This window comes from Dasypus novemcinctus, chromosome 3 (genome assembly GCF_030445035.2).
Source record: "Dasypus novemcinctus isolate mDasNov1 chromosome 3, mDasNov1.1.hap2, whole genome shotgun sequence".
NCBI classification, from domain to species: Eukaryota; Metazoa; Chordata; class Mammalia; order Cingulata; family Dasypodidae; genus Dasypus; species Dasypus novemcinctus.
In genome coordinates, this window is record NC_080675.1 from 176,255,514 (window position 1) to 176,327,412 (window position 71,899).

A 71,899-nucleotide genomic window follows, 5' to 3' on the forward strand; every position below is an offset into this window, starting at 1 on the left:
GAATGATTTCTATTGGGATTTGAGATTTTTCTGTGGACATAATGACTGATCCAAATTCGTACCATTTTCCCTGCTTAACTCCAGGAATCATAAAATATAGTAATAAGCAAAGTTAATATGGTTACAACGTTATCCCTAGACCCTTGTTCAATACTTTTATAAAAAGGATCTTCCCAAGTATACAGCATGAATCCGTACGTTAGAACTACTTCGCACACCTCTTCTCCACTCCAAGAAGATCTGGGGCGGCCACTCGACCCTCCCTTCTAGGCCAGGGAGAAAGACAGGGTGTCGTCTCAGACAGGGAATCATCTCCACCTGGTCAGACCCCCGCCTGAGTCTGAAGGGAGGACCAGCTCTGAAAACTGAGTCAGGAAGGCGGACTTGGACAAGACACCTGAGGCTCCCTCCGCAGCTTCCGGCTGTCCCCATCTGCCATCTCTGACAAAGGCCAGACAAAACCGTGTGTTTGGGGAAAGAACTCAGGAGGCAGAAAGCACAAGCCGCTTCCAACGGACGCAAATCACCAAAGTCAAGCCACAGAACAATGGCACGAAGGGGCTTTGCCAGCTCCTTTTCTAATACTGTCAGTCTTAGCCTTTCCCATTAATACTGCTAGAATCTGGCTGACCAAAGCAAACGTACTTAAGATTTGGAGAGGGAAGCAGACTTGGCCCAGTGGTTAGGGCGTCCGTTTACCACAGGGATGTCCACGGTTCAAATCCCGGGCCTCCTGACCCGTGTGGAGCTGGCCCATGCGCAGTGCTGATGCGCGCAAGGAGTGCTGTGCCAGGCAGGAGTGTCCCCGTGTAGGGGAGCCCCACGCGCAAGGAGTGCGCCCCGTAAGGAGAGCCGCCCGGCGTGAAAGAAAGTGCAGCCTGCCCAGGAATGGTGCCGCACACACGGAGAGCTGACACAAGATGCCGCAAAAAAAAGAAACACAGATTCCGGGAGCCGCTGATAAGGATAGAAGCAGACACAGAAGAACACACAGCAAATGGACACAGAGCAGATAACATGGGGGGTGGGGGGTGGGAGAGAAATAAATAAAAGTAAAAATGAAAAAAAAGATTTGGAGGCAAAAAGAGGGGAAAGGGTTACAGAAGGTGTAAGCAGCCTACAGGTAAGATCAGAGCTCAGGGCCACGGACCGGAGGCGAGCTGCTCTCCATCCCCAGTCCTGGCTGTGCGCCTTCCCCCTCCAGCCCAGCTTTGGGATGGCAAGCCAGCCACTGTCCCGCCGTGGCCCCCTGCCCAGATCAGGAAGCAGCCTGACAGGTGGGCTTGAACCCTCTTCCCGCCTGTCCCCCAGTTTTCACATACGGCAGGCTCAGGAAGGCTCGTTCTGCGAGCCGACAGCTGGCATTCCTCATCGGCCTCGCTAGGGTCCACTCTGAGCTCCAGGTTGGTGAGCACTCGCTTTTCCCTCCCCAGGACGCAGCCCCCTGCTGCCTCCTGGCGGGGCTGCAGCGAGAGAGGCCTCAGTGGGTTTTGCTTTGCAGTCGAATCGAATGCACGCTCTATTTAGACACTGCACGTTACTGACACGCGTTCTCTCTTGGCTTCTTCCAAAAGTAACCTTGGCTCTCTTACAGGACAAAAGCATTTACCTTGAGACAGGGAAGAAGAGAGCAGAAGCCCCAAGGGTTTCTCCTCAAACCAAGACAAAATCTTGTTTCCTCATTCCCCATTTTCTTTAATGGAGCGATGAAGGGGAAAAAAAATAAATCACATGAGCCCACACATTCTGGTCCATGCATCCTTTATTCCATCATCAACCACTGTGCTGCATCCAAGCCACAGGACACAGACTGGCAACCAACCGCAACCCAGCTGTACAATGATCTGAGGCTTACAGTACATTTAAGGCTTTTAAATTTGAAAAGAAAAATGAAAATAAAGCCAAAGAACCCCCAAACCCAAACCCCCGACCAATACAAGTAGTGTAGCCATTTCACGCAGCTTACATTCCTGAAGCATACCCGCCACAACTCCAGTGTCAGAAACCAAGTAAGTCCTGAACGAAAAACATTAGTTTCGTGAAATTTTAATTACATAAATTCTCCAAAGCATAAAGTTGTCATTTTTGTCTTGGAAATGTTATAAAATTTTTTTTTAATAGCAAAACATAGGAATAAAAACATATTAACAAAATGTATTTCAATCATTTACATTACAAACAAGGAATTTGCAGTTCATTGTTGTAGCCTGACAAAAAGAAAACTACCCATTAGGAATCTATGCACAAGGTCATTGGAAATATGTACAGTTCTTTAAAAAAAGCCTACGAGGAGGACTTTACAGAAGGAAAGTCTGCTAGGCTCTTGGTTAGACCAACCAGACAATCAAAGTATTAAAACTCTGTTGGCTAGTAATAAATTTACACTTAAAAAAAGCCCCAGTTTCATTTTGTTTAAGAATATTTATATGGTTACAGTTGTTGAAGCTGTTCACGAGAGTTCCAGTAAATTACCCTTCAAGTGATTTGTTTGGGGAGAGGTCGGCATGTGGACAAAAAATGAACAAAGGAGTTTTCATCACAATAGATTTCCAGTTACACTACCAGAGCGTCCCAAACGGACGGCACCCGCGAAGCCAGAGGCTGAGCGAGAGCCGGGTGTCAAATACTGAGAACCTTGGTGGAGACAGGGCTGATTCCTGCTTACACGGGTAATGAATGGCGGGTAAAGGAGAGAAAACGGACGGGAGCACACTGTCGCCGGCACTGGAAAACCGTCCCCACATCCAGCGGTCATTCCCAATCCTGTAAAGCAATGAGGCCGGAGGTGGTGCCTGTTGGGATTAGCAGGTGTGAATTAGGAGAACCACTTCTAGATACAAAAGATGGACATTTCACCAGCTCGCTGAGGAGAACACCCGAGAGGCTGGGCAGGTGGTCACCGAGCCACGGCAGCCATCCCGGGAGAGCGTGGGCCAAACCGAGGACTCCGCCGTCCACAGGACAGGAGGTAAGGGCGCGCCGTCCGCTTCAGGAATTGGGGAGCTCGTGAGATATGAACTGTTTTAGTCTCTCGAGATACTGTGCATAAAGCTCTATGTCATTGTGCCCGGCGCCCTCGACCCAGAGGGGTTCCACAGCACGGGGGCAGCGCTCGTACATGGCCAGGCCGTGGGAGAAGTCGATGACCTCGTCCTCCGTGCCGTGGATGACCAGCACGGGAGAGGTGACTTTAGAGATCTTGTCGATGCTGAAAGACAGAAAGGGCGGGAGGGGGAGAAGAGGCACTTTCAGTGCCGCTCGCGGAGGACACACATCCTACCCGGCGGCAGGTGCAACCAGGAAACCGCAACGCCGGCCGAGACGAGGAGCGGAGCTCCGGCTGACACTCCGATCTCACCGCTTTTTCCACTAACATCCTTTTCCTGCCCCAGGATCCAATCCAGGATCTCACGTTGCAGTTCACCATTTTTGTCAAAGCTTTCTTTAAAAATTAAAAACGGAATTCCTAAAAACCACTTAACCAGTCAACAGTAACTAGTATTTTTAAATCGATTCATCTGTGTGAGATAGGACATTATTAAAAAATAAGCGGCTAGAACTCACATATCCGAATGAATGACCCCTTCTGGAGTAGGACACTTGGTCCACTGCCGCTGGGTGTTTTCAGAACTCTCTTTTGAGAGTTGCCTTCAAGAGTCGATTGAGATGTTCATAAACACCCATTTCATAAAAGCAAATGCCTCATTTTAAAAATCAAAACCCACACTACTTAGGCTCAAAAATTTAACTTAATCCCTAGATATGACTCCAAGTGACTCCTGACTGATGACAAAGCTCAAACCTACCCTCCAGGGATAAATATTTGAGGATCCTCAAAAGAATGTGCTGCAGGCTCCGAAAGCATATTCCAAAGAGGAATTCAAGTGCTGCACAGCACTGATGGGCTGGGTGGCTAGGGTGACTTCCCTGACGGGGCTAACGGCCATTTAACGCGGGAATAAACCGAGCAGGAACCTCTTTCCAGTTCGTCCTCTTGCCAAAGTCCCTCCCATAGTTTACTTTTCTTTCCATATCTGATCCTTGTCAAAGTTACAAAAGGATATTAGTTGGTACTACCTGTGGGACTCTTTTTTGTTAAAAGTACTAGCTAAAATGTATTAGACATTTATCATAGCCAGGTGTTTTGCAAGAAGCACCTTAGACACAAAACCTCACGTCAAGAGAAGAACTACCCTTCTGTTTCACCAACAAGGAAACTCAAGTCTGGAGAGATTATGAAATAACTCCATGAGGTCGGGGAGATATTAAAGAGCTCTGATATCCATTACACATTCCAAAGATCTACAAACAACTGCCATCGAGGCTTTACCGAGAACCTGCCAGGCAGTCGACACATTAAGACATCCCAGGAATTCTCGAAACCTCATTTGTCATATAACGGGCAAAAGATCAGAGCTGCTGGGGCAGTTTTTGAATTTGCAGATTTGGAATCTTGTTTGGAAACCTCCTTTTCCCCTATCTTTAACTTTCCAGTGTCTTCCTCTTCTAAGAATTACGAATGCTCAGTTATATTCAATTAAAAAGATGTTTACTACATGGCTGTGATGGAACAGGGACTGTACTGCATGCTGCAAAATTTAAAAGAATCTCTCCTCCCTGTATGGTGCCTCTGAGGTTCAATTCTACCATCTGATTCTAATCAAAAAGGAGGTAAAAGATAATAAACTATGCACGCAGGAGGATCAGGACGGCTTTTCTTTGTTTTTTCTTTGCTTTTTAAATATTAAAGGGAACTGTGAAAGTTTCTTCGTTTAAAGAGTTGAACACATACAGAGGCCATCCTGCCATTTGGTAGCAATGGACACTGTTTAAAAAAATGGTGACCAAGCCCAGTGATTGATGAAAGTAACTTCTACCATTAACAATTTAAAATCTGTCAGATTAATAATGTGTGGTATTAAATATAAGGAATGATCTCTCTCTCTCCTCTTCCTTTCTTTCCTGCCTACCTTTGCCACCCCTAACGAGGCAATTTCCTTAAGCTTGCTAAGGCTCAGTTTCCTAGTCTGTAAAATGAGTATGGTCTAGGGGCCCAACTTCTTAAGGCTGTTGTAAAGATTAAGTGGGAAAACGAGCACCCAGAATTTAGGCCAATACCTGGCCCGCGGAGCTCAACACACAATGCCTGGTGTACCAGACAATCTCAGTAAAGACTGCTTGCTAATTTTCTGTTCATTAAGAAGTTGTCCTTACTTGTCCTAGCTGTCTTTTAAGCTATATGCTAATTTCAGAGACGGAAAAAAAAAAAAACAACCTATTCATTTTGTTGCCAGGGCAATTCCTGGCAGTTCTTTCCACAGACATGCTAAGAATCTGGGTTTCAACAAACTGGCCTCACATTACCAATTCAGCACAAACAAGGCCCCATTAGCGCTACTTAGCATTCCCAGCCACGCTGCCCGAAATTTGCAGCTCAACTTTCCCAGGAAGCTGAGCATCACTGAATGCTGGTATAAATCACCAGGACTGGAGTTCACCAGGTGTTAACAGAAGACTTCTTCCTGTGACACGGGCCGTCTGTGTAACAGATGTTTATGTAACCAAATGGTGGGTTTTTTCCTAGCAAGTCAAAGCAGAACGCCAGCAATTGACGGGGCAGTCAAAACCTGCAAGGGCCTGCTCGCTCTGCTGGGGCTCTCTCTAAAAAACAGCAGTAAGAGGTAGCCAGTCAGTCCTGTTTCAATGACTTTTTGCAAGTTTAGGGCAAAGTCTAGGGGGAAATCCTTTCTCATAAAAACATTTTTCTCAGTTTAAACAAAACCAACGCAAAAAGAAATGGTCAGAGTTATCCAAGAAACCCAAGTGCGTGGTGCTTTTGCATTTCTAGTAAAGTTATCATCTCTTTTCCTTCCTAGCAGTGGGGACAAGAGAAGGGCAGCGACTCAGCTGGCAGTGGCTCCGCGTCGCTGGGACGTTCGCAGGGGGTTGCGGCTGGCAGTGGGCTCGCGGCTCCCACTTCCCTTCGAGGGTGCAGGCCCCTTGGCAGGGGCACCGTGCTGGGGGGAGGGGGCGAGCGGGGTGAAACGAGTGGCCCGCAGGAGGGCTGGGATTGGGCAGAGCGTGGGGTCACTTTTTGTCCCTGCAGCCCGTTCCCGAAGGGCAACACCTGGCTTGCAAGTAGCTTAATTTTTTTATTCTATTTACAAAGATGAACTGAGTTTGGCACTTCTCCCTTACCTGCATTATCTGAGTGGAAAAGTCAGAGAAATGTCATAACTGCAGAAGTCTATGGTTTTCCTGGGAGTGGATGTCCCCGGGCTAGTTGTGCCCTCACACAGTCTGCCTCATCTCTGTCCACCCGAGGTGGTCAAGGCCACCCCGGAAGCCCACGCGCCCGGCCCGGGGTCTGCCGGGTGGCCGCGCTCGGTAACCATTCGCTCGTTGGCGCAGGTAGCGGCGGCGCCCAGCTCCCGAGGCCAGAGGAGGGGCGGCTGCCCACCTGAGCACTCACCTGGGGAAAGCGTCGAAGCAGTAGGTCTTCCTGGTGTCGGGAAAGGCCACCCGCAGCCCCGACATGAGCGGGGAGTGGAGGATGACGGCGGCGCACTCGTAGCGCGAGGCCAGGTCCACTGTGGGCACCGTGCCGATGCTCTGCCCGTACAGGATGATGTTCTCGGGACTCACGCCGTACCTGCCGAGGGACAGCACAGCGTCAGCCGGGGCAGGCGGAGGGGGCTCACCGCACACGCAGATCCGCCGCGGCGCCAGCTCAACAGCAGGTGTGCACATGACAGAAAACGGGCGTGAGGGGCGCATTCAAGAAAACTCCCTGGTAACTACGACCCAGTGTTCCTCACGACATTGCAAAAATGCTGACCGTGACCTTCTTCTATTGCAGGCCAATTAGCTACGTCCGTGCACTGCTCGTTGCATTTTGGCATCTATGCAGGGTCACCTCATTTCCCGTGATTCCTTCTTTATATTTCCTTTGATGTTCTTAAATGTATTTCTAGAAATAAAAACAAAAGCCTGTTTTTCAAACCAGAGTGATTTATTGAGAGTCCTTCAAGTGGGTTCTAATAAAATACGAAAGTTAACCATTACCAGAGAAAGTTTTACTGGAGACAATTATAATTTGAAGATAATTCTATTTCCTCTAGCCGCTTCTTTTCCAGGTTAAACCCTGCCAAGTCACCCAATGTTTGGTCTGCCGATCCAGCCTCTTCCAATTTTTAAAAAAATTTATTGAGGTATATCACTTATACATAAACCTAGATAAACTAAAGTTATGAACTTACAAAACAAACATGCATAACATTACACAGGGCTCTCCTACCTCACTCTACCACCAATACCTTGCATTGTTGTAAAACATTTTAAACTAATGATGAAAGAGTATCCTCAAAATATTACTACTGAAACCAAAGTATCTTACTTTTGATATATTTTCCCCCAACCTCATGCCCTATTATTTTTTTTTAGATCATTCATACGTGAATATGCATTAACAGTAAATGTAGAGTTAAAGTTGTGAACTTATAAAATAAACATGCATAACATCATAAAGGGCTCCCATACACAACCCATCACCAACACCTTGCATTATTGAGAGACGTTTGTCACAAATTATGGAAGAATATCATCAAAATCTTACTGCTAACTATCAACCCTATCTCATATTTGGTGTATTTTCCCCCCAACCCACCCTATTATTAGTTTTTTAAATAAATGTTTACTTCAGAAGTTGTGAACATACAAAACAACCATGCACACGTGCAGAACTGCCCTACAACATCCCCTCATCAACACACCACAATGTGGTGGGACCTTTTTTACTGATTATGAGATAACATCATCAGACAATTATCACCAACCAGGGTCCAAATTGTACATGTGGCACACTTTTTCCATACTCCCCATTATCAACACAGTACATCTTTGCATAGACGCATAGCTATTACAGTATTGCGGTTAACCACAGTCCACAGGCCACTCCAGTTGTGTTTTCCCATGCTGCTTCACTTTCCCACCACCCTACAAGAGTGATGTACATCTGCTCTAGCTCACAGAAGGACACTCTTGCATCTGTACCATCAACCACATTCTCATCCACCTCTGGGTTCACTGTGCTACTCGGTCCTTAGATTATTCTCTAGCTTTCTTTCAACAGGCATTTACATCCCTAGACTACCCCTTTCAGCCACGTTCCTGTTTATAAACCAGCTGTTACTCATCACAAGGTATCACAAGTGACTCCATACACTTCCACACTTGCTAAAGTTAATTGAAACTTCTACACACATTAAGCATCAGCAGTCCTTCTCAGTCCTCCCATCTCCTTTAAGAAGCCACTACGTACCACCAGGTCTTGGAGATGTTTTCTACATTTTCTTCTAGATGCTTTATGGTTCTTGCTTTTATATTTAGGTCTTTGCTCCATTTTTTTTTTTTAAGATTTATTTATTTATTTAATTCCTCCCCCAACCCCAGTTGTCTGTTCTCTGTGTCTATTTGCTGCGTCTTGTTTCTTTGTCCACTTCTGTTGTTGTCAGCAGCACGGGAAGTGTGGGCGGTGCCATTCCTGGGCAGGCTGCACTTTCTTTCACGCTGGGCGGCTCTCCTTACGGGGCACACTCCTTGCACGTGGGGCTCCCCTATGCATGGCAGGGCACTCCTTGCACCCATCAGCGCTGCGCATGGGCCAGCTCCACACGGGGCAAGGAGGCCCAGGGTTTGAACCGCGGACCTCCCATGTGGTAGACGGACGCCCTAACCACTGGGCCAAGTCCATTTCCCTCTTTGCTCCATTTTGAGTTAATCTTTGGATAGGGTGTGAGATGGGGGTCCTCTTTCTTTCTTTTGACTGTGGATATCCAGTTCTCCTAGCATATTTGTTGAATGGACTGTTCTGCCAGAGCTGGGTAGGTTTGACAGGCTAGTCACAACTCACTTGACCACAGATGTGAGGGTCTGTTTCTGAACCATCAAGTTGGTTCCGTTGGTCTGTGCGTCTATCTTTATGCCAGTACCACACTGGTTTTTTTATCTCTGTAGCTTGGTAACATGGTTTAAAATCCAGGAGTGAGAGGGTCGTTACTTTTATTAAAACAACAACAAAGGAAGCAGGACCAAGAGATGCTCGCTCCTCTCCAGACCCAGCCTCTGCCCCGGCCGGGGAGGGTCCTGGGACCCTGCGCCTGAGGGAGCGTCCCGAGGTCCGGGGTGTGCCTGGTCTCCTGCCTGGGCCTTGGTGTGTGCAAAGGAGTCTTGAGGAGACTCTGAGGAGGCAACTAGAGGCAGTGGTGTCCTGCGCCCAAAGTCAGGCCACGGCTGAGGCCACGGCTTTCAAAACGTGTGGCTCCCTGGGGCCTGGATTGTGCGAGGCATCACGAGCGTGGCCCAGTGGCCCAGAGGGCCACCGCACAGGAAAGCATCTTGCGGAGGGATCTCCCTGCACCAGCTCCGCCACGGGCCCCACCCCTACCCCTGGGCGGTCCCTTAACCCAGAGTTCAGGGGCCCCCGGGGCCATAAGAAGGCTGGGGTCTCATCTCCCCTCCACAGTTCTCATAAGGCTTTCAAAGTGGTCCATGTCCCCCCAAAGCACAAGGGCATGGCATTGGGGGGTCAGAAGGGAGCCTCCAATTTCCATCCAAGGGGGTGTGGGCTCTTCCCACAATTATCATTCTTATTGTGTTGTAAGTCATTCTGCTATCAATTATAAAAAACAAATCAAAACGTAATGAAGAATGTTAAGAGGAGGAGAACAACGGAAATGGAAGGCTTCCAATGACAAAGAGAAGCCAGAGGATTAAGAGATGATGGCTAGTAAAAACTAAAATAAAGTTAAAAACTTCCAGATCAAAATGGCATGAGTGGATGTAGCTGTGGCTCAAAGGGTTGAGCACCTGCCTCCCAAATGGGAGGTCCTGGATTCGGTTCCTGGTGCCTCCTAGAGAAGACAATCAAACAACATGCAGCACCGAGCAGAAACAATGAGCAGACGACAAGCAAACAACAATCAGACGAGTGCAAACAATGAGCTAACAGATACAAGGAAGTCATTTTGGGGAGGGGGATAAAAATTTAAAAATTAAAAAAAAAGTATTTAAAAAAATGGCATGAGTAGCCCCTCAGCGTGGCTCCACCTTGCCACCCCAAACCTGCTCCTGCAGGTTGGACCCTCAGGTTTCGTAAGCGCCCACCGCCTGGCCCGTCTTCACTCCTCCCCTCCCCTTGAGCTGACCTTCTGCACACACTTCTGGCCACCCCCGGTCTCGACGGGATGGTGCTTCCCTGAGCGTTTATGCAGCCACTTGGCGAATGAGGGCTCGTGTGTTCTGGCGGCACACACCTCCTCTGCCCAGGAGAGCCTACGCTGCACACAGGTAGGGGGCGCTGGTCATCCCTCTGCACAGCTCCAACGTCCAAGCTCCGGGACTGGTCGTGCGAGGCGCTTCTCGCTTCGAACTGAATGGGACTCTAGCCAAAGGCTGTTTTTCTTAATTACTTATTTTCTTCAATAATAAACTTCGTAAAGTTTTGATAGAATATATTTGCACATTTTGAAGAGGTGTTTGAAATTCCCTTTACCACCGTGCCACTGATCAACGCTTTTCTCTCTCTCTAAATAACCTGTGCACAAATTTGGTAAGGGGAAGCAATGCACACCAAGTACTATGTCCTCATTTAGCCTTCTCATATGGGGGAGTGCGGGTAGTAGTCAGAGTAAAACTTTTGGTGCTGATAACATTTTGCAGGAGATGAAGAGACCAGTACCAATACAGACGTGGTTGTATCCCGGAACAGAGAGTAGAAGTGAAGATGTAAGAGGCAATAAAAACTGAGTTTCGGAAATTCACGAGAAAATTGAGTGGGGAAGGCGTCCTGGGGCAGAAGGAGCCAGCTAGGGCCTCACTTCAGCACAGAAGCCTCGGGGGCCCTGCCTTGTGCTATGAACTGGCTGCCCTCGATCTCATAAGAACACAAAGGCTCATTTTATTTTTTAAAGATTTACTTTATTTTTATTCCCCCCTCCCCCGCTGCTTGCGTGCGCTGTCTCCTCTCTGTGTCCATTTGCTGCGTGTTCTTCTGTGTCTGCTTGTCTTCTCTTTAGGAGGACCAGGAACTGATCCCAGGACCTTCTGACCTGGGAGAGAGGCGCTCCCCGATTGAGCCACCTCAGCTCCCTGGTTTGTTGTGTCTCTCATTGTCTTTTCTCTGTGTTTTTTAAATTTTTTTCTTGTGGTACAGCTCGCCGCGCAGGCCAGCTCATCTTCACCAGGAGGCCCCGGGAAGCAAGTCTGGGACCTCCCATAGGGTGGATGGGAGCCCAATCGCTTGAGCCACATCCACTACCCCAAAGCTAGTTTTAAACAGATTGAAACTAATAAAAATGAGCTGGACCGTCTAGGGCGGCGATACCGTTTCGTAAGCACGCGAGCACTATGTTTCTAGGCATGGCCTAAGATTCATGCAGAACCCAGCGCGACCACGTGGAGGTGGTGACCCTGAGTAATGACCTCCTGTAACAGGCAGCGCGGGCCATATAGTAGCTAACCCCCTCGGAAACTGACAACTTCTGCTCTCAACCGGTCCAAGATTCTGCCATCTCTTTCCAGTCACCAGCTACGGCTTGACCAGCATAAATTTAGTCTCAGCATGCACTCAGCATGCAGGGGGAGTCCCCAGGGAGCTCTGTGGCCGAGGGCTTCACTGCAGGGTCAGCAGAGACCCAGCCGAGGTCAGCTGTGACCCCGGGGAGGCTGGGATCCGCAGGGGACGGTGTCCCTAGGAATGACCTTCTCAGGTCAAATCTGCTTGTCTTCCTTTCAATGCAAGACCTTCTTGCCTTTCTAAAAAAAACAGGAGCAAGGTTAGCTTCCCCGAGACACACTGCATCCTGTTTAAGTCCACGGACCTTGACTTTGTCCTTTGTCAAGCGCTTTCCCGTTTATCTGCAGAAGAAGCAAACCTGGCACAATTCCAGTTATTCTGAAGCCAATATTCTAAATATTTCAGAGCTAGAACTCCCAGTGGAAATACTTGAAGACCTAGGACAAAGAGAACTACACCAGGCGCCACGAGCGCTAATGGAAAGGATGGGGTCTGAGGCTCCTGAGAGCCTCATAAACTCCAGAGCAGAGCTTCAGAGGACAACGACTGCCTGCCTGGGAAACAGGTGTGTAAACACAACCTGCCAGGAAAACTCAAACTGCCGCGTGGAACGCTTTTGCCTCCAGGCGCATACGTTGTAAGTGAATCTTTTACCTCCTGTAACCACAGCTTAACAAACGTGTGCTTTATATTTTAATTATGAGGAAGCTAAAAAAAGCACCAATCACCCAAATCATGCTTATGTTTCCTTTTTAAAAATATACATTTGCAGGTGTAGAAAATTTTTCAGTGTTATACTAACTAATGTTTCATAAACAGATTTCTACCAGTTGCTAATTCCAAGGGTGAAAGCAGAGCCAACACGTTTCAAAGTGTCTCGGAAAACTGGCACTGTACAGGAAAGTGAAAAATCTTAAAAGTTAGGGATGCCAGCTGTCAATTTGTTTCTTTTTCTGACCAAGGCAATGTGATTAAGAAGGAGACTGATAAGCAAGAAAATGACAACTTCTGGAAGTTTTTAAAAACTTGGGTGCGGCCAAGGTATTCTCTCAACATTAGTTATAAAATAAACTTACCTGGGGAGTGAATGTAGCTCAGTGGCTGAGCACCTGCTTCGCATGTATGAGGTCCTGGGTTCAATCCCCAGTACCTCCTAAAAATAAAACAAAACAACAACGACAAAAAAACAACCAGAAAAGTACCATTCCTAAGTATATACCCCAAGGAACTGAAAACAGGAGCTCAAACATATTTCTTTATTTCGATGCTTGAGCAGTATTAGTCACAATAGCAAAAAGGTAGAAACAAACAACCCATGTGTCCATCAACAGATGAATGGATACACAAAATGCATTATATCCATACCATGGAATATTACTCAGCCCTAAAAAGGAATGAAGTTATGATATATGCTCTACAACATAGATGAATCTGGAAACATTATGCACCGTGAAATAAGCCAGACACAAAAGGACAAACACTGCATGATTCCGCATCCATGAAATATCTAGAATTCATAGAGACAGGAAGCAGACTGGGGCTAGGGAGAGGAAGAAAGAGGAGTTATTGCTTAACGGGTGCAGAGTTTCTGTTAGGGGTGGCCAAGAGGTTTGGCAACAGAAGGTGGTGATGGTGGAAAACACTGTGAATATAATTCAAGCCACTGAAGGGTACAATTAAAAACGGCTAAAACAGCAATTTTTATGTTATCTATATGTTACCACAATAAAATTAAAAAGAATGAAATATACTAAATGCAACATTAAACGATGTCTCATTCACTTCAAGAAGCAATGTATGGTACAAACCATGTGTTCACAGGTTAGTCATCTTTGGGGAAATGGAGGAGGAATGAGATTCAAACCAGGCAAAAATGCAAAAAGCAAATGTAAATTTAGGCAAAATGAATATTATGGTCAAGATGTTTATCAAACTACAGTGAAGAAAATGATCAGAATGAGGGCAGAAAGCCAGGAAACATCCCACAAAAGAGGTAGAATTGGGAGCTGACCTTGAAGGGAGAGGAGAAGTGAATTCATCAAGAGAAGAAATGCAGCAGTGCTGGGGGAGGGGGGCACCCCACAAATGAAGAGCAAGGGCTTTATGTTGGCAAGCAGCAGGATTAAAAAGGTGAGCCAGAACATGGACCGGTCTGGGGGCTGTGCAAAAGATGCCGAGAGCCCAGAGTGGCTGAGGGCCCCCGCAAGGTGTGATGGTTGAGCGAGCGGGTCAACCCGGCCAGGTTATGGCATCCAGTCATTTGGTGACGCGAGCCCCGGCTTGACCATCACTGTGAGGTTATTTCATGGATCTAAATCATCAGTAAATTGACCACATCGATGCAAGATTACAGCGACATCCAAGCAGGTGAAGGCTTTACAAGGAAAAGTGATGATTCCACAGTGAGGAGGGGGATCTCCAACAGCCCACCTTCCCTGGAGATCCCAGCTTGAGGCCTGCCCTACGGAACTGGGACTCGTCCATCCCCACAGTCACGTGAGACCATTCTTACAAACATCTTGCAGCATTTACCTATCTCTCTTCGTGGATCTTCTCCCCCAGAGAATGCTGGCGAATACCCACGGGAGAGGAGAAGGTCGGGGAGGTGGGGTTCTGTGGAAGACTCAGCGGCTCGGACCAGACGCACAGGCAGCAGGCAGGGGGGCCCAAAGAGCTGACCATAACAAAGTGTTGAAAAGATGGCAGAGACAGGGAAGTTGGGAGGCAAATAACGGGAGGCTGGCGTTTTGTTTGTTTCATAAAGAAATAAGTTCAGTTTGGGAATAGAAAGAGTTCAGGTAACTGTGAAACACCTTATAGCAGGGCATATAAAAGTCAACCTGGGGGAAGCAGATGTGGCTCAAGCAGTTGAGCTCCCACCTCCCACACGGGAGGTTCCGGGTTCGGTTCGCGGTGCCTCTTAAAACAAAACAGAAACAAAAACAGGCACCGATGGGGCTAGGAATGGGAGGACGGGTAATATTGCCCAAGAAATTGGGGGGAGGGTGGGGTAACATACGAACATAGGAGATTGTCAGGTGTTCGTTGAGAGTATAATGTTGAGAAAACCTTTTCAAAAATATAATAAGGAAAGTTAACTGTTTAAGATACTTAAAGGGGATAACCTGGTGCGGGGCAGACTCCTAGGGAATATGTGAATGCTCATTTTGCCAGAGTGGGTTATACCATTGGGTAGAGACCTATATAATGAAAATGAAGGTATATCTACATCCTGGGAGGACTGAAGCCATCAAATAGAGGGAACTGTATCTCTCAAGAGAAATGGTGTCTCCCAGGGCATTAGGGCAGTTGAGCATGTCAAGCCCTTAAAACTGTTGCAAGTATCTCTGAACATGGCTCCTCAAGAAATGAAGATTGACTGTCACTGTGGGCCCTGAGGGGAGGGGGAAGGAGGTATTGAATAGATGGAACCAATGTAACTGTGAGGGCAATAGAAGTGTTCTACAAGAGTACGCAAGGATGGATATAAGACATGTAAAATTACACCAAAAATATATAGGGGCTGATAGGCTAAAATGTAAATCATAATGTAAAACATAAGATAGCTAAAAATTTAGAAAACTATATAGTCTAAAATATAAACCACAATGTAAACCCAAATGTTACCTTGTTTGAAAGCTATTGTCTCAATATCTGTACATCAGTTTCAGTAAATATAGTATGAATACGTAAAAAGATTATTGCTGTGGAAGGGAAAAGGTTTTATGTTGGATATGTGTGAGTACTGTATATTGTATATATGAATTACTGTGATCTGAGATTCTTGTGAAGATAAGCTTTATAATTAGAAAAAAGAAAAAGATAGGATGTAGAATATTTCCAAATTAATATGTATTCTATATCTAACCTTTAAACTCATCGCTATATTCCATTTTACTATTAAGGGAACCTGGCAATATATTGGGCTTCACTTTTTAGGAAGTTTTGGATCACAGAGAGGTTCAACAAGGGCAGTGGAGGAATACTAGTGTGGGATGTTATTGACAGGGGACACATGGTTGGCAGGGAGTTCTAAAGGGCATATATCCAGGGTATATAAAAATGTTTGAATATTTTCATAGTGGAAACAATTAAAAACAACAACTGAGGGAGTGCTGAGATTCTAGCCAGGGGAGCTCTATCACAGTCCCTAAAGGAATAGCAGCAATCCCCGAAGTGCAATGACAAAGACCAAAAATGAATGAAGATCCAACAATAAGCCCCTGATACTAATGGCTATGCTTATGAGCCTGTGCACCTGAAATAAGAACAAGGCGTAGAGCAGCAGTGTGCCTAAGAGTTACTCCTGAGAGCCTCCGTGTTGCTCAAATGTGGCCAGTCTCAAAGCCAAACTCAGCATGTAAATTTGTTGCCTTCCCTCCAGCGTGAGACATGACTCCCGGGGATGAGCCTCTCTGGCACCGAGGTATCAATACCAAGTACCAGCTGATGATGTAACTAGAAAATGACCTTGAATAAAAGGTTCAACTCGGACCAGCAGAATATCTTTGACTACATATAATAACAGCAGTTAAAAATGCTTTTTGACCTAAATCAAGGGGGAAATGGAAAGGAAAAATGAGTTTATATGGCTATGAGTCTCTAAAAAAGAGTTGGGGGGTTATCAGAGGGGTTGCACTTATGCACACCTGAGCAGAGTCCCAGAGACAGATAAAGTAGATACAACCCCAGGTACTGGTTCTTCTGAGGGCTACAGAGACCCACAGGTTCTATGGTCATGGCAGATGGAGTTCAGTGCCATGTCAGTTGGCCCTTCTTTGGAGTTGGTGTTTCTGTGTGATGGAGCTGGACTCAGGTGTGATCTCTTTTCACAAGCCTTTCCGGTTACTTTACCAGAATTGTAGTTGGTGCTGAGGTTTGGGGTATACCCGGGGTATCTGAATCTCTGGACTGACCATGTGGTGGCTGGGTCCTAAGCCTCGGCAGACTTTGGCTCCTGCACTCTGGTTTGTTGGACTTATCCCACTCAGCTAACATGGAGTTGAAAAATGTTGGCCACCACACCATGGAGCCAAGAGTGCCTGCAGCTGAAAGCAGGAGGATTGCATCCAGCATCCATGTGGAATCTAGGCCCCCTCTTGATATGGATGTGGAGTGGACACAACCAATCCAAGGTCCACAGGATGGAGGAATAGAGTATAGATTAGAGTGGACTTGCTGATATTCTATTCATGAGCTACTGTGGTTGGCAATCGAGGAAAATGTGGCGTTGGTGTGGAGAGGGTGGCCGTGGTGGCTGCTGGGTGTGGGGAATGGGAGGAGGAGATGGGATGTGGAGGCGTTTGCGGGGCTTGGGGTTGTCCTGGGTGGTGCTGCAGGGATGATTACCGAACATTGTGGGTCCTCCCATGGCCCGCTGGATGGAACGTGGGAGAGTGTGGGCTATGCTGTGGACCATTGACCATGAGGTGCGGCGATGCTCAGAGATGTATTCATCGAATGCAATGGGTGTGTCATGATGATGGAGGGGAATGTTGCTATGGGGGGAGTGGTGGGGTGGGGGGTTGGGGGGTACATGGGGACGGCATATTTTTTGAATGTAATATTTTTTAAAAATGAATTAAAAAAATAAATTTTAAAAACAAAAACAAAAAAAAACAGGCACCGAGCAAAAACAATAAGCAGACAAATGAGTAAACAGACAAGAGAGAAAAAACAAAAAACAAACAAACAGAAAAAACTGGTCAGAGGTAATTAAAAAGAAAAATCTTCTGGAAATTTTAAAAATTGCAGTAAAATTCACATAACATAAAAACCATTTTACAGTATAAAAGTCCCTGCTTTTTTTTTTTAGTATATTCACAAAGTTGTAGAACCATCACCATTACCTACTTCTAGAACACTTTCCTCAACCTAAAAGAAAACCCCATACCTGTCAAACATAATCCCCAACCCCTCCCTAGCAACCGCCGATCTGAATTCTGTTTCTATAGCTCTTCTGGATATTTCACTATGTGGAATCAATTTGTCCTTTTGTGTCTGGGCCTCTTTCACTTAGCCTAATATTTCTGAGGTTCACCCACACTGCAGCTGTATCATATGTTGTTCCTTTTTAAAGTGGCTGAATAATAGCCCACTGAATGGCTATACTGCATATTGTTTACCCATTTATCTCGATGGACACGAGTTGTTTCCACCTTTTGGCTCTTGGGAATAGTCCTGCCATGGACATTCAGGGACAAGTATTTGTTTGAGGACAGGTTTTCAAGTCTTTCTTCCTGAAATTGTTTGATGTCTATGCTAGATGGACCAGCCCCCCAGCTCTCCTCATCCTCTCCCCTGCCAGAGGACCGAGTGGCTGGGACCACATGGAGTATCTGTCCAAGCAAGGAGCAGAAGGGGTAGAGCTACCTCCCTGTGTACCAGATGAACAGATCAAAATTTAAGGTGGCTTTCCTTAAGTGGACTGCTATGACAATAACGTTATGCCCAGAATAACAAGGGCATTCTAGGAAAACTTACAATGAGGTGGGTTACAGCAAAGAGCCTGCTCATCACTAGTAAACTTCCTCATTTAGCTCAAAACCTGTCAAAACACCTTTGGCAAAGCAGCATCCACCCCTGTGGAAGAATCCGTTTGTATTTTATCCTAAAGTTTGAGATTTCCCCCCAAACAGTGGTTGAAGAGAGGGTTCTAAGTTTCACATCTTGAGCAACCTTCAAAATAACTTAATTCTTTGTAACACTGAAGATCATTTTCTACTCACATAACATTTTCTCTGCATCGAAGCAAAAAGAAACAAGACATGGATGGTGGCAATCTTAATTTTTAAAAAGCCATATTTCGGAGGCTTTTTTTAATTAAAGAAGTTGAGAGCTTACAAAACAGTCATGCACACCACACAGGATTTCCATACATCGCCCCGCCACCAACACATTACTCTGTTGTGGCACCTGTTACAAATGATGAAAGAGCATCGTCAAAATATTACTGCTATCTAGTCCATAGCTTATATTTGGTGTATTTTTTCCACAAACTGACCTATAGTTACCACCCCATCTTAGTAATGCACGTTTGTTAAGTTCCTGAGAGAACATTCTCGTATCTGCACTGTGAGCCGTCGTACATCATCCGTGATGGAGTTCACTGGGTTATTCGAGTCTCCTGCTACGGACAGTCCACTGAAGTGTACACTCAGGGGCTCTCATTCTCATCACAGAGTTGTGCTGCCATCACCTCAGTCCATTCTAGAACGTTTTCATTACTCCAAAAGGAAAGTTCCATACCCCCTTATACCACCCCCATTGTTGACCTTTAGCATTTTTGGAGGAAAAGTTATGTTCTTAAAGAATATAACTGTCATTGGATTTGTTACGATTAAAATAGAACAACTCGAGCCCTGAATTTCAGCAGAGTTGCAACAGCTACTCTCCAGTTCATTGGACTCATCCAGGACAACTAACAAGGAGATGATGATGGACAGCGCCCATCCCAAGCAACAAAGAGTGTCTACATCTGCAAGCAGGATAGCTCCATCCACCTGCCCCATGGGATCTAAGCCCCCTCTCAATCAGCAACAGAGTGGGCATCCCCATCCCCAAATCCTCAAGACTGGGGAATGAACAATGGGCTAAAGTAGACTTACTATTATTCTCCTATAGACTTATTACTATTCTATCGATGGAAGCACTCTTATCATTGATATAAAGGCAGTGGCCACCAGAGGATCTGAGGGATGGGAGAGGGAAGAATAGGTGTAATATGGGGGCATTTTGGGGACACTGGATTTGTCCTACAAGACACTGCCATGACAGATATAGGCCATCGTATATTTTGTCCTAACTTACAAAAGTGTGCAGGACAAAGTGGAAACTATAACATAAACTGTAGTCCACGAGTAGTAGCAATGTTTATATGGGTTCATCAATATTAACAAATGTAGCACACTAATGAAGGATATTGTTAATGTGGGAAAGTGGAGAGAGGGAGGGAGTGGGGCATATGGAAATCCCTTATATTTTTTTATGTAACATTTATATAATCTAAAGATTCTTTAAAAATAAAAAGAAATTAATTATAAAAAAAGGAATAACTCACTGGAACTGACGAATACAATTGTGCACAAAATTGTTCCAATGATAACCGAGAATTTTTCGGCATTCTGTAATTATCTAACACGTCGGATAAGCCAGAAAATGCCGCCCCCTCACTGCAGCTGCACAAATACCTGTTAAGTGGTTATAAAAGCACCTACCCCATAGCAGTTTTTAAAAGGATAACATGACCTGACTTATGTAAAATGCCTAGCATGAGCTTCTGACAAAACATCCGATCAATGTTCCTTCTGTCCCCACGAAACACCTCCAAAGGAGCAACCAAAACCAAGGTAGGGATTTCATGATATCTCAGCGATGGGGGGAAAAAACGTAAAAAGCATAATTCAATTGCCCACTTGATTTAACCCATTAGTCGAGGCTGAAATTTATTTCTTTGAAACAGAGACTCAGGTATCCACTTTTCTGATTATTCTACCTCATGTACAGTGAATTCTGACACCAGGTGTAGAAGACAAGACACACCCGGTCCCTGCGTTTGCCACACTCGACGACGACCGATCTGAGATGGGAGGATGACAAATCCCTTAGTTCCTGCTGGGCAAAACCGGGCGAGAACGGCGGAGATGGCGACCCCGACATGCCTGCACAGTGACATACGGGGCGCAGGGCATGTCTGGCCTGGCGTGTCATTTGCGAGGATCCTGCCCTACCCCAGCCCCACCTTGCCACCCTAGAGGTCTAGGGGAAAACGTGCACCTGCGGCCGGAGCCACTGGCCAGAGGGACTCTCCAGGATAAGCCCAGGACCCAGGCCTGGGCACCCCGAATCCTCCCCCCCCATGCTGCCCCTCTTCTTCTAAGGCCGGGGAGGACACTGTTGTCACGGGAACTACAAAGAGGAAAGCAGAGCTGACCGAGCGCCTGCGCCTTGGCGCCACCGCCTGCGGCAGGGCACCCGGGCCAGGCTGCCCTGGCGCTGTCACCTGGGGGCTGGTTATCCCACTCTTGGAGCGGACACGGAGAACCAGCTCAGGAGGACGTGGCGGCGCGGGGACGGGCGGGAGGCTACTGGCCGGCCAGGCAGGGGAAGGGCGGCGGGCAGTCTTTGCAACCAGGCAAGGGGGGTTCGGGGGAAGCCCGGCTCCGCTCGGCACCTGCTGCATGCCTGCTCTGCCTTCGGGCCTCCTGGGCATCGAGGCTGGACTACGTGCGGCCCCCTGGGGCTGCAGGGAGAGTTGAGGGACGTAACGAGCGTAAATGGCTGCGCGCACAAAAACCAAGAGGCGCCTCCACGCCGAGCTCCCTCCTTATTTCCACGCGCCGTCCCCGGTCCCCCTTTCTCCGCTGCTTTTCCAGTGGGACGCCAAGGGGTCTCCAGACACCACAGGGCAGCGGCGGCCCGGAAGCAGGAGGCGGGCGGGCTGTCCCCTCGCGCTGGGCCCTGCCCTCCTCTTACCACTTACGCCCTCCAGCACGCAACTGGGGGGGGCCTGGAAACCAAATCCAACCAAGAACGCTCTGTCAGGCAGGCCCGGTGGAGACGCCCTCTGGCCGCTCCTTGGTGGCAAATTCAGCTCTCCCTCTCTGTTCCCACCTTGGGCCCCTTCTCCTGGCAGCCCCCCACTCTCCATCTTGCTTCACGGGCCCTTCCGTGCCCCTCCTTCTTAAAAGCGTAGACAGTTCTGGCATCAGTTATGGAAACACCTTGAACCGCAGGGCAGGGAAGGAGCGGCCCTTGGAGGTGGTACAGGCATAGGCAAGGCAGCCAAAGCCTCGAGTGAGCTCAGGGGCTCACCTCAGGGCCGCGCTGGCCAGACGGCTGCCCACGGGCAGGCTCCAGAGGCCCCCCGAGGAGGAGAGGCCGAGGCAAGGGAGAGCCTCCCTTCGGCGCGCGGCGTGGCGCAGCCTGGCCCAGCTGACCTGCCTCGACGCCACCTGGGCCACGGACGAGTTTTGCCCAAGCTCTCTACCTCATCTGTTTCCTTGTGTGAAAAATGGGGCTCCTTCCTCCCAGGGCTGGTACAGAGGTGCCAGGAATGCCATCCGTGCCCTCCTTAACGCAAAGGTAAACGCTATTCGGAATCTGTGTATCCAGAGCACCAGCCATTTTGGGTGTCAATGATGCTTTGAAAATGAATATTCCTCTTAAACCTGATTTATTATATCAATTGTTCCTTTATTAGAGGAGAAAATTTCAGCTCTCCTGGATTATAAATGAGATTTTCACTATGAAAGTAAAAACAAAAAAAAAAAACAAATAGTAAATAAAGGCCATCTTGAAAAAAGAATAATAAGTTGGAGGACTCACACGTCCTGATGTTAAAACTTATTACCTAGCCACAGTAATCAAAACAGAATGGTGGGAAGTGGACTTGGCCCAGTGGTTAGGGCATCCGTCTGCCACATGGGAGGTCCACGGTTCAAACCCCGGGCCTCCTTGACCCATGTGGAGCTGGCCCATGCACAGTGCTGATGCGCACAAGGAGTGCCATGCCACGCAGGGGTGTCCCCCACGTAGGGGAGCCCCACGCGCAAGGTGTGTGCCCCGTAAGGAGAGCCACCCAGAGCGAAAGAAAGTGCAGCCCGCCCAGGAATGGTGTCTGCACATGAACACATGAACAGAGCAACATGAAGCAACAAAAAGGAACAGAGATTCCTGTGCTGCTGACAACAACAGAAGCGGACAAAGAAGACGCAGCAAATAGACACAGAGAACGGACAATGGGGGGGGGGAGAGAAACAAATAAAAATAAATATAAACAAACAAACAAAAAACAGCACAGTCATGGCACAGGACAGACACAGACCAATGGAATCAAACTGAGAGCTCAGAAACCAACCCTCGCATTGATGGCCAATTGATTTTTCACAAGGGGGCAAAGACCACTTAAATGGGAAAGAAAAGTCTCTTCAACAAATGGTGGTGGGAAAACTAGGTCTCCATTTGAAAAAAAAAAAAAAAGAGGACCCCTCCCTCACATCATATACAAAATTAATTCAAAATGGATGGAAGACCTCAATGCACAGGCCAGAACTCTCAAACTCCCGGAAGGAAACACAGGGAAGCATCTTCAGGACCCTGAGTTAGGCAATGGTTTCTTAGACTTTACACCCAAAGCATATGCTACAAAAGAAAAAAATACATACATCGGACAGCATCAAAACGAAAAACACTTGTTTCTCAAAGGAATTTGTCATGAAAGTAAGATGACAACCTACACAATGGGAGAATATATATGGAAACCAACACATCTGATAAAGGTTAATTATCCGGAATAAATAAAGAACTCTTTCAACTTAACAACAAAAAGACAAACAGCACAATTTAAAAATGGGCAGAAGACTTGAATAGACATCTTTCCAAAGAAGATATACAAATGGTTGGAAAGCACATCAAAAAGTACTCAATATCATTAACGATTAGGGAAATGCTAATGAAAACCACAATGAGATACCATTCCACACCCATTAGAATGGCTGCTATTCAAAAAATGGAAAATTACAAGTGTTGGAGAGGATGCAGGGAAACAGGTGACGGCTGGATGCAATGTAAAATGATGCAGTCACCATGGAACAGTTTGGTGGGTCCTCAGAAAGTTAAGTATACAATTACCATATGATCCAGCAATCCCACTACCTAAAATAATTGAAAGCAAGGACTCGAGCAGATATTTGCACACCAGTACTCATAGAGGTGTTATTCACAATCGCCCAAAGGTGGGAGCAACCTAAGTGTCCATCAGTGGATGAAGGGATGAACTAAATGTGGTCTATGCATACAATGGAATATCATTCAGCTGTAAAAAGGAATGAAGCCCTGACACATGCAACAACACGGAGGAACCAGGACAAATAGTGTATGATCTCACTGATTTGAAACATTCACAATAAGCAAACTCTGAGTCAGAATCTAGGATATAGGTTATCAGAGGACGAGGTAGGGATAGGGAATTGGAAGTTAAGGTTTAAAATATACAGGGTTCCTAGTTGGAACTATGAAAATGTTTTGGTAATGGATGGTAGTGATGGTAGCACAACACTGTGAACTTAATTGGTAGCACAAAAAGATATACCTGAATGCAATTAAAAGGGGAATTATTAGGTTGTATATATATAGTAACAGAATAAAATTTTTAAAAAATCCACTGTACAACACACTGAACCCTAAATTACACCATGAAGTATAGTTAATAGCACATTTATAAAAATGTGCTTCCTCAATTTTAACAAATGTTTCTCACCAATGCAAGGTGTTAATAAGAGGGTGGTATGTGGGAATCCTGTATTTTATGCATGATTGTTCTGTAAACCCACAACTTTTCTGATAAAGGGAAAAAAAGTGATAAAACAGGTAAAATTCATTTTTACTTTGACAGTAAAATCTCTAAGCCTAAAGGCATTAACATTTACCAGGAGCATAAAGAAAAAGGACTCTGTAGGTAGGCCCGTTCTTAACACTGTGCCCTTTTGCAAATCCGGTGGAACGTGATGCTCCTGATGGCTCTCAGTGGGATGCACCATCTCCAGGGAAGCTGGGTGGTGACAGCAAGGCTGGGAACGTGTAAGAAGTGCACTTGACTCACATCCACAGCCCCTGCACGCCGCACTAGCTACCCTTTGGTTACTCGCCACCTCTCCAACTTGCCTGGGTTGGAAAAAAGCAGCAGCTGCAGCAGCAAAACAAAGCAGAACACTCCTCGGAACCGCACAGCAATTCTTCTCTCCTTTCTCTCTCTGGGAGATGAAAGGATTCCCCCGGGAGCATCCCCAAAGGAAACCAGTGCCAGTAAGGGGAAATTCGATTTCTTTCCGCAGCATCTTTCGTTTCCCCGAATATGAATACCACCGTAACCGAATACCAGTTTCTACATCTGAACCCTCAAGGGCGGCTGCTAAAGAGGTCAGCTGCCTCTAAAACCTCACCTCCCGTCCGCCCCTGACCCGTGATGGGGGGTTATCTGTGCCAGGTCCGTTCTCCAAACAGCAGCGGGGGACTCCGCCAGAGTCTTCCACTCCCTTTTTCAAGTCCATCTAAAACAGGCCCCTGCAACGTCAACAGCACGCTTTACCGCAAGCCCGACGTCGCGCATAAAGACAGAGAAGCAAATCCTCCGTGCTTGCTGACCGTAAGCAGGAAGGCTGCACTGGCCACCAAGGACAGCGAGCACACGGCATCAATAATTCAGCAGCCCCCGGCCAGCCACATCCATTCCGCGCACTTGCCGTCACCCGTGAGGATAACGTTGCCCCCCCTCGCCCCCCGTCTGTGGAGTGCAGTGCACAGCCCAGGGGCGGGCAGCGGCGCGAGCAGGTCCCAGTCCCCTGAGACCGCACAGGCCCGTAAGGACGCGCGCCCTGATGGGAGGCGTTGGGCGGCCCTCCACCCTGCCCCCGCTTCCACCCGCGCCCTTGACCTCTGCGTCTTACTTGGGACCCTGCCGTGGGGATGGCTTTTCTTAGGCAGGACATAAAATACTGCGGCTCCTATTTTTAAGTCATCTCGGAAAGCCTCGTGCGGGGGGCATGCCGGCAAGGCTTCAGAGAGCCACAGAGGCAGCCCCGGGTTTCCGTTCTGAAGGGAAGGGCTCTGCCACTGCCACCCTCCAGCCTAGAGCCACATCCGGGCGTATCTACTGTGCACCGAGAGTGGGTGAGGCCATCTCGGTCCCCGTGGGCTGTGGGAGGCAAGGGTCTCCGGGACCCACTGGTGGGCCCCCAGATGCAGGGACTAATGCTACAAGAAAAGAAGGGGTTGAAAAGGCGAGAGGTCAGGCACGGGCAGGTGCCTGGCTGCTGGCATCTGCTGCTGGGTGTACCATCGTGTGAAGTGGGTTCAACTCCCCAAGGTCGATCTATCACCTCCACCTGCTGGCCTCCTTCTCTCTCGCCCTAGCTTTTACCACTGCTCCAGCTGCCACTTCTTTCCAAATCAGCGTCCCAGGGTCTCTCTTCTTTCAAACAGCCCCCTCTCTCCTAAGTTCTATCCAAGTACTGATGGGTATGTGAACACACAAAACTTTCAAAGCCCTTTCCTCTCCACTGGAAAGTGCCCACACGGTTATTTCTAATACACCCGACTTCCTCTTGACAATTTACCATGGTTTGTGGGTTCCCAGCAAAGCAAAGCAATTGGGAAAGGAGAGTTGTTAACTATAGAACTTTCACATTAGCTAAGATACTTTCCCAAAAAACTTGAAAGAAATAGAAATCTTCTAAGGAGTATTCACAAATGGTTTTAATACGATTTCTTTATTTGAATTCACATTTACCCTCTTCTGTAGCATATTGGATTTCCTCAGATTAAAAAAAAAAACAGAATATGGCCAAAATGTTTATGAAAACACTATGATTTTATGAAGAATGAAGACTTGCTACTTCTTTGGCACATAGCAGCCTTTATAGGCAAGATGGCAGGTTTTCAGAAGGTGACCATTTGAATTGGGCATTATATAAACAAATAAATACGATAAATTTTACGACAAGCTTTTTTCTCTTTGCCTTGCTGGTTACAACTCTGCATCCACAGTAGCCGGGTTCTCTCTGCGGGGCCTCGCAGGGTGCAGAGAAAGAGAAGGCCTAATTCATTCCTCAAAAATTACCGTGTGCCCTCATAGCCGAGGGAACCCCGTGCCTAGGATACCAGCACAAACGGGGAAGGTTTGCGTTTTGCCCTCACGGGCGTAGCTCTAAGGATGTGCTCACGTCTGCTATTTTCACTTTCCGTGAGATTGCCAGCTCTTGGAGTCTTGCTAATTTGTTTCACACGGCTGACGCCTATTAGCTCTCCAGCCTGGGACAGATCTTGGAAGATCTGTGCTTTCAGAGAGTTAATGTGATTATTTTGGGAGGGGATGCCATTTTCCTTTTCCAAAAGCCTTCTGAATTATATTCAGAAATTGCCCTTTTGTACCTGAATCTGGATCTATAAGGGAAAGTGAGGTCAAAGGCCTGAAGACCATAAAATACCAGTCCTGACCCCAGCCCTATGGAAACGCCCACAGGCGCTGACACGGGGGCAGCAGGTGCCCAGGGCGGGGGCCTCCTGGAGGTCTCTCGTCTGCCAGGGGAGGCACCTCCCACCCCGGCCCCTCCGCCGCAGGCACCGTCACCTTCCCCGCAGGCTCAAGATGGTCAGCAGACAGAGGTGCTTGCCCAGCAGGGCCGGGTCTCACCTGCTGGTGACGAGCCCCCACTCTTGGAGGGAGCCAGGGCGGGGGTCCTCGTGGCGACTCTCCTTAACAGCAGGGACTGGCTCCCGGTCAGCACACACTGGGCCTGGCACACAGCAGCAGCAGCCTTCCTTACCTCCCCTTCAGCCCCACCTGCAAGGGGGTATCCTGGCTCCAGTACACAGTCGGGAAACTGCGGTACTCGCACCTGGGTCAGTTAACCGAGACCACGAAGCTGGCGGCCAGGCTCCAGACCTGGGCTCTGCACCCCAAAGCTAAACCCCTCTGCCCGGGGCCACCAGCAATGCCAGCTGGGGCGGGCGCAGCGACCCCTGCTCCTCGGGCGGCGAGGGGAAATCAGGAGCGCGGCGGGTCTGGGGAGGCTGTCGTGGATGTCCGCAGGGACGTGAGCAGGGCCCTCTCCGTAACTCCATGCTCACGTCTTTACATGATGAAGCCACAGAACTCCTGGTGCGGCGCAAGCCAGCCAAAGCCAGCCAACGCCAGCCTGCCCGCCACCAGCTCCTCTCAGGTTCGCTGCCCCTGGAACGCTCACAGGCACCTGGTGGCTCCCACACACCTGGAGGCTCCCAGACACCTGGAGGCTCAGACACCTGAACACTCACAGACACCTGGAACACTCAGACACCTGAATGCTCAGACACCTGGACACTCACAGACACCTGAACACTCACAGACACCTGGATGCTCACAGACACCTGAACACTCAGACACCTGGACACTCACGGACACCTGGACATTCACAGATACCTGGACACTCAGACACCTGGACACTCACAGACACCTGGACACTCACAGACAACTGGACATTCACAGATACCTGGACACTCAGACACCTGGATGCTCACAGACACCTGGACACTCACAGACACCTGGACACTCACAGACACCTGGACATGCACAGACACCTGGACACTCAGACACCTGGACACTCACAGACACTGCAGCCTGCAGATCCGTGAAAACTCCCTTTGGCGCATCGTCCTCACAGGACTCTTCAGCACCATCCCCTTTATCTGACCCATTACTTTCCCAGTTACCTCAGGAAAACTGTCTCCATTTTGGAGACTGATTGTAGTCTTTGATCAATTCTTAGATGTCGATGCCTTGGCATGGACTGTTAGTCAAAGGACTGAGGGGGCGCAAGAGAATTTGGACTATTCAAACCTTTTAGGACAGAAAGGCTAGCTAAGGTGCAGAGACCGTTCTTTAGCAAAGGTGTGATGAAGATGGGAGTTGCCACCTGCCAAGCAACCAGGTAATTTAAGTGCTCGGCTCAGATTTCTCATGTAACTGGGAACGACACATTCTCCACTAGCTAAGGACCCCAAATCTCCACTTAGAGGTACACTCAGCTCTTGAACCCTTCTAAGCGAGCCAGCTCTCTTACCACGTGGGAGGAGAAAGGATTTAAAAGTCCAGCTGATCAAGGCCATGGAAAACACCCGCTAGAACATTTTCAAACGAATTAATATTCTGGCTTTGAATTTTAAGTCTCCTTAAATCTTAGACTTTAGCACAGCCACACATAACCCCTGGTAAACATACTTCTGTCCCCAATTCTGAGCAACCACAGGCACATCGAGAGAGCAGGCAATGAGAGAAAAATCACTCCACAAATGAAAAGATTCTATGAACGTTCTGAAAATCTTAGGAGTCAAAGTTAATGAAAATTATGACACACTTTGACTACAATAGAAATAGTAGCAACAGGAGCAGCAGAAATAGAAGCAATTAACTGAGAGATGAGAAAACCCTTGAAATTAAAAAAAAAAAAGCATAGAAAAATGTTTCTAAAACGACTCTTGAATCGATGGCAGACTACTCAAAAGCTAATGATAAGAACACCAGGTATGGGAGCAACATAATAATCACCATCTTGGCCATCAAAATAACCAGAGCTATAATCCTACTGAACCAGAATGTGAAACGTGGAGCTTAAAGGACACACGACACCGACTCGCCAACAGCAGGGAGCAGCAAGTCTCGGCCTCTCCGGGCCCGCAACAGTCCATCAGGCTTGGACTCCGAAAATGCCTGATGACAGCAAGACCAGATAACCTCTATTCCAAGAATCCTTAACATGGGCCTGCTGACTTAGAAGCTGCAGAGAAAATCTGTGCTTTGGGAAAGTTTCAGTTGGCTTGGTTTTATTCATTTTTATATCTCCTATTGGCCAAGAGCGTTATATCCACTCAACCCTCTGAATGAAACCGTCACAGGGACAAAGTAGTGCCAGCTAGGCACACTTTCTTTGTGCCTTTTCCCTGCGTTTTTGTTTTTTTGTTTGTTTGTTTTTTTCACCAATCCTGGTTATTCTGCAAATAACTAGAGTATAAAAACTTAACACTGGCTGCATAACTAAGATAATCAAAAAATATTACTTGGTGCAGGATTTAAAATACTAGAAATGGGAGTTGTAATAAGAATTGGCAATCGGGAAACAGATGTGGCTCAACCAACTGGGCTCCCGTCGACCATATAGGAGGTCCAGGGTTTGATGCCCAGCGCCTTCTGGTGAGAGCAAGCTGGCCCACACGGAGTGCCGGCCCACGCAGGAATGCTGCCCCATGCAGGAGTGCCGCCCTGCATGGGAAAATCACCCAGTGCATGAAAGCTGTATCATGCAGGAGTGCCAGCTGACGCAGAAAGCTGGTGCAGCAACATGACACAACAAGACACAGAGGAGAGAAAATAAGAAGAAGTAGCAGGACAGGGAGCTGAGGTGGTGCAAGAAAGTAATCACCTCTCTCCCACTCTGGAGGGGCCCAGGATCAGTTCTCGGGGCTGCCTAATGCGAATACAAGCAGACACAGAAAGACATACAGGGAATGGACACAGAGAGCAGACAATGTGGGGGAACGGGGCAGTGGGGGGGTGGGGCAGAAATAAATAAAATAAGTCTTTAAAAAATAAAAAAATATATTTTAAAAAAAGAATTGGCCGTGTAAAGGCATATTACTCTCTTCTTCCCCATGAGATTCATCTAAAACCAAAGATCCCAAGAAGCGGGCGGGGGGAACAGAAAACTCTATCCTGGATAGAACTAGCAATGAAAATGGAAAAAAATTAAAAGAAACAAAAAGAGAAAAGCAAACCCCCCCGGCTCTCTGGTGCAGGAGCACCCACTACCTCCCCAGAACCACAAGCTGGAGGCCAGCACTCGCACCCAGTGCAGGTGTCACTACGGAAGGCATGCTGAAACCTCACTCTGGCTCTATTTCATATCTCCAGCCTTGTTTTTTATTGTTCCCTTACTGTAATTTCTCTTTCTCTTATATTTTATACATCCTTTTTGGCAAGAGATAAACCTATCAATCAATCCCAAATCTCCGCATAGCTCAAGACCCAACGTCCATTAGGATGGCTCTGACTCATCAATAAATGGTTATGTTGCCATATATCCTGCTTAGGATAGAAAAGAAGTGCCTGCGATATTTTAGAAACAGGCTCATCGTAAACTGTTGTGTTTCAGTGCTTAGAGGACGCAGACCAGGCTCGCCTCCAGTTCTGCCGTCTAGAACCAGCGGCTGTGGGTTTTGGACGTCAGGACCTCACATGCACCAACCACGCGAATGCATCGAGTCCCAGCTGAGCAAAACCTTGGCTCCATTTAAACAGCATCACTTGACCCAGGGAAGCGTTAAACTTACCCCCGAATGTCTGCCTGACCTGGGAAACTCCACGCAATCGCTCTGCTGGGCAACACGGATGGGGGGTCTGGCTGGAGGTGCAGGCTCCCAGCCCTCCTGCCTGGGGACCCTCACCTGGATCAGAGCCATCCTGGCAGACTTCCATCCCCTGCCGCTGCTCTTCCCAGGCAGGTCGGGACGAGGCTCCTGTTCTAAGGCTCCCTGACAGGTGGTCCCGGTGCCCGGCACCCATGGCTCCCAACTGTGCACCGAAGAAGCACGGACCCTCGCCCTTTCAGAGCGTTCTCCCTGGATTTGACATGACACCCGTTTCTGGCCCTCGCACCCGCCTCCTCCAAAGTCAACTGCTCAGAAGCACCTGCGGTGTAGTGGGGCAGGCCAGGCTCAGGGGCCGGGGAGGCGGAGCCCGGACCCGCTGGCCACTTGCCGCACAGGGCCACGGGCGGGGCGCTCTCGGTTCCCACCTGCGAGGGCTCAGGGCTCGGGGATTGAACGAGGGAAACGAAAGGGTCTCCCGCAAGCCTTGGCCATAGTGAGGGGTCCACAAATGCCACCCCCTTAACACTCCACTGCCCTGAGGTAAAACGATGCCAGGTCCTTGTCTTTTATCATTTAAACACATTCAGAATGTAACAGGTAGAATACTTCCTAATGCTTTACCCTTAAAATCATCTTAACTTAATTCTGCTGGAGGCCGGAGCACTGACGAGGACAGGCCACTCTGATGGTGACTGAGAAGAGCCAGGTCACCTCACCGGTGGAGAACAGCTGCTTCTGTGGCTGTTGGATTAGGAGGGACGGGGGCCATAACCACAAAGGAGCAGCAGCAACTCTTGTTCCGTGTGCCCCAGGGAACCTTGAGCAATTTGCCTTTTTTTTGCATTTCACCTGTACATAAACAGTGTGTCCATAACCGTGCAAATAGTTGTGTTTGCCTAGTACTCATGAAGCGTCTTGAGAACCACTTGTGTGCACTGGCTGTGTCTGGGCAGCTCTGGAACACTGACCGGAGGGAGTTTAGGAATCTCCGATGCTCGCCGTGGGGAACCCCCCATGGACAGGGCTGGCTCAACAAGACAGAATGAGCACACGGCCTAGTGACACAGCCTGGTCAGCTCCTTTACTGTTAGCAAGGAGTCAAACGAGAGGGGCGCCAGCAGTTACAAAAGCACAGGAGAGTCTCACGTTCGGAAAGGCCGCGGGCCGGGCAACTCGGGGTGTCCCCCCCACGGGTTGCAGGTGACCAGCGGACCCTGGAGCCTTACCACGGGGTGGCCGTGGTCACTGACACGCGTAACAACCGCGTGAAAACCATTGCTTTATGAAACTTTTATATACAACATGCTTTTGGCTCAAGTGACTGGGCACCTCTCTCCCATGTAGGAGGTCCCATGTTGGGTTCCCAGAGCCTCGTAAAGAAGATGGTTAAGACAGCGAGCTGATGCAATGGGCTGGTGTGGTGAGCTGACACAATGAGATGGCACACAGAAGAGACACAACGAGGAAGCACAGTAAGGGACACAGCAAGCAGGGAGCGGATGTGGCTCAAGCACCTGGGAACCTCCTTCCCACATGTTACGTCCCAGGTTGGGTTCCCAGTGCCTCCTAAAAAGAAGATGAGCAGACACAGAGAGCAGACAGTGAGTGCAAACAATGAGGGAGAGGGGGAGAAATAAACACATCTTAAAAAATAAATAAGTCAAGTTCCTAAAAGTGGAAAAAAAGAGGCCATCTACCAAGGATCAAGAATCTGCCCAGCACCAGGCTCTGCATTTGCATAGCTAGAAATCCCAGAGTCTCACACGGTAACACCTTTGAGGTTCTCGGGGAAATGATCTTCAGCCCAGAAATAACAGTGGTCCAACCCCAGTGAGAAATGAAGGGGACACCCAGGTGAAAGGAAAAAGTAATCAGAAAATCTAGCAAAAGCAAAATGCACTGAAACATAAATACACACACACAAACAACAACAAAATAAACCCTCATGATTTAAATACAAAATAAACTAAATATATAGCAATTTTTAAGCCGTTGTTGGAGTATGCATTTGCACTGGTCCAGAAAAACCTAGAAACAATGACTTGTGAATAGCCTGAGTGGCCTGGAAGCCCTGAATTTCTTTCCGCAGCGAAGAAAATATTTTTCCAGCATATCACGTATGTTTGTTGACTTTAAACTTGTAGATTCAAATGCAAGAAACCTGAAGGGAAACTCAGCTGTGGTTACCAGAAAGGATGTGAATATTTACAACTTTGATACTGTAGTGTTAAAAGTTGTCTGATACAATTATATTTTTGAATGTGGTTAAAAGGGGAATTTTAAAAAGGTTGTATATGTTACTAGAATAAAAAAATTTTTAAGCCATACAACACAGACAGTGAACAATGAACGATAGATAACAGTACAATTATAAAAATGTTCTTTCACAAATTGTAATAAACATACCACCCTAATGCAAGGTGTTAATAATAGGGTGACATATGGGAACTCTATGTTTTATGCATGATTTTTCCGTAAACCTACAACTTCTCTAATAAAAAATGTTTTTTAAAAATCATCTGATAGAAAGTAGGAGTTGGGGATTGAGGAATGTGAAAGAGCTGAGCTACTGACTCAAGTGCACAGAACATGAAATAATGTTTAACTATTAGATATAACTCAAAATTACCAACCCAAGGGAAGAACTCAAAATAACTACCAAACACTGGAAACAGGAAGAGGAAATGAACAGCATTGAAGAAGAAAGAAAAATCCTCATGTTTCTCAGCAGGAAGTCAATAAACACTGTCTAAAGTTGCTCCCGGGTGCCGGGACCAAGGAGGAAGAGGGTGACTTGCTCTCCGTCATCATATTTTCCACGTGATTTGTTAATGCACACATGTATTATCTGAGCTAAAATGTCAAGTGTCTGTTAAGACAATATTCATCACTCTTGTGGTTTATAATTAAGTTTTCTCCCTGGCACCCTGGTGTATCTTGGTGTTTAACAATATATCTTACTGCATTTATCACTGCCTATTCATGCACACCCCAGTGGCACTCTTTCTTTAAAAAATGAATGGGGTTCCTCATAACGAGGAGAAGGCACACAGCATGGGCATTATTTAGTCTGATTCACAAAGTTATTCTCTCTCTCTCTCCTCTACCTGATTCTGCCCTTCACAAATCATCCGTGTCTCTTCAGCTGTAGCAAAACAGCAACCTTGTGTTGCAAGGATGCCGCAGCCCTCCAAGGCGCCAGATGCTAATTTGCAGTAATTACATTTAAGAATCTGATCTAAAAGTCAAGGCTGACTATTAAGAAGGTCAATGGCAAGGAGAGATTGATGGGCACACTATAGGGCTGAAAACTGCAAGAAGACACAAAACAGAGATGAATGCAAGAAAATCTTCAGAGTTGGTTTAGAAAAAACTAAACTACAAGTCAGACCTTATTTGACAACTGTTCATGTAAAAAAAAAAATACCCTGGCGGCGAGGGCACGACAACTGATAAAAAAAAGCTGTACACGCAGCGGACGTCTGATGGGCTGATGAGAAAGCGCCCAGGAGGGCATCTTCAACTCCAGCACGCCTACTTTCCAGCTCCCTGCAGAAAGATCTCTAAGCCCCCTGCCCCCTGCCCCCTGCCCCCTGCCGAGGTCCTCTGCATCACGAGAAGCTGCTGGTACAGCGAGGAGGCCCAGGCCAGCAGCAGCCTATCCGGCAGTCCAGAGGAGATCATCTGAGCATTTCATCACAACAGTTGAAAACTCTGCTCCCAGGGCCCCTGGGTTCCTCAGGAATCCTGGCAAAGAGCTGATAAGCCTTGCCAGTCCAAATCAACCAAAGCCTCACTGACCAAAAGGGTTCAGTAGCCAAGTAAGGATTTTAAAATACTGGTTAAACGCATTTTGCTCTAATTCTATAAGAAGAGGGGAAAATGGGAAAAATGGAAATACTAAAGTTAATGTTAAGAAGCACTAGTCTCATAAATTTATTTAAAAGAAGCAAAGTGGACTTGGCCCAATGGATAAGGCATCCGCCTACCACATGGGAGGTTCACGGTTCAAATCCCGAGACTCCTGACCCATGTGCAGCTGGCCCACGCACAGTGCTGATGTGCGCAAGGAGTGCCCTGCCACGCAGGGGTGTCCCCCGCGTAGGGGACCCCCACGTGCAAGGTGTGTGCCCTGTAAGGAGAGCCACCCAGCGTGAAAGAAAGCGCAGCCTGCCCAGGATGGCACCGCACACACAGAGAGCTGACACAACAAGATGACGCAACCAAAAGAGACTCAGATTCCCATGCCGCTGACAACAGAAGCGGACACAGAAGAACACACAGCGAATGGACACAGAGAGCAGACAACAGGGGTGGGGCGGGGAGGAAGGGGATAGAAATAAAATAAATCTTTAAAAAAAAATTAATAAAAAGTTGAGACAATGGTGGAAATTATTAGATATACCGAAGCTTCGATTTTTCGGCCTCCATCAAATTGCTCACCGGCCTCTGGCTGGTAGAGCAGATGATCAATTGCAAAGGGAAAAAGCACACTTCACAAACATGAAATAAATGCAGTTTTAAAGACTAAAATAATCAAGATATAATTAGGAAACTAATTTTTTAAATTGGCTCTCAATGAATGAACTCCTCCTTAAAATATACAAACTGTTCTGCTTGCTCCAATATTTGCTAGAATGCCTACGTATGAAAGTCAGGCTACCTGCCCATGCCATGATATGCACCAGAAAGTACTGGCGGGGAGGAAGAGGCACCGCCCCTGGTCAAACCACATGTGAAGACGACTGCAAACTTCAGGCACATCACAAGCATGGCCAATCCAGCACGCGTTCAGAGAGGAGGGCCAGCATGGCAAGGGACCCCGAAACGCCTCCGACAAAAAGGTCAAAAGAACTTGGGATATTTAGCCTACAAAAGAGATGATTAAGTAGGAGAGGAGTTTAATTCAGCTGACGTTAGTTAGGTGCTGTGGGGAATTCAGATGACAAGATGCCACCTTTGCCCTCACCAAATGTACATGATAACAGTTTTCAAACATCTGACAGGTCACAAAGCGGGATGACAACCAAGAATTAAGACCAAAGAAAGAAAATGAAAAGACTGCAGCTTAGCAGAAGAAAAACTGCTCTCCTCAGAAGTATGTGACAGTTGATATTCAGATTATAATTCACTTAGTCAACCAAAACATTTATTGAATCTCAACCTACATGTAATATCAAGTGTTAAAAACTGCTTTTTGACCTTGAATAAAAGGGGGAAATGGAAAGGACAAATGAGTTTATATGGCTATGAGTCTCCAAAAAAGAGTCGAGAGGTTTTTGGAAGGGTTGCACTTACGCACACCTCAGCAGAGTCTCAGAGACAACCAAGGTAGGTACAACCCCAGGTGCTGGTTCTTCTGAGGGCTACAGAGACCCACAGGTTCTATGGTCTTGGCAGATGGCTCTGGAGTTCAGGGCCTTGTCAGTGGGCCCTACTTTGGAATTTGTGTTCCTGAGTGTGATGGAGCTGGACTCAGATGTGACCTTTCTACACATGCCTCTTCTGTCACTTTTACTGGACCTGTGGTTGGCACTGGGGTTGGTGTATATTCAGGGGACCTGAATCTCTGGACTGTCCATGTGACAGCCAGGCCCTGAGCCTCAGCAGACTTGCAACTCCTACACTCTGGTTCATTGGACTTACCCCAGCCAGCTAACAGGGAGGTGAAAAAGGTCAGCCACCACACCAGGGAGCCAAGAGTGCCTACAACTGCAAGCAGGAGAATCACATCCATCATCCATGTGGACTCTAAGCCCCTCCCGATATAGAGGTGGAGTGAACTTAACCATCCCAGGGTCCACAGGATGGAGGAATAGAGTATGGATTAGAGTGGACTTACTGGTATTCTACTATGGAACTATTGTGACTAGTAATGGAAGAAAAATAGCATCGATGTGGAGAAGTGGCCACAGTAGCAGCTGAGGGGAGGGAGAGGGAAGAAAAGACGTGATGGGGGGCATTTTCAGGACTTGGAGTTGTCCTGAGTGGTACTGCAGGGACAGATACTGGACATTGTATGTCCTTCCATGGCCCACTGGGTGGCCTGGGGGAGAGTGTAAACTACAATGTAAACAACTAACCATGTGGTCCAGCAGTGCTCCAAAATGTATTCACCAGATGCAATGAATGTCCCACGAGGATGAGAGGTTGTTGATGTGGGAGGAGTGGGGTGAGGGGGGTGGGGGTATATGGAGAGCTCTTATATTTTTTGAATGTAACATAACAAAAAAAAAGAAGGTAAGTGTCTGGCACATAGGAAAAACTCAATAACTGCTAAATTTGCTATTGTTATCATCATAATCATTATTTATATATGAGCTGGTTTATTCAAGTAACTCATATAATTGAATTATAAGCTCCACAGAATATAAGAATAATTTACTGTCATTTTCTAGAGATCACAACATAGTGAAGTGAACAGGAACACAGCAGGATATGAAAGTACATCAAGAACCTCAGGGGAACGGGGGTAGCTCAGTGGCTGAGCACCTGCTTCCCATGCACGAAGTCCTGGTACCTCCAAAAAAAAAAGAACCTAAGATTAGTGGTCAATAATATTTCACACTTGACAGTAGAAATACTTTTTAAAGGAATAAAGAAATTCATGAATCAAGTATGTTAGACTAAATGAATGGACCTTATCCTCCTCACTCCCCTGCCAATGGGAAACTGAAATGTAAGGCTGCCAAATAAAACATTTGTAAAGACTCCTTTAACAACAAAAAGCAGGAGGGGCAAAAATCTCGGGCCTGTGCAAATATCGGGCTTCCTGAAAACGCCACTGGCCCTATTTTTCTTATTTTACTGTAGATGAATGAAAGTACCTTCTTTCACCAGGGACTGGTATTTGGGACCCACGGGATTACTTCAGCTCTGATGTCCCTTAGTACCATCATCTGGTTGTTGACTGCAATGCCTTCCCCAGCAACAGAAATGCTCAAACCCTAAAACCCAGTGATGTCTATAATGCACTTTACAGGACACATCACAGTTAACTAGAGAAATAATCACGCCCCTTCGCAGCCTGGGCTGTAATTCAAGCCCACTTAACTTCAATGGGTCGGGGAAAGAGGGGAGGGGTTTAACCGGTTTTCCTTTCTAATGGGTCTTGCTTCAGGGACCCAGTCTGCCAAGAAACCTGGACACCTGCTGAGACCCCACGCCAGAGCCCTCTTGTTTTCGGGTTATTCCAGCTTTTTAAAATAGGTTATTATGGCTTTTCAAACCCAACTGCAGGAACGATAATAAGCAGAGGTATGAGAACTAAACCTCAAATACACTAAAGAAATTTAAAAGGTCAAATGCGGGAAGGGCAGGTTGCCAGCCAATTTAGATGCAGCCCCGCTGTTGACAAACAAGAGACAGCAAACTAAAAAGTAAAGCCTAATGGCAACAAATTAAGAGAGGCAGCTGATAGGCTGGAAAAACTGAAAGGTCAAAAGAAATACGGTCAAGTCCCACATTCACTACTTATCAACCACATGGCCTGGGGTAAATCATTTACTTTTCTTCAACTCCTTTTTGCTAATTTATCTGTCCTACCTTTCTCCCAGGACTAATCTTAGGAACAAAGAGGTAGTGTATGTGAAGGCCCCCTGAAGATTACAAAAACACTTTAGAAATACTGTGGGTTGCTATTTTTCAAATCTACACCAATATAAATTTACTCATTTCTTCCCCTCCTTCCTTCGGTTTTTTAAATTTACTTCACCAAACTTACATATGAGTACTTTGCAGATTTCCTCTTCCTAACAGCCCTACTATATACCGCTATCAGCACCCCCTTTGACAGAAGAGGAAACTGAGGCACAGAGAGATTAAACAGTGGAGACAGGATTCACCCAGGCAGGCTCTGTGTCCATGTGCCACGCTGCTCACCTGAAGCTCCTGAGGATGGTTTACTAATCCTTAGCTATCTTCACCTTCTCAGAATCCCCAACAAAACAAATAGGAAAGTCAGAATCACCCGAAAGGAACCCCAAGCGGCCACCAACAGAAAAGAAACCGTTTCTTTCTTCCTTTCAATGATTTCCACAGGTTCGGGGACACTTTACAGCTTCAGGGCGCTGTTCATTCAACAAAAATATAGAATTCCATGGGGGGAAGTCTCCCCCAGGGTGTTCAAAGCCAGCTTCTAAAATGCCAGTTGAAGAGCTTTGTTTTGTTTTGTTTTTCAGTACAGAGAAGATCTAGTAACAATGAAATAAACTGCACTGAGCTAGGAGCCCAACTCCTGATACACATCAGGCACTCAAATATTTGTTGAAGGATTGAAATTTCTAAAAATCTTAGTTTCTTATCATGCTCAGACACTGTAACTCTTACAAAAGAAATCCCAAAATAATATTTACCAGGAACACTGGTGCCCAGCCTTTTAACAGGCATCCTTTCTCACAAAAAGGAAAGCATGTCCTCCTGACGTGTGTGTGTGTCCGCGTTGTGTATTTTAAAATTAGATGTAATCTCTACATAAAATCTATGGCTATTTAAAACAAAAAATAAGCATTGGGAAATAATAAATAATAAGCAATAAGCAGAAATGTAAGTTCTGACTTTTTTCTTTCTGCACCCCAAAATACAGTCGTAAGCATCTTACAGAATGCTTACAGCCCCCCGCACCCCCCACGCCTTCAGAGACGCCGGATGTAGAGAACACGGCCTGATTTTAGAAGCTGGGCTCCAGTGTCAGGCTGCCTGGGTTCAAATCCTGGCTCACCTCAGTTTCCAAATCTGGAAAATGGAGAGCACCAGAGCCCGTGCCTCCCCGAGTCGTGGCAATGATTAAAACTACGTGACGCATGAACTGTGCTTGACCCAAAGCAGAACTAGCACCTAATGCAAGCCTACTTTACAAACCGAGTACCGGAGGCTCACTGGACATTATCACTATTCAGGCCACACAGGGGTCCACCTCAGTGGTGGATCAGAAGCCGCCTCCCCTGGCTCCAGCCCAGTGCTCTTTTCACTGCCCCCTACAAATTCAAGATCAACGGGCTGGATCCCTGGAGTTACCAATCTATCCACCTTCACAACACTGGTTGTGGCACAACACGTGGCCATTCAATGGCACAACACTTGGTCATTGAAAAAAATGGCCACGACCCCGGTGTCTATCCTTTGAAAACCATTTGCTATTCACTCTATTTAACACATCCCTTGCATCTATTCTCACACTGCGCTCCCTACCCCCAGCAAAGGTGGGCCTGCGTGAACCACGGCATGCCGTGGCAGGCTCCGCTCTGCGGCTCGCGCATCACCAGGACTGAGCACCCATAGAGCGCCCGTACTCAGAGCCCGAAGGTCTTGTTGGGAACCTGGACAGCTAAGATTTGTGTGTTTCGGTGCATGCACATTTTCCTTCTCTTCCCTTCCTCTTCCCTCCCCTTATCCTTTCTTCCTTTCTTTTCCTCCCTCCCTCCCTTCCTTTCTGTAGGAAAGTAGTAATGAAACTGCAGGGTGAGTGTGGGTAGATTACCAATGATGCAAGAATGGCAGAATGTTGATGACTGTCGGAGGTGGGGGATGAGGACATAGGGTTCGTTGCCATATTTAATCTGTATGATTTGCATAAAATTTGAATTTTTCCAAAATTAAAGTTTTGTTTTTTTTTTAATAAACAGAAACAACATGGCAAGGAAGAACAGAGACCTCGCTGGTCCTCGGTTGAAGGTCTACGTGTCAAGGCCCCGAGAAGATGCAGCCCACAGACGGGCGGCTGTGAACCTGCAGAAGGGAGGCGTTCCTGGAATCCGGCATTCTTTCCGTTGTCAGCTGACCTGGAAGGAGAGCTGGATTCCTCCACAACCACCAGCACAGCTTCTCAGGAGCTCGACAAGCATGAGCATGAGATGCTGATATCGCCTGAGCACTGAGAGGCCAGGCACGCCGCGGGGCCGGAGAGGCATCCCCTGCTCCCGAGCCCTCGTCTCAGCCTCGTGGAGCCCCTGCAGTCGGGGGCCATCCCTCCTAAGGAAGCATCCTCCGGCCTCCAACGGAAGGCCGGGCCACCACAGGCTCTCCGCTCCTGGCTCCTGACCGCCCCTTCAGCCTCCCCTGGTCTGAGTGGAGGTTCACCCGATGCCCCCATTCCCAGACCCGAAGGAGAGGAAGACCCCAAATCTTGAGCCGGACGAGAAAGGGCCCTCAACCCAAGCACGTTCCTTGAAGCGACAGTCGGGGTCCTTCTAGGTCAGGGCCGCTGTGCCAGGCCCTGGGGGAGACCGAGGAGAAGCAGAGGCTGCCCTGAAGAGCATCAAGTACAGTCACAGCCAGGGAAGCGGATGTGGCTCAGTGGATAGAGCATCCGCCTACCATATGGAGGGTCCAGGGTTCAAACCCCAGCCTCCTTGACCCGTGTGGAGCTGGCCCATGCGCAGTGCTGATGCGCGCAAGGAGTGCCCTGCCACACAGGGGTGTCCCTGCATAGGGGAGCCCCACGCACAGGAGTGCGCTCCATAAGGAGAGCCGCCCAGCGCGAAGAAAGCGCAGCCCGCCCAGGAGTGGCGCTGCACACACGGAGAGCTGATGCAGCAAGAAGACAAAACAAAAACGGGACACAGACTCCCAGTGCCACCGAGAATGCAAGCGGACACAGAAGAATACACAGCGAATGGACACAGAGAGCAGAAAACGGGGGGGGGGGGGGGGGGGCAGGGCGGGATAAGTAAAAATAAAATAAATCTTTAAAAAAAGAAAAATACAGTCACAACCAACCAAAAGGCGAGGCTATAACAACTAGGTCAGGGACACGGGGGCCGAGAAAGGCGGGTGCCCAAGCATTGCCGGCCAAGCCTCGGAGGGGAGACGCTCGAGGGGGCTCGGGCGGTTCACCGGACAGCTGGAGAAGGCACTCCAGGTGAAGAGCACCGAAGGAGCCAGGGCACTGCTTGCTCCTTCCTAAAAGACACGGCAGCCTTTCCTTGTAAGCAGCACTTTCAGAAAGCAGCCGGTGGGGAAAACCTCTCCTAAAAGATTTCGATGACAGATGGTTTGGGTGCTAATTCATTAACTTTTGCCAGTGGATGCAAAGACGAAAGGAGAACTCAAAGATTACTGAAGAAGGGATGGGAGAAGATCCAGAGGCTGCTCAAAGGCCCTCAGAAACTCTAGATCCATTCGTAGTTCTTAGAGGAAACCCAGGGAAGCAGCAGGCAGGGGGGATCAGGCTGATTAAAGCTCACCTTCGCAGCACTTAACCCTGCAAGAATGAGTTAGCAGGGTTGCCAGTATGAGCCCGCGGGAGCCTGCGGGCAGCGGGGCTAGGCAGGGCCCTCCACAGTGGCCTGAGCTGGGCTGCCTCCCGGCTCGCCCCTGGGCCTCTGAAGAGAGCCCAGACATCTGGGGGCGTCAGCAACAGTTCCCAGCCTCAGGGAGGACCCACGAGCCGCGAGCCAAGCGGGCAGACCAGGTGCTGACCGGGCCTCTCCTGGCTAGACACCGGCCACGCTCGAGAGCCGTGCAGGCCACAGGGCAGCTCTGGCCAGTGTGGGGGCAGCAGCGGGATGATCCCTGGCAAAATTGCCCATTCTCCCAAGTTGGTTTTTGCTGTCATAGCTTTCCATCCCTCCATTATCCTCTAGCCTGGATCTCACTGCTGAACACCAGGATCGTATCTGCACCGCCACGGGATGTCTGCTGCGTACCTCGAACTCAGCAAACCCCGAGCAAGACTCCTGGTCTACCCCCAAAACCGAGCCACTCGGTTAACGCCAACGTCAGCCGTGCCGTTGCTCAAGCCGGGAAATCCAGCGTCACCCTGGACTTTTCTCCACGCGGTGCATCCGCAAATACCGTGGCCTCTACTTTCAAAATGCAGCCAAAATCTCAGCATGTCTCGCCACCTCTGCTGTCCCCCGCTCTGGCCCAAGCCACCATCACCTCCCACTTAAAACACTTCAAGCAAATCCTAACCGGTCTCCCTCCTGCTTTTCCTCTCCCCCCACCCCATTTATCATGGACACAACAGCCCGTGGTCCTTCTAACCCCAAGTCAGAACACAGTCGCTGCTCCACCCAAAGCTAGGTTCCCCTTGAGGCAATGGAGGGAGGGCGCAGACATAAATAAATAAACCTCTAAAAACAAAACCAAACAACTGGGGAGCAGATGTAGCTCAGGGGATAAGCACCTGCTTCCCATGGCCAAGGTCTTGGATTCGATCCCTTACCTCCTAAAAACAAAACAAACAAACAATTCTATTGGGGAGCAGATGCAGCTCAATGGCTGAGTGCCTGCTTCCCATGTACAAGGTCCCGGGTTCAATTCCCAGTATCTCCTAAAAGACAAAACAAAAGAAAAAATAACCCTGTATAGTTGCATATAATATGTATTTATAAAATTATATTTATATTTACTGCAAAATAAATTGTGAAAATTCCTGTTCTGCTATCATATAATCAAACACAGAATTTAAACAGATGAAAGAACTACTCGTTGCACAATGACCATCATCACTCCAGGTAACAGGGACCCTCAGAACAGTCTAAAGAGGGGGCGATAGTGTCCACCACGAGCCACAGTGTGGGGTCCTCCAGCTGCCCCCCTCAGGCACCCAACACGTGCCAGGGTGCCTTTCATCATGGACCACCCACCCTGCAGACCAGGCCGCTCTCTCAGGGGTGTGTGAGTAGGGGGTCCAGATCTCAGTCCCCCCAAGCAATTCTCACTCACACTGAAGTTCGTGAATTCTGCTACCATCCATTCCTTCTTTCATTTACTCACCAAGTATTCAGTGAGCCAGGCACTGTTCCAGCTACTGGGAAGGAAGTAATGAAGAAAGCAGGCAGAGCAGATTTCACCCAGCAGCAGGTACTGGACAGAACATTATGGAGAAGAAGGTGGGACAAGGAGAGCTGGCCGTGCAGGGACTCAAGATCCAGGGCGGGAGGAGCCTGGATAGGTGGGGGAGGGGGCTGCAGGGACGGAGCTGCAGGTGGGCCCACCAGGATGGATCAAGAGCTGTGTTTACAGCACACGGAGTCAGGCGCAGCCGGGTAGGGGGTGCTGCCCGGAGTGGCTGGAACCCTTGGACCGGACACCCTGATTAAGCCTCAGGAATGGAGACAGGACCCGGGGGCTCTCTGTAGTTACGTGACAGCTGAAACCATCCTAATCCCCCGTCTTTAGTGGTATTTCTTAATATATGTTCTTAATTGATTGTTCTGGCATAATCTTGAAGTTCTGGGTAGGAAAAAGTAATTTATTCCAAGCAAATAGATGATGGCAGTTTCATTTCTTAACCTGACTTATTTTAACCAGTGTTATATAACGTACAATAAAATGATCTAAAAAAGTGATTAGCGTGTGAATCTTCCTTTCCTAACTACATTAAAATTAAAACGGTACAAATTTCACAAGTAACTGACAACAGAGATAGTTAAACATCGCTGCAAGCCAAAATAGAGAATCTGAAATATCCCTGAGTTATCTGTGACACTGGGGACAAATCCAATTGTTTACCTTAAGCCAACACACAAAAATCTTCTTCTGGCGCCACAGACTTCCTCAGTCGATACGCCCGTCACGGCACACGGTTTAGTTACGTGCGCGGCAATCACTAAAACCAGTTCTGGGTAAGTTGGGGTTCTCGTCTGATCACCAACCATAACAACAGAAGCGTTAGCTAGCAGAGTCATACTTAACACCTGGAAACTGACTCCATGTGCATATATTCTGAACATAGGCTTGCTTTCCTTTTTTTTTTCCCCCAAAACTGCCCAGATTTCATGGCAACCACTTAAAAACATAAACGAAAGGAACCAGCGAGTAATCAGCATGGGGTTCTTGGTGATTATTAAGAAGCGCTCCGTGAACACGTCATCTTCTGCGGGGCTCGTCTCTGATCCCGCACGTCCTGGATACGCGGTGGGGAAGTATCAGCCTGAGCCTTCGATGCGAACGACCTAGACTCCTTCTAGCTTCACCGTGGCCCTGGCCCTCTGGACGCTCTGGAGTACAAGGCTAATGTGGAAGGTGACACGGAGCCTGGAGAACAGACCCGAGCTACGCGCCTCCTGGAGGGTGCCTATTTCAAAAGGAAGCGTGACGCTCAGGTCCCGGCCAGCTTCGGGGAAGGGACTCCAACACCAGCTCCTGAGGGAAGTCCCGCGGTCCAAAGCAGCCTGGAAGTCCAGAGCTGGACACAAGGCGGGGTTTGGCCTTCTCGTCCCCTCCATCACGGACCCTGTGCCCAAACCAGTCTGGTTGCTGCCAGAAAACCCATGCCCGGCTCCACAGGGCGAAGCTGGAGACCGCGCAGCGGGGGGAGGAAGGAGAAGGGGGGTGTTGGACCACGGGCAGGGCCTCTTCTCCCCGAAGGTCTCCCCTGGGCCATCGCGATACGCCTTGGCAGACAGAGGGCCGCTGCATTCAAAACTAGCGCTGCCAACCTGGACATCCAGGGCCCTCCGACCACAACCAACAGGAGCCTCTTGCCCCTTGGCTGCAAGGAAAGAGGAAAGCACGTTTGTACTATTCCACTACAGCTTGCCCAGCCAGGCAGACAGAGAGCGGGACAAGAAGCCGCTCTTCAACATGCCCTTTTTTTTTTTTAAAGATTTGTTTTTATTTTATTTCTCTCGCCTTCCCCCGCCACTGCCTGCTCTCAGTGTCCATTCACTGTGTATACTGCGTTCGCTTGCATTATCCGGCGGAACTGGGAAACTGCGTCTCTTTTTTGTTGCGTTACCTTGCTGCATCTCTGTATGTGTGGTGCCACTCCTGCGCTGGCTGCACCTTTTTCACGCGGAGCAACTCTCCTTGCACATGGGGCACCCCTACACAGGGGCACCCCTGGGTGACACGGCACTCCTTGGGCCTGGTGGCACTGCGCGTGGGCCAGCTCATCACATGGGCCAGGAGGCCCTGGGGATCGAACTCTGGACCCTCCATATGGTAGGCTGACGCTCTATCCGTCGAGCCACGTCTGCCTCCCTAACATTCATTTTGATGTAAGCATTGGACTTCAGCATGATCTCAGCATTTGGTTATTTTAGCTCGGATAACTTTATTAATAAGCCTAAATAAAAGCAGCTCCCCTGGACTCAGATGTGATCTTTGTCCACAAGTCTCTCCTGTTACTTTTACCAGAACTGTAGTTGGTGCTGGGGTTTAATATATACCCAGGGGACCTGAATCTCTGGACTGACCATGTGATAGCCAGGCCCCGAGCCTCAACAGACTTCAGCTCCTACACTCTAGTTCATGGGACTCACCCCACTCAGCTAACAGGGAGGTGAAGAAGGTCAACCACCACACCAGGGAGCCAAGAGTGCCTACAGCGGAAAGCAGGAGGATTGCATCCAGTATTCATGTGGAATCTAAGCCCCTTCTTGATATAGATGTTGAGTGGACACAACCACTCTAAGGTCCACAGGATGGAGGAATAGAGTATGGATTAGAGTGGACTTACTGATATTCTATTCATGAACTATTGTGATTAGTAATTGAAGAAAATTACTGAACTTCATGAACTGTTGTGATTAGTAATTGAAGAAAATGTACCAGTGGCCATGGTGGCTGATGGGGGTAGGGAGTGGGAGGAAGAGATGAGATGTGGGGGTGTTTTCAGGACTTGGAGTTGTCCTAGGTGGTGCTGCAGGGACAGTTACTGGACACTGTATGTCCTCCCATGGCCCACTGGGTGGACTGTGGGAGAGCGTGGGCTATGGTGTGGACCATTGACCATGAGGTGCAGCGATGCTCAGAGATGTATTCACCAAGTGCAATGAATGTCTCATGATGATGGAGGAGGTTGTTGTTACGGGGGGAGGAGTGGGGTGAGGGTGTGGGGAGAATACGGGGACCTCATATTTTTTTAATGTAACATTAAAAAAATAAATTTAAAAAAATTTTTTAAAAAAAGCAGCTCCCATTTGGCATGCCCGTCCTTTGTCCAAGGGACTGTGCTAAGCACCTGTTACCTGTTACCTGTTACTGTTATTTATTATTTAAGGGAGACTCACAAAGGTTAGGGTAGGGGCAGGTCGTAACCCTGGATCTGTATGCCTTCAAAATCTGTGCTTGGCCTCCCCCTCCCCAAAAAAATGGAAAAAAGTGAAGAACTGCAGCGAACAGTCCTGTCCAGGTGCCCTTGAGACAACCTTGCTTGTGTGACTCAGGCACAAGAGCCAGAAGCCAGTGACAGCTGCAAACCCTTGAAATGAAGAACTAAATCATCAACCCCTCCAAGCCTGGACCTTCCGCCCATTCACGCCCAAGTCCAGCCCTCCGCCCCCTTCACTCCACGCCCCGCCTGCTCTCCCACGCCCCGCGGGCTGTTCAGAATGATGTCCCGTCACAGAATCACTTGTCACAAGGGCCCCCCTTCCCCACGGGGGTGGGGTAGGGCAGGAGAAAGGAGGGGCAGCAAGCGGGAGAGACAGACCTACTTTCCACAGACTCTTGCTTAGAGAGCAGCCCAAGCACGTGGTCGCCCGCAGGCAGCGACCTCGGCGCTCTACTGACCTGGTTTAAGAAATTAATTACGGTCCGCTCTTTAGCGCAGAGTGGCCGCTGCGTCACCAAAAGGGGCTGCGTGGGGAGAGGGGATGAGTCCACACCACCCGGCTCAGCTAGAGGGGGGACGAGAGGCTGCTCCCGGGGCCAGTGGCAGGGCCCGCGCCCTGGCCATGCCCGGCACGTTCCCTCTGGCCTCGGGCCCCTCCTCTGGGGTCTGCGCCCTCCCTCGGCCCGCCCCAGGGGTACAACTGAGCCAACCAAGAATGCGCACCGGGTATCACGGGCGGCTGCTGCTCCAGCACAGGGAAGTGGGGGGGAGGTGAGGAGAGGTGCAGGGGCCGGGATAAGGGGAAGAGCAGTGGACAGGTGCGCAGTGAGGAGCCGGGAGGAGCCAAGCCATGCCGGGCGAGGCAGCGGGAGTGCGAGCTGCCAAGGACCTCCTGCCTCCCGAGGTGTCCCCTTTAGTTCCTCTTCTAGTGGGTTCCTGGCCGCCAAAGAGCTTTGACTAAAACCATCTCTACAAACGTGCCATTCTCTTCACCTCTCAATTATCACTGTGGCTGATCTTTAATTGTACACTAGCTTCTGGAAGCTTCTAGGCCGGTGTATCTCAAATCTGGCTGCATACACATACGCATATAGGTATGCCCAGGTATATACACCTACGCGATGTCTATTTGTACACATATAATAAAAATGCACATATACAGATATGCACACACATTTAAAAAAATCCATCTAGGAAATTCTAAAGTGCAGCCAGGGTTGAGATCCAGTGAACCACACGGAATCCGCTGAGTTTCCGAGGGAGGTCAAGGGAAGCAAATTCAGGGACATTCAATGCTTTTCCCGAAAATCACAAAGCAGCTTCGGAAGTCACGTAGTTGAATCCTCTCCTTTTGAGACAGCAGAGTGTGAAACCCAGAAGTGAGAAATGCCCTGTTCAAGGTAACAGTGAATTGCCGGAAAGCTGGAATTAGAACTAATTTCCCTAGTCCAAAAGTGGTATGCTCACCCAACTTATAAAGCCAATCTCTTACACAAATTAAAGAAACCTGTTATTTAAAGCAATCCTACAAAATAAAAAAATCACTGTTAGCCAGGTAACTATCTCCTAAGTGTATCTGTGCCGAGAGCTGAAGTGCTGGACAGGTTTCTTCAAGTGGAACAGATTTTTAGTTTCAACACTGGCTTAAGCCAAACCCAATAAAAAAAGGTAACTGTGCTACCCAAAATGAAGGCTGCAATCCTAAAGCCAGATTTTGGGATCATATGTGGGATTATGACAATTGAAGAGAGGAGAGAAGTTACTAAATTTGGGAAGAGGGTCAGGAGTGGAAACAGGGACAGCCTTATAGGAAGCGAGGGAGCTTTAAGTGACCTTCGGAAAGGATGATTTAAATGCCCTCTGAAGGCAAACAAATGCCTTTCTACCATGTGCCACTGCACAATTAGTGTTTTAAGACTGACTTTTGCTTAAGACTGAGTCTGCAAGGGGACCCTAAGTCAAAACAAACATGGTTAGAAGGGGAAGCACATCGAGGAGTTACTGCACGTTAGCACAGGAAACACAAGGTAGTCCGTCACTTTGCAAATAGATCACTGGAAGAAAGGAGGACCCGAAAGAGAAACACAGACAAGGAGGTATTGATGGGCTTGGGTATGAGAGCTCAATTCCTGCTGCTGCTGCTGGAGAGAAAACCTGCCTGATAGCAGGTGAGGGAAGCCTGAAGAGCCACATAATGAAAAAGAGCACGTGAATGGCAAGGAGCGTACCCCAAAGAGAAGGCTCTGAGCAGAACCCCCAAAACTCACTCTACTAGAGTGTCAATAGGCCTGTCCTTGAGAAGAGTCCCCTTCTTCCCAGCAGGCTGTTCTCACACTGGCTGCCGTGAACTGCAGGTCGATACACCCTTTCCTTCCCCCAACATCACCAGGCCTTCACTTCGTGTCAAACGGTAGTCCTAACGTGGTCTGCCCATGTTGTCCCTGAACAGTCAGCTCAGGTGGCTATCAGGCATTCTTCCCATAAGAGTGCTGTGGCTTTCCCTCCGAGAACGCCCAGAACAAAGCAGCTAAGTCATTAAGTTCAACAGGCCCAGCAGAGTGACTCTTCCTCTTCCCAGGAGGCACCGGGAGCGCAGTTACGTGTAAACACCACTCACAGCCCGGCAGGGGCTCGTCCGGGAGCCCACCGCCTGGGCACCACAGCCTGTGCCTGGCGGACGGAGCGTTCCAACGACAGACCCCATGGATCTCAGAAAGAAAAGTGAAAACAGTGAAGCATGATTACGTGTTCGAGATGCCTCCAAACTCTATGCCATCCTCCCACAGTAAAAAGAAATGGTTGGGGATTAACGGGCCTCAGGGGGAGCCTGGCGGAGAGCCTGGCACAGCACAGCGCCGGGGAACACTGGTTAATGCTCAATGGTTCGTTGGTTGGTTGAATGAATGAAAAAATGAACCAGCAAGTCCTCCGTAATTTGCCTTTTGCACCTAGGCAGCGAAAGTCTCTTACTTACCTTCCTCTCTGTATGTGCCTTCTCCAACTGTGCCAATGATTCTCAGCCTATGTGACCAAATGCCTCTCCTCGGAGGTCTTGGGCACCAGCAATGACAGAATGTGAATCACAAATGCCCCCCTCTCCTGCCACTCCAGGTTAAAATGCTTCATCTAAAATACCCTGCCTACCCTACCTCATTCTTCAGGGGCTGTGCTGGCTTCAAATCAGCTTAATTCATGAACTCCCACATCCCAGTCCCACTTCTGCACAGCCTAAAGGAGCTGGGGTCCAAGGACTCCCCTGCAAGGATATCTGCACCGCTTCCACCTTAACCATCCGGTGGCCTTTCGTGTGGATTATTCACCACTTCACTCCCCAGCTCGAGTTACAACAATGGGCTCCAACAAGGCTACCTTGATTTTCAGTGTCCTTCCCACGAACATTTCAAAGTGATTCCAATGCATTTCCCAAATGGCTTATATTCACACCTGACTTATAAAGTCTGTCAGTAACTCAGATGCATGCACAGCCCACAGCACTGCTCATGCTGGGGCTCTCAATTCATCTCTCCCATTTTCCAACACCAGCTTCTGCCACGCCAGGGCCACTCTTTCTGACTGCTTCAAGCCCTACCTCTTCTATAACTTTTTCAGTCATTTTTCCCAAATGCTTAGAAAAATCACCTATTGACCACCTTCCTGGCTTCCAAATCTGCTTCTTCCCCAAACCCTTTTCCTATCCTAGATTACCTGCCCGCCTTATTACTCATCGCTGGGGGAGGGGCTACTGCCCTTCCCAATGCATGCGCTGCCTGCACATGTGGTAGGATTTACGTCTGAAGCCTTCCCCCAAGGCTGGGTGCACAGAAGCTGGTGCACACCGGTGGTAATGGGTGATGGACCAAGAGCAACACAAAGGAAAGGCTTCTTATCACCCTTCCCTTCAACCAGACACTCCAACGTCCCAGGAGTACCAGCACAGCGGACACCAAGTGAACCAGGCCTCAAGAGGCAGCTTAGCCCTTTTCAAATACAGTGCCTCCAGGCATACTGAACTCTGGAGGTCACGTAAGAGCCAACTTAGGAAAAAACCGAATTTATCCTACGTATGTATGGGGGCACCCATTATGTGTAGTTCATTAAACAAGTATTCACCAAGTGCTTTCACTTTCCGGCATTCTGCCAGCTGTTGGGAACATGTAAGTCCCTGCCCTCAAGGAACTTCCAGTTTCGCGGGGATATGGCTAAAATACCAGGCCACGGCAACACAACAGGACACGCGCAAGCACGGGGGCTGAGACAGGGCACACCAGGGGCTGCTAACCCGCCAGGTTCTAGGCAGGGCAGTGTTCTGGGGGGGAAGAGCAAACCAGGCTAGACGGGGAGGGTGAAGGACCGTTCCAGCCCTTTGAGGGGAACGATCTAGCTGTGGGGACAGAAATGCCACAGGACCCACGGGATATCAGTTACCCAGGAGAACGGAAAAGAGAACGATCCCCCAAGAAGACATGGGGGCAGGGAGAGGAGGGCGGGGGGCCGACCCGGGCTGAGAAGCACAGGGGCATGCGGTAGAAGGCAGTTCTGCTGTGGCTGTGACCTAAACAGGCCAGAAACGGGGAGAGGAAGGCGCACCTGCCAGGCCGGGGCAGAGCCATGCCACGCACTGGGGAGGAAGGCCAGTGCAGGACCATGTGGCTCCCGCCAGAGCAGGACAACCGAGGCACACAAATGCACCTCCTGAGAAATGGGATAAGTGAGACTCCATGTTGTAGGCAAGTACTAAAGCAGTAGCCAAGAGGCGCACTGCTGAGGTCCCGGGCAGTTCTCTCCCAGGCCTCTGTCAGAGAGCGACGTGGCCAGAGCGGCGCCGTAAGCGGTGCACAGCCAGCGCTCTTTCTATCTTTAAGTGCACTGCCCATGGAGGAAAGCTGGTTTTGTGAAATGCATTTCATTTCCATAGACATACACGTGTATGTGTGTGGGCTGGGTCAAGGTGTAAAGTGTATGTCTGTATACTGGGGTCTATGTGAAAAAAATGTGGAAAGCACAGGCCAAAAGCTTTCTTCAAATTCAAAGATTCTCATTCGGTCTTTAGATTCTCATCTATTTTTATAGATGAATAAATCAATAGGAACATGAGTTCTGGCGTAAAATTAAATAAATCCCGGACAACAGTTAGAGAAACCATCTCATCATTCAAAATTTTACATTTCCAAAACAGTGTAATTAAACTAAATGTGACAAGTCTCCAGGAAATAGCTACGCCTCACCTATGTTATAACAGACACACCTACATATCCAGGGCAAAAGGTTAGCCTCATCTTTGAAAGGCTTTTGCTTTAATGCTGCCACCCACACAGAGTCAGCATTCTATGGAAATTTTTATGTAAGCTAGCTCAAAGTAGGATTTTACTGTTTTGCTTCTAAAAGCTCTAATGCCCACCTTTATTTTTAATACTCTCACTAACAACAAAATTCTGGCAGTCTATTGGCTGTAGGTGATGCGTACTTTTGCAACCTTTTCCTGGAACAGGTGGCTTTTAACTACTTGTGGATTCTGACTCAGGAGATCTGCATATGATGCATCTTCACCCGCCTTAACCATTTCCAAAAGGCCACAAATCCAAATGAGGACATGCCCTTCCCGGTGGCAGGAGACTGTCAACAAGGAAGGTGTATCAGATGCTGAGAACTTCCCTGTTGGACAAGCATTTTCACAGACAACCACGGGGGGATTTAGGAGTTCGAGCACGGATGCGAGTGGGGACAGAATTGCGAATGCGGGGCCAAGGTGGCACCTTTCCCGTGAAAACCACGCAAGTGCCACGGGGACAGCACTGCCCGCTGAACTCATCCTGTGCTCGCATCTTGAAGCCATCAAGCTTCCCGAGAGACATGATCTCAGGTATTTGCAGCATCACTGCCACAAAGTAGGTGGAAATGTCACAGATGTCAAAAGCTGGAGCACACACAGGTGACGTGGCTTGCCCGCTTACCAGACTTCAGTCTAAGTTGAGAAGAAAACTCAAATGGCTTGTTTTGCTGCATCTAACCCCTAAACCATGCCCCCAGGTCTGCACCTGGCCCGCACAGGGCCCTCAAAAAATACTCTCCAGGCCTTTTGAGAATGTGAATTCGAGGTCAACAGACCCCCTCCCCAAATCCTAAAACATACACCTGGGCTGCCCCACTGAGGCTCCGTGGGAGGGGTCAGGCCCACAGCCCTCGGCTAACTTCCTGCCCACAGGGTGCCAGCTCCTCTGCCCGGTCTGCCAACACATGGTCCCTCTCGAGCACTTTCCGATCAGAGTCTTTGGGGGGGGAGGGGTGTCCCTCCGTCTCACCCTCATGTCACAAGGAAGGAAAAGGAGGTCTGGAGGCTCGTGCTTGGCCCAAGGTCACGCCAGCATGTGCTGCACACTCAACGCGGCCCAAGTTCATCCCGGAGCACACCCGCGTGCCAATCGCGGCGCCCAGGGCCACAAAAGACCCGGCCGATGGGGGCCCCCAGGCGTGCCCAAATCGGCCAAACCCTCCACCCGAGCTCTGCAGGCACCCAGTGGGGTTTGGGGAGGGGGGTGGAAGTGGGCGAAGGCCAGAGCTGGAGGAGAACAGCGAAGCCCCGGCGGGAGCCCGGAGGGGTGCCCGCCGTCCCCCCCTCCCCTCCCCTCAGGACCGCAGGCCGGGCCCGGCGACCCCCGGGCGGCTCACCGGGTGCGCAGCGCCTGCCACGCGGCGTCGATGTCGGCGTAGAGGTTCTTCTCGGAGGGCTTGCCCGAGCTCACGCCGTAGCCCGAGTAGTCGTAGGAGAAGATGTTGCAGTTGATGCGCGAGCCGAGACCGATGTAGAAGCTGCACATCTGGCCCAGGTCCACGGCGTTGCCGTGCGAGAAGAGCAGCGTGTAGCGGCTGGCGGGCGCGCAGCGCACGAACATGCAGCCCAGGCGGTTGTCGCGGGCCGTGCGCGAGAAGAAGACCTCGACGGCGTCCAGCTCGCGCTGCGAGTACTGCCAGTCGGCGCGCTCGCTCAGGTGCAGGCTGCACGCGCCGGGCCCCGCGCCCTCCTCGGGCGGCGGCGGCGGCTGGGCCGCGGCGGGGGCCGGGCCGGCGGGCGCGCCGGGGCCGCGCGGCTCGGGCGCCAGCACCGTGTAGGTGGGCTCGGGCGGCAGGAAGGCCAGCTTGGCGGCGATGCGGCTCGGGCAGGGCGGGCAGCAGAAGAGCCAGCACAGCTCGCCCAGCGAGAAGCCGTTCATCCTGGGGCCGGGCTCGGGCATCGGGCCGGCTCCCGCCGCCGCCCGCCCGCCTGCCTGGCTCCGGCTGCGCGGGAGGGCGGGCGGCCGCGCACACGGCGAGCGCGGGGCCGGCCCCGCGGCGGGAGGCGGGCGGGAGGCGGGGCCGGGCGGGCGGCGGCGGCCCCGCGGCCCGGGGGAGGCGCGGGCGCCGGGGGCCCGCGCGCGCGCCGCACACAAAGCCCGCGGCGGCGGCGGGCACGGCCGGCTGGCGCGCGCCGCCCCCTTCCCGCTCCCGCAGCCCCGCCGCCGCCGCTGCCGGGGGCCCGCGCGATCGGGCGCCCCTGCCGGGACGCGGCGGCGGGGGCCGGGCCCTGGGGCGGGGCTCCGCGCGCGGGGTGGGGCGGGGATGGCGCGGGCGGCCCGGGCCGCGGGGACGTGCGCGCCGGGCCCGGGGCGGGTCCCGGGGGAGCCGCGGCACCTTCCCGGGCTGCAGCCGCGCCCGAGGTCGGCGTGGGCCGAGACGCAGGCGCGCGGGGCTGCGGGCGCCCCCCTGGGGGGTCGTGGCGGGGCTACGGGCATCCCCCGCAGGGGACTGCGCCCTGCCTCCCCCAAACAGGGGTCCAGGTTTCCCGAACAGCTGGCGCTTCTTGGGAATCTACCGAGAGGAGGATGAATGAGTGAAAAAGAGTTGGAATGAACCCAAAATATTGGCTCTTGGTGTCTGTGGAGCTTTCTCACCTGCCTCTTCCTAAGTTCTCAGTCCCATCAGGGGTCCTCGCGCGGGCTGCAGATCACCGGCGTGGCCCTGGTGCCCCTTACGTTTTCAGGGACATGGTGACCTTCGCATGCCCGTGTCTACGACAGCCAGCAGTCATCCTGCATTTAGCAATATACCTTGTTGACCTTCTAGTGCAGTCGTTTCTGATCCCCCCTTTCAGTGGATTTTCTGATAGTCACTAGATATTCGTTACAGTCCTAGTTTCTTTGGAATTGTTGTTTTAGTTCCAGAATTTTTAAGTGTTCTTAATCATGAAAGATTTCTTATAATTATTTAAATCCTCTGTACTCTTGGCAGTCAGGTTTAAATGTTTTGGTTTTGTGTCTTCCAAATATAACTTTCAGTGCCTTGAAACGGTGCATGCTCTGGTGCCAATTACACAAAGCCTTCTATATTTCCTTTTCCCTTCCTGTTTTGGCAGCTGAGTTCTTCTTTAGGAATTGACAGGAGATACCCTTCCTGGACTGCCAAGCTGGGCAGCTAGAGACCCGGAAGCTGGCAGCATCGCCACTCTGGACTTGCTTTAACTCACACGTGTCCAGAGGAGAGTTTTACCTTCTGTTGTGCTCTCACAGCAGGAACACTTGCGCATACCTCATCCAAATGAATTTGCCCAGACTGATTGCCCTGACCTTCGGGACCTGATGTTTTTCGTTTTATTTTTGTTTTTGAGGTACTGGTCCCAGGGATTGAACCTGAGACCTTGTATATGCGAAGCCGGTGCTCAACCACCGAGCCACATTGCAACCCCGAGGTGGTTTTCCATTGGTTTGCTCATTGTTTGTTTTTAGGAGGCACTGGGAACCCACCCCTGGACCTCCCACGTGGTTGGGGCAGGCGCTCCCGGTTTTAAAAGGGCATTTCTTCACTGAAGTAATTTTTGATGTTTTTGAACTGTTCATACTTGTGTTACAGAAGACCTGGCCAAAAAAACCTGTGTACAGCAAATATTTGAAAACTCCGTTTTGAAGTTATTCACACCTAAACCCAGATTTTTCGCTTTAAGAGATTGGGTTTCTTTTCATGAAAGCTTTATAACTTGCAACATGTCCTGATACTTGGGTACTTTGTTTCTTGTAGTCAGCATGTATTTGTGTAACCTTTCTGAGCCTGGGCGCTCCTTATACTGGGCACTGGAAGCACAAAGGCTGAGCAAGTCAACTCTGGAACACCGACTCGTCCAATTAGGGCACTCGCCAGAGATTCAGAACAGTTTTTCATATGCCTTTAAAAAAAGCAAAGATCAACTCTCCATAACAGCTAAGGACACAGTCCTGAATTCCGGGGTAGTGGTGATACTTCTGTGGGGAGCCGTGGTGATAGCCAAGTGCATTGCTCCCTAATGCGCCCACGCAGAACCGGAACTCGAGCTGGGAAGTGAGAGGAAAGAATGGCCCATGCGGCCTTTAGTCGATCTTCCTCAAATACCACTCCTCTTACCCGCCTGGTGATAAGAGTTGAGGACGCCCAGTTCATGGCAAAGACAGGCTTTGTATTCCCGAAGGTCAGGTGGCATCATTGCTAGGAAAACTAAGAAACCGAGTATTTGTTTATATCCTGCCTCATTCCATAAAGGGTTTATAGAGGATGATTTTGCATTAAAAAAATAAATAAAACCAACTAAATAAATAGAAGCCTGGCTACAAAGAGGTGGGCTGAAGGAGCAATTACTCCCCTGGAAAACCTGTTGGTTCAGGTTTGGGTAAATATTAAACAGACCCTAATGTTGAGTGACATGGAGCGCAGCTTCTCACTCTCCCCTCGTGGCACGTGTACGTAACAGTAATGTCTGTGAGGCACACTGAGCTGAGCCGACGGGCTGCCTGCAGGCTCCAGCCTCCCCAGGGCTCAAGAGGCTAAATTCAACACACCTCTAACTTCCACCACACACAGCCAGTGTGCCGGGGACCTACTGGTTGGGAAACTTCAATGTCCAGCACGGAAAGGTTTGCCCTAAAAAAAGGTGGAGGTCAGGGATCACCAGCTATCCACCTGACCCTGAAAGAATTTCTTTGCAATTCTCACATTCCAGGGGTGGAAGGTCTACCTTTGAGTTGGGGTTAGCAAATGTGTTCCCAGGTACCTACCAGGAGTCGGTCACTGAATCCACCTCCCTCTAGCAAGCTCAGTTTGGTGTGCCACTCCATAAAACTAACCTTCTGAGCCCACCAGGACTGATTAACAAACCATGTTCCAAGGAGCTAAATGCACTGGTCTCTGGGATGCTCTTATATCATGCTGGCCCTTTGCACATTGAACTTTGTCTTCCGCCTGAGTGTGCTTGTGCTGCGTTGCTCAAGATTCCCTTAGTTTATAAAACTAAAACATGTCAGCAGAGTAGAGGATGTTGTATTTGGTATTGACTGGATGAGAAGGGTGTTTGTGGCCACAAACAATCTGCTTATGGAGATGGATGCTAAAAGAGAAATCTAAAGTGCCTTGCCCTGCGTGACTCTTTTTGGGAGGTAGGGGCAGGAAAAGCTGCCCAATGCTCTGTAAAGGCAGCGTTCGTGCCTCTTTCATCCACCACTGTGTGCCCCGTGCCTGGCAGAGAGATGTTTTTTGGTAACTACCAAAAGTGGGTGAATTAAAGAAATGGGTGAGTAATTTAGCGAGTGCTCAAGAACCCAAGCCTGTTCCCTGAGTGGGCAGTACTATTGTCATATAGACTGTGAGGAAGCTGCAAAGCCAAGGCTGGATCACGCTGGGTGGTCTAGCCTCTACCTGCCCTCTGGCTGAGAGCTTGCAGCCTTCCCTCCCCCCCTCTTGCTAACAGCTGAAATTTCCTTCTGGGTGACAATCCTCCCAGTTAAGATGCACAGTCTCCCAGCCTCCCTTAGTGTGAGGATGGCGATGTGACACGGTGCTTGAGAAAGTTGGGGGAACTTCTGGAAAGACTTACCAGGAAAACAATACAACTGAGCCTGTTCGCTTTGTTCCTGCTTGGGTTCCAGGCATTGTTATTGGAACTGTAGCAGCCTTCTTGCAACCATGAGGGTGAAATTCACTACTAGAGATAGTGGAGCAAAAAGCTAGAATCCAGATCCCTTATGGCAATGTGGAATAGCTTTCCCAGCTCTGGCCTGTCTTTGCACTTCTTTTTATGCTAGAAAAATAAATCCTTTTATGTCATCATAGTTACTTGCAGCCTTATGCAACATTAACTGATTCAGGAATCAAAAGTGAAAAGTCTTATGTTGTTCTTAACTGCTTTCTCCATAAGAAAAAAAGAGTATTTTGTTTCTCAATAGTGGAACAGTTGTGCCTAAGTTTTGCTTGTTCCCCTATAGAAAAATGGTAGAGTACATGAAAGATGGGGGAAGTTTTTGAGGTGTCTATCAAACTAACAGCTGAAACGTGGAGACAATAAAAGCTTACAATTTGAGAATAGGATACATGACCCTTTGAGGTGATTCCAAGAGATCTGTATTTGTGTTAATTAGAGTAAGAGGCCTGTCATTCATCTAAAAGTTTCTGCAGGCAAAATGTCTGTTCCCAGGATCTTTTTCAGCCTAAAGCCTCTTATCCCAAGTATTGAAAATGATGTCCCTGGCACCCAGCTGGGGGGAGCTCCCGAGACCCACAAAACTGAGACAGCACTAGAGCAGTAAGGACTGAAGGGCTGGAATAGAACACCAGCCCCCATGGAAATGTGTTTGTTCACAGGTTCTGTACCAAGGTCATTCCATGGACAGTTATGTCCCCAAATTTGCATTTCTTCCTTGTCTCATCCTATCACCTATTCATGGACTCTTAACAGGGGCCCACAGAGTCCTGGAGATTGACTACAGAATTTTGTCTTGGTTAACTACTTGAGGATAGGAACTTGGTTTTCCCTGCATAATCAGCATCAAACATGTCCTAGCACATGGGAGCTCAAAATCTAGTTTTCAGTTGATTGGAATTAAATATCTGGTCATTCCTAGTCAGCTTGTTTTTTAATGTACAAAGATGAAATAGAGTTTTTTTGGTAAGCTTTTTTTTTAGAAGATTTGTTTTTTATTTATTTCTCTCCCTTCCCGCCCCCCACCCCCAGTTGTCTGCTCTCTGTGTCCATTTGCTCTGTGTTCTGTGTCCACTTGCATTCTTGTCGGTGCCACCGGCAATCTGTGTCTCTTTTTGCTGCATCGACACTCCGTGTGCAGCACCATTCTTGGGCAGGCTGCAATTTTTTTGTGCAGGGTGGTTCTCCTTATAGGGTGCGCTCCTTGTGCATGGGGCTCCTCTATGCAGAGGACACCCCTGCAGGGCATGGCACTCCTTGTGTGCGTCAGCACTGCGCGTGGGCCAGCTCACCACATGGGTCAGGAGGCCCATGGGTTTGAACCCTGGACCTCCCATGTGATAGGCAGACGCTCTAACCATTGAACCACATCCACTTCCCTAGAAATAGACTCTTTTAAATAAGTAGTTTTTAAAAATGGAAAGTGAAAAGGAAGAGCCTGTTATATGCTGAAACTCCAAATCTATTTTTAAGGTGATAGGACTATTATGGCATCAACTCAGGATTTTTGTCAGAGTTTTGGATGATTGCACATTAAAACAGTGTACAGGAATGATTAATTGGTAATGCTCTTCCAGGGAATTTACAATAACAAGTATTAAAATGGATACAAAAAAAATGGTAATACCAGTATAATACCAGATAGAGAATTCAAAGAGACCTAGAAACGTGGGAGAGTGTGGGCTGTGATGTGGACCATTGACCATAAGGTGCAGTGGTGTTCAGAGATGTATTCACCAAATGCAATGAATGTCTCATGATGATGGACGAGATTGTTGCTATGGGGGGAGGAGTGGGATGAGGGGGTGAGGGGTATATGGGGACCTCATATTTTTTTAATGTAATATTAAAAAAAATAAAGACGAAAAAAACAAAAACAAAAAAAAACAAAAACAAAGAGACCTAGCAATGTGTGTGTCAGTATCTCACATGTGATAAAGTGGATACATAAAAGCAGTGAGGATATATTAACTTATTTAATGAGTGGTTAAATATTTGGAAAAAAAGTTTACTTCTGATGCATTAAAGAGTCAGAGGATTTTTAAAATAAAACTGAAGCACAATTGGAAAATTTAGATGACAATTTATGTTTTTTTATTAATAGAGCTAATTTTATTAACCTTATTTATCATATCTTGTTTTCTTCATTTTTTTATTTTAAATTAAAAAAAATTTTAATTGTATTTTTTGATGATACACAGATCACAAAAAATATTACATTAAAAAATATATTATTATGAGCATCAGATCAAAGACGATAACCCCAGGGGAAAAGATCATTCGACTGCATATGTCTTCGTCCTACAGAAATACAGGTAAAATGGTGTGATGTTGAAGATTTGCTGCAAAAAAGCAGAGGGAGAGGTGAGGAGGGAGAACAGAGATGAACCAGACTGGCCATGAGCTCATAACTGTTGGATTTGGATGACATGTCAATGGATGTATGGGAGTCATTGTATTAACTCTCTACTTCTGTTTATGTTGGTAAATTTCCATATTAATTTTTTTAAAAGAATGATTTTGAAAAACATTCTTGGAAAAAGTGCTTGTTATAAATTAAAAAATTAAAAAAAAAAAAAAAAGACAAAACACTCCAAAGAAGAATGGGCAAAATACATGGACAGGATATAATAAGAAAGGAGTACATGTGGCCAATAAGCATATGAAAAGATGTTTAGACATCATAATTTTTAAAAAGCAACTTAAATAAAATATAGTTTCAAACTTTCTGGATTGACCAAATTTTTACAGAAGGAATAAAGAACAGCAGTGCTCTGTTTCCTACAGCATTGGACACAGTGTTGAAAAACAAGCACTCTCAAACACAGCTTTCTGGTGGGAGAGTTCATTCATCTACATTTCCGGAAGGAAACTTGACGATATGTACCAAAAGGTTTAAAAACATACCAAAACCTTTAATCCAGTAGTTCAGGTTGGAATTTAGTCTCAGGAAATCATTCATTTTGCCCATAATTTGTGTACTGCTTTTCTATTCTTGTTTCTTAATAAACTCCTTACTTCCTTGGCTACCCCGCCCCCCAAAATCAGTAGACCAATGTGTGCCATTAAAAATGAAGCTGAAGAACCATTTTTATTGTTATAGGACAATATCCACAATATGCTGACCGAAAACAAAGCACCAAATATGTACAGCAATGTGTAGTTATACTTGAAAGGTTTAAGCCCGAAAAACATTCTAACCTGCCTATTGAAATTACGGTGGTGGTGGTGGTGATGCTTTGGTTTGGTTTGCATGTTTGTTTCTGGCATAGGTGTATGTCCTATAAGGTCTGCACATTTTCTATAATAAAGGCGTTTTAAACATAAACCAAAAAGAAAAAGCCCATAAAGAAAATACTTTAAAATAATGAAGATGTTTCAGCTTTTTTAGGTTGCTTTAAAAGAGTAATTTCCCATTAGTGTAAGATGAAAATAGTTCTCTCAGCTGAGTCAAGCAAAGCTTTACCGAGTTCTACTATGTGTCAGAAATGGGTGGTTTCTACAGAAATACAAAGGTGAGCGAGATAACCTGTGCCCTGCCCGCAAGGGCCCTTCTTGCCTCTCTTAACAGGCCCCCTCTCTCTTTTTAAAAAAAATTCATTCATTCATTTCTCCCCACCCCCTCGTTGTTTGCATTTGCTTTGTCTGCTCCTTGGGTGATTGTCTTCCTTTTTTAGGAGGCACTGGAACTGAACCCGGGACCTCCCAAGTGGTAGGCGGGAGCTAATGCCTTGAGCCTCGCTGCTGCCCCCTCTCTTTTGAAGTCCCCACTCCCCAGCTGTGCGGCGTTTCCCACTGCGGTACCTGCCCAGCCCAAGGCCGCGCCCTTCTCGTCCTCTCTCCTGTCCCCCTTGCTCTGCCTTCCGTTCTGCGGGGTTGACGGCTCCCTAGCTGGATGACTAGCCGGACCCTGCCATTCTCCACTGCCTCCTTCCTCCCGGCCCTTCTACTTCTACCCACCCCGGGCCTCGCCGTCACGCAGCATCACTGTGTTCCCACAATGCGGGGACCCCTTCCCTGACGACAGCGTCCTCTCCTTCCACCACTCTGCCTCCTTCCCACTGAACCTCTGCCCTATTCTCTTGTCACCAGGTCCCTCCTTGGGCTGACAGTCCAGAATTCTCCTTTGGACCTTGCTAGTCCGTGCCAGTAAAGTTCTCTTTGGCATCTTAATGGCACGCCCTTCTTGACCCCCTGCTAGCCTACTTTGCCACTCCTCTTCCCTGGTTGGAGCAGATATTTTAAAAAATATTATTGAGCATCAGCTCTATGCCATAAAAAACATTAAGGAGCTGGCGTTATCAGATCTCATTTTAAAAATAGATATTTTCCTATTATTAAGTTAAGAGAATGGAAGGCAGCTGGGTTTGGTGGAGGAGCCTGAATTTAGAGTGGGATAGAACTGCCTTTGAATCCCAGTTTTGACTCACTAAGGAGCTGAACGACCTTGGGCAAACCTCTCCTCTAAACCTCAGTTTCCCCCCTGGGAAAGGGGATGACAGGACCTTTGAGGAGAAAATGTCTTGTAAATTGATAAGAGCTCATGCGTGGGTGAGGGGTGTTGGAAGCAAACACTTCAGCCGCACATGACTAAATTCTGGCCCCTTATATAAAAGTTTCTGAAAGAAGCTCCTTTACCTTTCGGCAGACTAAGTAGTGGCAAAGAACCCGGGTTCAGATCCCACCTCTGCCAGTTACTGGCCGGGTAAAGTCAATCCTGTGGTTTAGTCATCTGTGCCTTGTTTTCTTAGATCTTGCTGGAGATTGAAGGAGATAATACATGCAGGGATTTCAGTTCAGGGCTCCATGCGTAGACAGTGCTACTAATTTTTAGGTACTCTTCTTTGGTAATGGTGAAATACATGGCAGAGAGGGACAGATCTCCTTATTTTTGCCTGTTTCCAGAAAATTCCTTTCGAGTAATCGTGCTTTGTACTCTGCCAAGTGCAGTGCTTAGCACATAATGACTACAATGGTGCTGATAATTACAGAAGCTTACATTTATTGCATGTTCATGTATTAATGTTCTAATACATGCACTTTGCTTATAGAACTGAGTTGCCTCTCACAACAACCTTATGATATAAATACTCTTATTACCCCCATTTTATAAATGAGAACCCTGAGGTGCAGTGCGGGTAAGTAACTTCTAAGGTCATGCCTCTAAGAAGCGGAAGACACTGAATTCACCCTTGGTCTTCACCAGTACTGCGTACTAACTTTCACTGTAAATAATAAATATTGGTTGAAGGAAAGCATACATTTATGCAAAAATCAATGTCACAGACTATGTGGAAAAGAGGTATAAGAAACAGTCTATAAAGGGCATTGCATATAGTTTTAGGATTTTTAATTTTTTTAGGATTGTGGTAACATGTCTCCAAGATGGCCTCTGCTAATTCCTTCCCTCCCTGTGCAAGCCATTGCCCCATGGAGAGATATGCTGTCTTCCTCTACCTTCCTGAGTCTGGATTTGCCTGCAAGTCCTTTGTCTAAGAGAATGTTCTAGAAGTGATTCTAAAGCTTCCAGAGCGAGGTCCTAAGAAGGCTCGGTCTGACTCTCTGGAGGGGAAAGCCAGCTGGCCTGCTGTGGACACACTCAAGCTATCCAAGTGGAACAAGCTGTGGGACCAGCCTCCCGCCCTCCAACCAGCCCAGCGCAGGTCTCAGGCCGGGGAGAGAAGAGGCCTTCAGGGGACCTCAGTTCAGCCACCCTCTGAGCACAGCAGTATGAGTTACTCCAAGTGAGAACTGCAGGGCTCAGCCCAGACACCCAGAGATCCATAAGAGTAAGAATCAATGGTCGTCTTAGCCGCCAAGTTTTGGAACAGTTATGTCACAACAGATAAATAGAACAAGAACTTTTTCATCATTTCACATTAAGTTCCCTTTATTAGAGCCCTTCGAGAGAAATTTCCATTTAATCCTGATTCCCAGAAGAGTTGAGCAGTTAGTTTGGCCCCTTCCTCACCACCTCCCAACCACCTCCAACTATGGACATTGTGAATTGTATGGTCCAAAATTTGACCCTTTCACACTGACTGCTAGAGAGCTTGGAACCAAATGGCTGTCCCTTTAGAAACTGGTGTGTAGGGGATTTTGTTGGCAGTTATAATGTCTTTAACTGTTATTTTGTTGCCTCTGTTTTTTCCTTCTTTTTAAATTCGCACTTATAATTTATACTAGCTTACATTTTCGGTATCCTTGTAGCATTTCTTAAGTCATTTCTGTAAAAAGCTAGGGTACACTTTGATACAAATAAATATTTCTTTCAGGAACTGCATGGGGCGTACAGAAGAATTACAAAGTTGGGAAGAAAGACACGTATGGAAATAACTCTAAATTCCAAAATCCCTAATAGTGATATGAGAATGACGGGTAGTTCTTTGAGAATACAGAATGATTACCTCCACCAAAAGATCAGTGGTAGATGTCTTCGCAGACCTGGGCTTTCTCAGAGCTGGCCCTGAAGGAAGAAAGAGCAAAGAGAACCTGCAGAGAAGCACAGAGGAGTCAGAAGGCTTGGCATGCTCAGGGAACCCACAGGTGATGGGGCTTCGCAAGGTTTAGGGCGAGGCAGTAGCAGGCGAAAGGGAAATGAGAGGTTGGAGCTAAGGTCACAAAACTTGTTTCCTTCCTCTAATGTGATCTGCTTTGTTCGCACACCTCTTAAAATGCAAAGCTCAGACTCCAGCTCCACGCTCCACGGGGGGCCTAAACAGGGGAAATCCTTTACTTCTTTTTCCTACATACAGCTTCTCTTGAAGCTGCTGGTCGAAAGAGAAGTCAGAGCCAGGTTTGCAGGCTGCGGCACTTTATTTGGGACACCAAAAGCTTCGCTGCGGCAAGGAAACCAGATCACTAACAAAAATGGAAGCGGCTTTGAGCTTGTAGGAATGGCAAACGATTGGTGTAGACATAAAGAGGCAATTAGCTTTCCTCCTGTTGACTGGCCTGAGGGTTTGTCCATCTCAAAGGGGCGGGGTTAGGCCAGGTGGGCTTCGTTTTGTATTGGGTCAAATATAAGGATCTAGGGACTTGATCTGGGCTGCCTGGGTGGGGATTTCAAATTTCAAAAGATATCAAGAGGAAACACAAGAGGGAGTTCAAAGAGGAAGTAGTGTACGGGTTTGGTTTTGTTTTTGACTCTGCGGCATCCTGGGGCTTTCTCTGTATGCTTTCATCTTGCCTAAAATTGCACTAGCTCTCAGGATATAATATGCGGCACGGTCACAGCTATGTTGTACAACCAAAATAAGATGTGTCCGGGGAAAATAATCAGAAGGATGTATCCAAAGTATCAGATGTAGTTGTCATGAGCTATGAGACTATGGAAAATTTTCATTTATTTATTTTATCCCTTTGTGGCTCCTAGTTTTCTATAATGAACATTGTTACTTTGGGAATGGAGCGAAATTTTTTAAAAACCTGTTTTTTTGGTGCCTTCTTTACCATGCTAAAGAGCATTTATTCCTTTTGTAGGCAAAAGACAATGAGGAGTTTTAGAAAAGTAATAAATCATAACTGTGCTTGGGAAGGATGACTCCAGTACCCTTGGAGGTGTCTTTTTAGGACACGTGCTTTCTCCACTCCTTCAGGAGTGTGGAGATTTGCTGGATAATGCTACAAGCAGGACGGAGCCGTGCCGGTGTGAGGTCCAACTCAGTAACCTCACTGCTTCCCTGGCCCCCCATTGCTTGGCAGCTCTCTCATTGACGTCCTTTCTCCTTGACCAACAGCTCTTCCAGATCTGCTCCCCTGTGCTTGCCCAGCTCTGCCCTGCCCGCTCCCTGCAGGTGACGGTACATCAGACTTTATTAAAATCAAGATTCTAGAATGTATTCATCAGGGTTCCCCAGAGAAACAGAAGAAAGAACATACATGTATATGTTCACATTAAGAGACTTATTTTAAGGAACTGGCTTACATAACTGTGGAGGCTGGCAAATCTGAGCTCTATGGACAGATTGACAAGGTAGAAATGCTATAAGAGTTGACGTTGAAGTTGAGTCTGAAATCGGTAGGGGAGGCTAGAAGGTGGAAGATCAGAGAGGAGTAGATGGTATAATCTTAAGGTAGGATTTCTTCTGATTCTGGAGCCTTCAGCTGATTGGGTGAAGCCCACCGTCACTGCACGTAGAGTCAGCTGGTTATAGCTGCTAACCCCATCTACAGAGTACCTTCCCAGCACCATCTGAGGCCAGTTTTTGACCTGACAACTGGCCACCATAACCTAGGCAAGTCAACACTTAAGATCAACCCTACACATGATATGGCACTCTCTCCCCTTCTGCCCGCTCTACGGGGTTGATGCATCCATTGGGCACCCGAGGTGCAGTGCCCACTCTACTTCTAGGGGACCATGAAAATGTCTTACTTTCTTTTCAATTAGAAGGATAAAATGAACTTTTAGGTTGAAGAAAAAACTTTTTTTAAACAAATCAATTTTATTGATACATGTTTTAATAGCATAAATCCATACAAAACATACAATCAAGGGTATTTGGTATAAACACACAGCTGTCCATTCATCAATCATTCTTAGAGCACTTTCATTATTGTTATTCAAAAATGTTTTTTAAGTCATACGATACATTACACAATATATTGGTTCATAGTGACACAATCATATAGTATTTGTCCTTTTGTGTCTGGCTTGATTCAAGAAAACATTTTAATATATAATATTAAATATCTTTCTATAGCTATATTAGTGTAATATCTTTATACCAAGTATAATATCTTTACACTTTATGTTAGTATAATATCTTTATACCAGTCATATAATATCATTTTTCTTTCTTTTTTAAGGAAGGAAAGTCGCCAAAGGCAAAAGTGCTGACAGGTGTAATGTGGCCTGCTGCTCTATCTCAGCATGCCCCTCTAGCTTTACCCTCCTGTCTGAGAGAAGGAGTTGCCACTTTTTCCTTCTAAAATAAATTCATGCAGTAGGACCACGGACTCATCAACTTCAGGGAATAGTCTAGAAACTTCTCACTCTGTTAGCATCAGCCCAGTTTCCTTGATTCTTCTCTTCAGCTATTGAGGATTCCCAAGTCTCCCAGGCTTACCAACAAACCAGCCAACCCTCACCTGCCTGGCACCCTTTTATCTGCTCAAGTGGTGCTACCTCTTCCTTTCACTGCCAACTTTCAGAAAGGCCGGTCTATCCTCACTACCCCTATAACACCCAATAATCCCACCACGGTGTTTCCCAGACTTCTGTGCACATTAAAATTATCGGAGTATCTTTTAACACTCCCACACGCCCGACCCAGCTGACCCAATTAAATCCTAGTCTCTGGTGGCAGGATACAGGCAACAGTATTTGGAACTCTCCAGGCCATTCCGTGATACAGACAAGTTTGAAAGCACCTCCCTAGACCCTTGTTGACTGTACCCTTGAAGAGCATCGAGTACCTTCTAATAGCTAAGTCTGTATCTTTATCCTGATGCGTCCTTCTGAAGCACTTGACATACTCGGTCAACAAGTGAGTACAAACTCCTCGTATTCAAAGTCTTCAGCGGTGTGGCCTCTAACACATCAGAACTTTGTCCCATTTAGATAAGCGCGTTTAGTGGAATGTAAAAAAAAAGGGTGGGCCCTAGAAACGATCGTGTCCTCTGATGTGGGGTGGGCCCCAAGAGGGCGGACCCACTTCTGACCACAGGAGACTGTCCTGCCAGGCAGGTGGAACCCGCCCTTCCCTGGCAGCCGCTCAGTCTGCTGGGTGCCACCACGAGGCAGGTGCTAGCACAGGTGAGTGGAGATTGCAGGGGAGCATCCAGGAGGTGGTTCCACTCCACCCCTGGCAAAGCAGGCGGTCGGGAAAGGCTCCAAAGCCGTGACACCTGAGCACAGGGAAGTATCCGGAACCTGTAGGGACAGGCGGTCTGAGTGGCAACATGGGAAGTCGGTCAGGACCAGGAAGGAGGGAATTCACAGTTCCTGAGCTCTGCCTCTGTCGGGCAGCAAGTAGGCAGGGTCCTAGATTGTGTTCCCCGAAGGCGGGCTGAGACGCAGGCCAGCGTGCAGGAAGTCTCGAAGGGCGAGCTCTTGGACCTGCACCTGGGAAGGGGAAGGGACGGAGAAGCTGGCCTGGGAGGCCGGCCCGGGGAAGCCTCTGCAGGTCGGGGAGCCTGACTGGCTTCTCTGTAGCCACACAGCTTGGGCAGCTAGAAGCAGGAACTTGACTCTGGGCCTGCTTCCAAAGTCCACACTCACTCTAGGGCGTCCCTTCTCAATGGGACGGTTATTGCCCCCAAGGGGGTAAAGACTGGTTCTTGGGGGGCAAAACAACCTTAGCTATCACGGTGGTTTGTGGTGCTCCAAAGGACCACACAGTACATCAACAGATACATCATATATCCGTGGCGTTCAAATTTTACTAGAGGGACGGGTGACTAAGAAAAAAAAAAGTCTAAAAAGGCTGGAAGTGGGCAACCATGACAAAGAAATACTGTTCTAAGGAATACTTAGGTGGGGTTGAGAGGAATAACAAAATTACATGATAAACAATAGGACTAAATTATAGAGGAATTAGAAGGCCAGGGTCAGCACCTTGAACTTCTCCTCCAGGCCATGGGAAACAATCCGGATGTTTAATCAGGGAAGTAACGTGCGTTCTATGTGAGGGATGCATCGGCGACGGGGGCAATGGAGAGAGTCAGGGGGTCCTTGCAAAAACCTAACCGGGAGGTAAGAAGTGTCTGGCCCAACCATTGATAGCAGGATGGAAGGAAAGGACAGTTTTGCATGAGATTAAGAAGCAGAATAAACAAGATTCATACATTAACCGGATAGAAGGGTCCTGGATACTAGGAAGACGATGGTCCCACAATCAGAGCAAACCTAGAGAAAGAGCAGATGGTGAGTATGAGGTCCCTGGGGACTTCCAGGAGGAGAAACGCAGGGAGCAGGTGGTGTCCTGGTTTGAAGCCCCTAGAGTGAGCAGATATTTGGAGCATTTTGGGGAGGTACGAGGGATGGCTGAAGCCATGAGGCAGGTGATCTTTCTGGGGAGGCAAGTGCTGAGGTAGAAGAAAGCGAAGCAGATCCACAGGGTGATACTAGATTTAGGGGTGGGTGGAAGAGAATCCAGTAAAGACATCAGTGAGGAATTAGCAGAGAGAAGGAAGTTAATACTTCTCCATGCCAAGAGAAGAGTGAGAAGGAGAAGGGGTCAACGTAGCCAATGTTACAGAGTGGGCGATAAAGACGTTTGATTTGGTTATTTAGAAATCATTGCTCTCTTATGAGAGAGCACATTCGATTGAGTGGAAGCCACATTGCAAGGAATTGAGGCTCATGTACAGCCAGCTGTCATTACGATTGAGAGCTGAAGCCTCACAGGATCACTTCCTAGCCGTGTGATCGTGGGTAAGTCATTCTAAGCTTCAGTTACCTCCTCCACGTAAATTTGGACAGTAAAGGAGCCTACCTCTAAGAAACTAAAGATATACATGTAACTTGGAAGATATTAGGCATTTGCTCAATAAATTTTTATTTACTATTCTTGATCAGCAACTGGCAAGGAAGAGAAAGAACTGGGTACAGAATGTGGTTTAGAGGAATTTGGTGATAAAGAGTAAGAGAGAGAGAAGACTGTACTTTGTTTCTCTCGTAAGATAGAGAAGGCAGTATTTATGCAGGCAGAGGGGAAGGATACAATGAGAAGAAATCGAAGATTTAGGAAGGGGCGACTGATGGGGCAAGGAGGACTGTACAAAGTGAAGATCACAGATAGAAGAGCCAGGCTTCACCGAGAACGACACTTGCCCTGCAAGGTCAGCTGCCAAGAGGAGAGGAAAGGTGAAGCTGAGAAAATGGTGACGTGAGTAGGAAAGCTGGAGGAGTTTTTACTTAATCTATCCATAAATTGTGAGCGTGGGGAGGTTATCTACTGAAAATAAGTGCAGGGAAAAGGGTCGGATTGGTTATCAAGTAAAGCTGAGGTCTGAAATATAATCTTGGGGTAGATGACAAAGTGTGACTACAGAGTGAGCAGCAGCGAGGAGCTGGTGAAGGGTCCAGAAGGCCTTTCATTGAAACAGAACTTAGCTGCGTAGTGACAGTTACAAAACCAGCCAGCGGCGCTGACTCGAACACTGAACACGAGGAGGGGACTTCAGGACAGGGTATTCTTTAAAATTACTCTTCTAATTAAAGAACGCAAACCTGAATCGTGCTGTTCACCATTAAATCAGAAGAAGAAACAACACACGACTTAATATTCATCTGGTTTCACATTCATTGCAAACACATTTTTTTTTCCCTAACAGATCTAGCCCCATATTCAAATAATTTATAGATCTAAAAGTTGGGAATGGGCTGCATGATTAACACTTGAAATAAGAAATCTTGGCGAGCTGGGAGGGGCAGTTAAAGAGTTCACTTGTGCTCTCTGTGAATCAGATTTGGAATGGCAGAGGAACACCATTTCCACATGGATTCTGCCATACAGCTGGGAGATGCCTGGGCAAGCGATATTGATTATCTACACACATAACTATGCCTGTCCTGCTGAATAGGACGGAAAGAGCCGGCTGTTGTGATTTGCATCTGTATGTCTGTGGGGCTACTGCAAACCAGAATGGTAATATTATCCATTCTTAGACAGACCTAAAACCTTGTCAGAATCGCTGCAAGCAGGGTCCATCCTCAAATCTTGGGGGCATTCATCAGAGATACGGCGGTGGGCGTCCCAGATTTAGTATTTCAGATTCAGATCCACTGGTTAAGACCCGAGAGCCACTGTCCAGTTGAGAGAAGGGACAACTGCCGGAAGAGACCACCGAGCGGGGGAGGCACAGAAATCTACCATCGCTTTTGCGTTGAAAGTCTGGTGGTTGCCAGGATTATAGACTCTAGCGGGTCCATTGCACTAGCTGGGCAAGTCCTGTCCTGAGAGTTTTGACCTAGAGTCAGTGTCGTTTTGCATTTAGTCCAGTGTCTCAGCTTCCCGTGGACCTATCCAGCTTGACCCAATAGACCCTTGCTCTGGTATCCAGGCTTAACCACTGCTGTCCTGTCCACGTGACCTGGGACAGTTACCCTCAGGTGCTCTCACTGGACTTGTTCCTCCATCTGGAAGAGTCAGAGCACAGGAACATCTGGTACCCCAAGTGTGTTGAAAGATTTAGATTAAGGCAACCCACATGCAATATGATTACAGAGCACTGTGAAAATGTCAAATGCTATAAATATGGATAATCTAATGATAACTGAGAATTAACTTGGCTAGCCAAAGCTAGTACCCAGAGCTATCCTGTAGTTCTAGTAGGATTGTGTCTAGTATGCCCTGAAGCACTGCAAGGACCTTTTATACAAAGAGGCAGGCCAAATAATTTGCATTACACTAATTTCTGAGATACAAGCTTAAACCTAGGAGACGGCAAGAAACATTCTTAAAAGTTTTGGTAAGGAAAGAGGATTTCTTGGCTTAGGCACAGCTTGTCTGTCTGTCTTGATGGTGTATGAGCTCAGTCACCAGTTGGCAGTTCAGTGAAAAACTGGATCTTCTGTTGTACCACAATCAATCTGAATATAAAATGCCAGGAGCACGATGTCGTCAACCTGCACTCAAGTGTTCAGAGAATGGATAGATAGAAAGAAAGATGATGATGGACAGATAGATAGATAGATAGATAGATAGATATTATAGAATGATAGGGAAAATGAGGCAAAACATTAAAATCGGTGGAGCTGGGTATCTGGGGGAAGAGGGGTATGTTGGGATTCTTTATATGGGGTTTGTATTTTTTTTTTAACCATCCTGTAAGTTTTGAAAGCATTTCAAAATAGAACATTAAAAAGATGTTGTTGTGGAATGAGTGAGTGTGACTAGGATTGGTATTAAAATACGTAAGTACCTGCCATCTATTTCCATTATTTGTTTCCTAGATTTGTGAGCAGACATATAATTTCATTGTTGGGCGCTCAGGTAATCTCAAGTCACACCCTTGAACCTCAGACCCTCTCCTCACTTCTTCATCCTGCTACTCCATGTGCCCCCTAGGGACCTCCGTGAAATGACCCCAGACTCTTTCTCTCAACATGTCCAAACCAGGGAAGCAGACATGGCTCAACTGATAGAGCGTCCGCCTACCATATAGGAGGTCCAGGGTTCGAACCCAGGGCCTCCTGACCCTTGTGGCAAGCTGGCCCAGGCGCAGTGCTGATGCACGCGAGGAGTACCGTGCCACGCAGGGGCGCCCCTGCTTAGGGGTGTCCTCGCGCAAGGAGTGTGCCCCGCAAGGAGAGCTGCCCCGCGTGAAAAAAGCACAGCCCGCCCAGGAGTGGCGCCACACACACGGAGAGCTGACGCAGCAAGATGACGCAACAAGAAGAAGCACAGATTCCCATGCCGCTGACAAGAATACAAGCAGACACAGAAGAACACGCAGCGAATGGACACAGAAAGCTAACTGGGCTGGGGGGGGAGGAGAA

At 48.1% G+C, this 71,899-nt stretch overlaps 1 protein-coding gene across 1 annotated transcript; it reads right to left on the bottom strand.

The window, feature by feature from the left end:
* Positions 1-1,744: 1,744 nt before the first annotated feature.
* Positions 1,745-53,748, bottom strand: ABHD17C (abhydrolase domain containing 17C, depalmitoylase). Its single transcript, XM_058294756.2, has 3 exons — positions 53,148-53,748; positions 6,473-6,652; positions 1,745-3,208 (listed from the first exon to the last, which is right to left on the bottom strand). The coding sequence occupies exons 1-3, from the start codon at positions 53,708-53,710 to the stop codon at positions 2,989-2,991; spliced, it is 963 nt and encodes a 320-aa protein (XP_058150739.1). The 5' UTR covers positions 53,711-53,748; the 3' UTR covers positions 1,745-2,988.
* Positions 53,749-71,899: the final 18,151 nt, after the last annotated feature.

What these genes read in the sequence shown, in the direction of transcription:
- ABHD17C (XM_058294756.2), bottom strand. Translation starts at nt 53,710, where the DNA reads ATGCCCGAGCCCGGCCCCAGGATGAACGGCTTCTCGCTGGGCGAGCTG. An exon ending in TGGCAGGCGCTGCGCACCCG is followed by an intron (nt 6,653 to 53,147) that starts GTGAGCCGCCCG and finishes GTCCCTCGGCAG; the next exon opens with GTACGGCGTGAGTCCCGAGA. An exon ending in TGCTTCGACGCTTTCCCCAG is followed by an intron (nt 3,209 to 6,472) that starts GTGAGTGCTCAG and finishes TCTGTCTTTCAG; the next exon opens with CATCGACAAGATCTCTAAAG.